This window comes from Mobula hypostoma, chromosome 9 (genome assembly GCF_963921235.1).
Source record: "Mobula hypostoma chromosome 9, sMobHyp1.1, whole genome shotgun sequence".
NCBI lineage: Eukaryota > Metazoa > Chordata > Chondrichthyes > Myliobatiformes > Myliobatidae > Mobula > Mobula hypostoma.
Genome location: NC_086105.1, coordinates 123,639,137 through 123,711,225, shown reverse-complemented (window position 1 = coordinate 123,711,225; position 72,089 = coordinate 123,639,137). Strand labels below are relative to the sequence as shown.

The window sequence follows — 72,089 nt, the reverse complement described above, 5'->3', positions numbered from 1 at the left end:
CCCCCTCCCACTTTCAAATCCCTTACTCACTCTTCCTTCAGTTAGTCCTGACGAAGGGTCTCTGCCTGAAACGTCGACTGCACCTCTTCCTAGAGATGCTGCCTGGCCTGCTGCGTTCACCAGCAACTTTGATGTGTGTTGCCTGATTTTAAACACCAGCTTTTACTCGACCGCATTACGTAGCCTTGGTTTATCAAATGCCACCTGTAAGTAACATCTTGTCCTGTAAATTTTGTTTGTTGAGATGTTGTGAGATTTTACACACCTCAGAGGCACAGGTTCTTCCTCACAGCTCCAGCGATGCAAGCTCATTCCTGATGGCCGGCCCTGTTTCTATACAGTTTGCTCATCCTTCCTGATATTGTGTGGGTTTCCTCAAGGTGCTCCCGTTTCCTCCCACATGCCAAAGACAGATGGGTTTATAGGTTAATTGGCCCCTTCCAATTGTCCCTCATGAGTAGGTAAGTGATAGAATCTGGGAGAAATTGATTGGAATGAAGGGAGAATGAAGTCGTGTTAGTCTTGGATTAATATGAAAGGCTGCTTGACAGTTGGCACCATCTTATTTGACTATAGGCCCTGTTTCTATGCTGTGTGACTTATGAACATTCAGGTTTTCCTCTGTGTTGTTACTTAATTCTCTCTGCTTCATAGCTTGCTTTACTGATGCTACATCATGAACATAAATCAGAACTGAGCAGCACTGCTTAATGTTTGCATAAAGAGCTCACTACATAACATAAACTACCCTTCAAAAATGTAGTGGGCTTTGGGATTTCCTGAGGTTCTAAAGAGTACTAAGTAAATACAAATCCTTCTACTTATGTGTCTGGCACTAAAAGAATTGATAGAACATAGAACATAAAAGATAGAAATCTACAGCACATTACAGACCCTTCAGCCCACAATGTTGTGCCGACCATGTAACCTATTCTAGAAACTGTCTAGAATTATCCTACTGCATAACCCTCTATTTTTCTGTGTTCCATGGATCTATCTAAGAGTGTCTTAGAAGTGCCTATTGTATCTGCCTCCCCCACCGTCACTGGCAGTGCATTCCATGCACCCGCCTGATTTAAAGGTCAGATTGTACATTAATCTTTCAGCCTACCAATGGCACCACCTCAATAATGCATAATGAAGGGTGAGGAACACATTGCCATTTGCTCAACTGCTAACTCAAGTTCTGACTTTCAATATCAGCTCCCAGTGCTCTCCAGAAAAGAAGATTCAGAGCAAGGTCAAAATTGGCACTCCTGATACCACAGAATATGTGTATTGAGATGTCGCTATGGACATTGATGCTTTAATGAAATTAAAGTCAATGTAAATTTATCATCAGAGGACATATATGTCACTATATACTACCTAGAGATTCATTTTCTTGCAGGCATTTACAGTTGGGTTTGTACTTTAAATTTGCTATAAAATCATTTTTGGGAAATTAACTCCTTTGGTGTGAATAGTATATAGAAGTCAGACATGGCAACGGGGAGCAGGAGAGAACTGTGCTGTGTGAAAACAAGACTACAATTATGGCTCAGCCTCTGATAGTGGACAGTAACCATAACAACCCCAACTAATGCATTGAGAAGATAAAGAAACCGACAGTGGTCTGAATGACAATTGTGTGACCTGCTGTTCCCAGCCTGATATTCTGATGTACATTCCTAGGGAATTCTGGCAATTAATCTGGACTTTGTAGACCAAAAGATTACCACGTGGGGCTTGTAGAGGAAATGACTTAACTACATGCTTGGCAGGAGGATTAATGCTGCGTCTTTTTTGTTAACCTCCCTGGTTAGTACCGTTTACAGCACTAACGGTGTATAAACTCCAAATGACACAAAGACAAATAGTTTCATGAGGTGATTTGTTGTAGGATAGTTTGCAACCAGGAGCTATTCATCAGACAGATCAGAGATGATACATTAAGTGTTTTCCCTGGATGATAAAAATAAAAACATAGTTTTGATCCCAGAGCACAAATGTTATAATTATAGAGTGAACTTTATTTCTAATGCACCTTATTTTGAGATTCTTTAATCCCTGGGAATAATATAGCCACACTTCAATCATGGCCAGTATTTGTGAAGTGTAAAAGGAAAAGCAGTGTTACAGTGCTAGCTTCAGAATGCAGAGGGATGGGCCACAGAGGTGTTGTGTGCGCTTAATGCCTGGTTGTAAATTCAGAGCTCAGCTTGCAGGCAGAATTCTTTAACATCAAAAGAACGTAAGTGGGAGCAACAGCTTTCTCTTAATAATTTAATGATCTCATAAATAAAAATGTAAAATGCCAACAAGACCCAGTGGATTTCCCTGGTGTTTTCAATATATGCCTATATCTTAGCCCATAGTTATACTCCAGGGGTGGAAGGTACAACCTGACTGACAATGGTTTCATACCACTTTACAATGTTGTGACAAATCAGATTCAAATATGTTTTATATTAAAAAAGGAGCCTTAATCTAAATGACTGTGTGAGCTTGATTCTACTTATTAATAAAAAAATGCAGTTTAGCCTGACAAATAGTTATAGAGTCTTACAGTCATAGAGTAATATAGCATAGAAACAGGCCCTTCGGCCCAATTGGTTCTGAAAAAGGTAGCTGAAGAGATTGTGGAGGCAGAAGTAATGATGTTTCAAAAGTTACTAGATTCTGGAATAGTCCCAGAGGACTGAAAAATTACAAACGTCACTCCACCCTTTAAGAAGGGAGTGAGGTAGAAGAAAATAAATTATAGGCCAGTTAGTCTGACTTCAGAGGTTGGCAAGATGTTGGAGTCAATTGTTAAGGATGAGTTTTCGGGGTATTTGGAGATGCATGATAAAGTAGGGCAAAGGCAGCATGATTTTCTTCAGGGGAAATCCTGCCTGACAAATTTGTTGGAAATTTTTGAGGAAATAACAGGCAGGATAGTCAAAGATAAGTCAGTAGATGTTGCTTACTTGGATTTCCAGAAGGCCTTTGACAAGGTACCGCACATGAGGTTGCTTAACAAGATAAGAGCTCATGGGACTACAGGAAAGATACTAGCATGGACAGCAGATTGGCAGACTGGCAGGAGGCAAAGAGTGGAAATAAAACTGGCTAATTTTGAGTGGCTACCTGTGACTAGTGGTGTTCTGCAGGGATTTGTATTGGGTCTGTTTCTTCTCACATTATATGTCAACAATTTGGGTGACAGAATTGATGGTTTTGTGGTCAAGTTTGCAGATGATACAAAGAGGGGCAGGTAGGGTTGAGGAAGCAGGGAAGCTACAGAAGGACTTGGCTGGATTGGGAGAATGGGCAAAGAAGTGCTAGATGAAATATAGTGTAGGGATCATATTTTCATGCACTTTGGCAGAGGAGTAAAGACGTCAATTGTTTTCTGAATGGAGAGACAATTCAAAAATCAGTGGTGCAAAGGGATTTGGGAGGCCTCATGCAGGGTTCCCTAAAGGTTAACTTGCAGGTTGAGTAGGTGGTGAGGAAGGCAAATGCAATGTTAGCATTCATTTTGAGAGGACAGGAATATAAGAGGAAGAATGTGATGCTGAGGCCTTATAAGGCTTTCATCAGATCACACTTGGAGTGCTTTGAGCAGTTTTGGGCTCCTTATTTAAGAAAAGATGTGCTAGCATTGGAGAAGGTCCAGAGGAGGTTCATGAGAATAATTCTGAGAATGAAAGGGGTAATGCATGAGAAGTGTTTAATGGTACTAGCCCTGTACTCGCTGGAATTTAGAAGAATGGGGAATGGGGGTGGGGGGGGAATCTTATTGAAACCTATCAATTATTGAAAAGCCTAGACAAAGTGAATGTGTAAAGAATGTTTCCTATATTGGGTGGGTCTAGGACCACAGAGCACAGCCTCAGAATTGAGAGATGTCCATTTAGAAAAGAAATGAGAAGGGATTTCTTTAGCCAGAGGGCGGTGAATCTGTGGTATTCATTGCCATGGACAGCTGTGGAGGCCAAGAGACTGAGTATACTCAAAGCAGAGTTAGATAGGTTCTTGGTTAGTCAAGGCATCATTACAAGGAGAAGGCAGGAGACTGGGGTTGAGAGGGATAATAAATCAGCCATGATGGAATGGCAGAGCAGACTCGATAGGCCGAGCGGCCTAATTCTGCTTGTTTGTGTTACGACAACCACAACATTCCCTCAGTTGCCTGCATTCAGTCCTTCCCGGGCCCTCCTGTTCATGTCCCTTAAGTATTTCAACTGCACCTGTCTTGACCCATTCCTCTGCTCTGGCAGCTCACTCCAGGTATTAGCTACCTCTGTGTTAAGAGGTTACCTCTCAGGTCTCTATTAAATCGCTCCCCTCTTACGTTGTATCTGTGCCCTCTGCTTTTGAAAGTATAAATCTGAGCACGTTTACTCTGGCTGAGGTGGAGCAATGCATTCAGCAGCTGTGGAATGATGGGGGGGGGTGTTAATGGAGGAGAAACAACTTTATTTCAATTTGCTAAATCAATTAACACCTTTAATAGCTTTGTAAGTGCTTATCTTTCCAAACAATGCTTTGTGAATGTAGTTATTGCTGCGAGGGAGCCATTCTGCAGCTGTCAGTCATTCTTCCATTATTCATTCACACAGAACCCCAAACAGTAAATGATGTTGCAAGACGAACAAGCAGGCAGAACAAGGGGCATTGCTCTAAATCTGCCCCATAACCTTGAGCAACCATATTATTATGCTGGGTCTGTTGTCCTTCACTGAAATAAATATAACAGACTGGGAATCAAACCAGGAACCTTCTAGAATATGATTCTGCTCCATAGAACCATTAAAAACAAAGAATTATCCTTAAATAAATTAGGTCCTACAGGAAGATTGACTTTTTTTAAAAAAAGAAGTTCAGCTATTAGTTATATGCTGAGCAGTTACGGCTCTGGATTTTTCTTGGACTTGATACTTGCCACTGTGAATGAAAATGCAGAATTCAAATACCACCATCTGTTATTACAAAGTAATATTTTGATGCTGTAAGCACAAAACTTTGGAAGTATTGTTATTGTGGTGGAACATCTAATTAGGATTACAAAATTTGGTATCTTTTGCTACATTGAAATATGATCAGCTGTGCCTTATGACAAAGAGTATGCAGTCAACTGTTTATTTCAATTAGGATGATAAATTGCTGCTTATGTTCATTCTCTTAGGAGAAGATTTATATCACTTGTCACCAGCAATCCCTTCTGACCACTGTCTCATTTTAAAATGTTGCAATCTGTTAAATCAGCTCTAGACAATTAAGCACACTGCATCTTATTTGCATTTGGCAATACAGTGCTGACTTTTTAAAGTATTTACGTGACTCAACGTTTCCCTTTGGGCTACTGGCAGACACATAACTATGCTAGCATTGAGGCTATTTGTACCTGGAGGCAGTGCAGAGATGTCATTGGTGAGCAACTTTACAAAAACATACTGTAATGATGCATGAATATCCTATACTTGTCTATAACCTCTAGCAAAGCATTTAAGTTCAATGCACCTGAAATTCCAAGGGTTACCATGATGCAGAGGGATTGGCCTTAACACTGACAGTGAAGAGTATTGACTTAATTTGAATCTAAAGCAGGAACTATTTTAATGTTTGAGACAGATGGTCCACAAAAGTAGAAGCCTAAAGAGCCGTTTCTCCATGCTGCATGACTTAATGACTCAGTCTTTATTGGCACATGATTCAGGTGTTCCTCAGAAATTCTGCATTAAAAATAAGTAAATACTATAACATAGAACATAGAACATAGAATAGTACAGCACAGTACAGGCCCTTCAGCCCACAATGTTGTGCTGACCCTCAAACCCTGCCTCCCATATAACCCCCCACCTTAAATTCCTCTATATACCTGTCTAGTAGTCTCTTAAACTTCACTAGTGTATCTGCCTCCACCACTGACTCAGGCAGTGCATTCCACACACCAACCACTCTCTGAGTAAAAAACCTTCCTCTAATATCCCTTTTGAACTTCCCACCCCTTACCTTAAAGCCATGTCCTCTTGTATTGAGCAGTGGTGCCCTGGGGAAGAGGCACTGGCTATCCACTCTATCTATTCCTCTTATTATCTTGTACACCTCTATCATGTCTCCTCTCATCCTCCTTCTCTCCAAAGAGTAAAGCCCTAGCTCCCTTAATCTCTGATCATAATGCATACTTTCTAAACCAGGCAGCATCCTGGTAAATCTCCTCTGTACCCTTTCCAATGCTTCCACATCCTTCCTATAGTGAGGCGACCAGAACTGGACACAGTACTCCAAGTGTGGCCTAACCAGAGTTTTATAGAGCTGCATCATTACATCGCGACTCTTAAACTCTATCCCTCGAATTATGAAAGCTAACACCCCATAAGCTTTCTTAACTACCCTATCCACCTGTGAGGCAACTTTCAGGGATCTGTAGACGTGTACCCCCAGCTCCCTCTGCTCCTCCACACTACCAAGTATCCTGCCATTTACTTTGTACTCTGCCTTGGAGTTTGTCCTTCCAAAGTGTACCACCTCACATTTCTCCATAAATCTGAAGCAAAAAGGGAAAATCTTGGAAACACTCACCAAGTCGGGTAGCATCAGTGAAAGGGAGACCTTGTAGCGATGTGCTACACACAGCGCTAGAATAACCACACGGAGTCGGTGAGTTAGAGTTGCGATGAAAGAGATTTATTCAAACTTCGCGGCCCGCTTTAAAGCCTTCCCGTTCCCGCCCTTCCTGGGCGGGACTACTGTGGGGAATGCATATTCCCAGACCCTTTCCGCGCGGGATTTTCCCCCTGCTGGTGAAGATGGCCTGGCGCCCTTTTTGCTGCCGGCCCTCTGCCTGCGCGTGCTGTTTCGTGAGCCGGTTCGTGGGTGCCAGAAAGTGGGTCGCCACAACCTGAACGTTTTGAGTCAAAGATTCTTCTTCAGTTCTGATGAAGAGTCTTTGGACAGAAGTGTTAACTAAGTTTCTCTTTCTACAGAAATTCAGTGTTGCCCTGTTACTTTGAGATAACATGGAGGTCCTTCCTGATCCAGAGAGAGACAAGCATGATTTATACTCCTAAAAGGAAATACAAAACTGTAATCCAAGAGGGCAATATTCTTGGAGCCTCCATGAAGCTGATCTAGAATCCATTATCGTTATTCGTACATCGTCGACGTCGATGAGGACCTTGACACCAGATGGTGTTGAGACTAGCGCGTGATTTGGATTTAAGTGAGGGAGAGTTGCGCAGCGTCAGCCTCACTCTCTCTTCCCAACTCCCATCTGGATCCAGTGGCAAGACAGAGTCGAGACGGCTGGAGATGGGACTAGACACAATAGATGATTAGGACGTTTTCTGTGTCTTGTCCTGCTCTACACGTTCCACAACACTTGCAGAGACCGCCTTCTTGACCATTGGACCTTCCAATGGTCTCGTCCGCTCAATCCGCCGGAGTTTGTCTTCACATGCTGGGATAGACAACTCCCTATCTCACTGAGGGTTTGAGACCCATTGGCTACCATCACCTGGTTTAGCCGGCTTGTCGAAGCCGTTGCCCGGGGTGTGGCCGCTGTTGCATGCAAACAGCTACAGGGAGTCACAGGTGAGAGCTGAGTGCCAGGTGGGGACCAAAGGTGGACTAACCGCCTTAAAAAGGACACGACATGTTCCCCCACCAGAGGTGCTACCCCTCCCTGACACCCCATACACCCCAGAATCCATTCTAAGGAAATGTGGACTCCAGAACTTGCTTTGAAGTCATGGGATCTACACTTCTCGCAATAGGCGAGGGATCTACTTGGTCTGATCTTAATGCCTCTCAATGTACTGGGAATCTATTTACATCCTACACCAGAATGGAGGGCCTCAGGAGGATGATGGCACCTAACTGCGACTCCTTTGTTTGCATCTTTGGAAACAGCTCTATTTCTATCTTTAATATCTCTATTTTTCCCTTCCAGGGTTCTTTTGAAGGCCCTGACCTGGAGTTACACGCTGACTTTCGGTTCTTTGCGGGAACGGGACCCGCTCTCAGGGTCTCATAATATACCAAGGACATGGCCTAGATGACTAACATGCCTTCAGGGTTCCAGGATTTCGTGGCTCTGGAGCCGGATGAACTCGAGGTGGGAGACGGAAGATTGAAAGCAGCAAGCTGGCTGCTAGCTGTGTACCCAGAGACCTAAGTTCTTTGGGCACAGAGATCGGAAAAAGTGACACAAAAGACTTTTACCATTATAAATCAGCGAGTTGCTTGTTATGTCTCCCTTCTCGCAGTGAAATAGAGACATCTCTTTTTCCCTTATTAAAGAGAGAGAGAGCCTGTGGTATGTCGAATAATCGGGCAAACGAGTAGTCTTTGGGGTACTGTGTCTGTGTCTTTATTGATGTTTCGCTGCATGCTTGAGTGCTCAGTGGGGTGGGGGGCACGCTGATGCTTTTTTTGCTGGTGGGGAAGGGGGGTCATCACTTTGCTGCTGCTTATGCGTGGGACAGGGGAGCTGGGGGGTGCTTTTGGGTTCTAACATTTAACTGTCATTCATTCTTTGGGGCACTCCTCTGTTTTCATGGAAGGTTGCAAAGAAAAAGAATTTCAGGATGTATATTCTAAATATTTCTCTGACATTAAATGTACTTTTGAAACCTTTGAATTTCCAAAGTAGCTCATGCATGAGTGTCAATCATATCTGATCAAGGTCAATTGTAACGGAAACAAATTATTTCCATTATTTGATGATTTTCACATTGCTCTTTATGGATTCCTATTTTTTTCATATTTTAAAGAATCGAAATCAGAATCAGGTTTATGTGGATTTGTTGTTTTGTGGCAGTAGTATCATGCAGGACATAAAATATTACTATAAAGTACAATAACAAATAAATAACTAGTGCAGAAGAGAAATAGTGACGTAGTGTTGAGGTGTTCATGAACTGTTCAGACATCTGATGGTGGAGGGAAGGAAGCTGTCTCTAAAACATTGAGTGTGCATCTTCAGGCTCCTGTACTTCCTCCCTGACAGCTCGTGCTGGCTGCTGAGGGTCTTTATTGATGGATGCCGCCTTCTTGAAACACCATCATTCACCGATGGAGAAGCTTATACCCATGTCCGCCCACTACCCTGGACCCCCATCAATTTGCCTATCGCATCAACAGGTCTACAGAGGACGTCATCTCCACGGCACTTCACCCTGCCCTGACCCACCTGGACAGCCCCAACTCTTATGTCAGAATGCTGTTCATTGACTTTAGTTCGGCATTCGATACTGTGATCCCCTCCAAGCTGTTCACCAAACTTTGCCAGCTTAGTATCAGCGTATCCCTCCGCAATTGGACCTTGGACTTTCTGACTAACAGACCCCAATCAGTTAAGTTAGAAAACCTCTTCTCCTCCACTCTCACCCTCAATACCGGCGTGCCTCAAGGCTGAATGCTGAGCCCTCTTCTGTACTCCCTTTTCACCTATGACTGTGTTCCTGTACATGGTTCTAACTCCATAATCAAGTTCGCAGATGACACCACGGTGGTTGGCCTGATCAGAAGGGATGATGAGACGGCCTACAGGGACGAGGTCCAGCACCTGGCCGCATGGTGTGTCGACAACAACCTGACCCTTAACACCCAGAAGACCAAGGAGATCATTGTGGACTTCAGGCATGCTAGGAGCCACACTCATGTCCCCATCTACGTCAACGGAGCTGTAGTGGAGTGTGTATCAAGCTTCAAATTCCTTGGTGTCCACATTTCCGATGATCTCACCTGGTCCCTGAACTCCTCCATCCTGATCAAAAAGGCGCAACAGTGCCTTTATTTCCTGCAGAGCATGAAGAAAGCTCACCTCTGTCCCAGGATACTGACGGACTTTTACTGCTGTACCATTGAGAGCATACTCACCAACTGCTTCTCAGTGTGGTATGGCAATTGCCCCGTATCAGACCACAAAGCACTCCAGCGGGTGGTGAAAACTGCCCAGTGGATTATCGGCACCCAATTGCCCACCATTGAGAACATCTACCATAAACACTGCCTGGGCAGGGTGAAAAGCATTATCAAGGATGCATCTCACCCTAACCATGGACTTTTTACTCTCCTCCCATCCGGTAGGCTCTACAGGAGCCTCCGCTCCTGCACCAGCAGGCTCAGGAAGAGCTTCTTCCCTGAGGCTGTGACCCTGCTGAACCTCACATCACAGCACTAAGCAGTATTGCACCCATATTGTACTGTCTCAATACTTTTATATTTGTGTGCTGTAGCACTTAATTTTTATTCGCAGTTATTTTGTAAATAATTCTATTCTTTTGCACTTCTGTTCAGATGCTAATTGTATTTCATTGGCGTTGTATCTGTACTTGGCAAAATGACAATAAAGTTGAATCTAATCTAATCTAATCTAATCTGAATGATGGAGGTGGCAGAGTCTACAACCTCTCTGCAACCTCTTTCAATCCTGTGCCTTGGAACCTCCATACCAGGTAGTGATGCAAGAGTCAGGATGCTCCCCACTGTACATCTTTAGAAATTTGCAAGAACCTTTGGCAACATGCCAAATTTCCTCAATCTCCTAATGAAGTATAGCCATTAGCATGCCTTCTTAGTGACTGCATTAATATGTTGGACCCAACAGAGATCTCTGAGATGATGATGCCCAAGAACTTGAAGCTGCCCACTCTTCCCACTGATGACTCTTCAATGAAGATTGGTGTGTCTTCTTCCAACTTCCTGCTTCTGAAGTCAAAATCAATTCCTTGATTTGCTGATGTTGAGTGCAAGGTGGTTGTTGCAATACCTTTAAAGCAGCTGATCTCCCTTGCTCCCGCACACCACCTCATCTCCATCTGAGATTCTGCCAACAACAGCAGTACCATAGATGGTTGGTTTTATAGACGGCATTTGAGCTGTGACTAGCCACACCACACAGTCATAAGTTTAGACAAAGTAGACCAGTGAGCTAAACACGTATCCTTAAGGCGCACATGTGTTGATGGTCAGTGAGGATAAGATGTTATTACCAATCAGCACCGACTGCGGTCTCCTGATGAGGAAGTCCTCATCAGTTGCAGAGGGAGGTACAGGGGCCCAGGTTTGAAGCTTATTGATGGGATGATGGTGTTGAACGCCAAGTTGTAATTGATAGACAGCAGACTGACATATGTTTTGCTGTTGTGCCGATGATCCAAGGTTGAGTGGAGAGACTGATATTGCATAAACTTGTGGTGGTAGGCAAACTGCACCGGGTCCGGGTCCTTGCTTAGGAGCTACTTACTTAAGCCTTTCTTTTCAGGTTATATAAGGGCAGCAGGTGAAGTTGAGCCATCCCCACCCTCTGCAGTTCCCTAGCTACATGGAAAACCAGCACCTGTGGATTCCCAATGCAGCCAGAATGAAACACCTTTCAGAACGGTGTTCTTGATTCTATATTGTCTCTCTTCATTCTTTCTAACAAGGCGGATGCTGCCCGGCCCAGAAGTCCATAAGTCCAGAACTTCACATGACTGCCTGCCTTATGACGATAGGTTGAACATGCAAACTAGGGTTTTTCTCTTTGGAGCACAGGAGTGAGAGGTGACTTGATAAGGATGTACAAGTTGATAAGAGCCATAGATAGAGTGGATAGCTAGAGACTTTTTCCTGGGGCAGAAATGGCTAATACAAGGGGGCTTAATTTTTTGGAGAAAAGTATAGGGGGAGACGTCAGAGGTAAGTTCTTTACACAGAGGGTGACAATAGGGGCATTTAAGAAACTCTTAGAGGCATTTGGGGACATTTAAGGAACTCTTGGAGGGGTATGTAGGAGGGAAGGGTGAGATTGATCTTAGAGCAGGTTAAAAGGTCGGCACTACATTGTGGGCCACAGGGCCTGTACTGTGCTGAAATGTTCTATGTTCTATATTCTAACATGCACCATCTCACACTTCTCCACATTAAACTTCATAGCTGCCATGTATTATTTCATCAGTCTAGTTGTATCCTGTTGCAATATATCACCATCCTCTTCGCAGTTTATAATGCTGCCAAATTTTGTATCATTTGCAGTTTTTGGAATCAAGGCTTGCACCTCCCAAGTCTGGATCATCAATATAGATCAATAAAAATGAATGGCTTCAGCACAAATTCCTATGGAAAACCAATGCACATCTTGTTGCAGTCTATAAATAGCTAAGAGTTATTACAGGTCCGAAAAACCTATTCCCACCTTTTTAAATGAGCATATAAACTTCAAAAATATGGTGAATTCACAGCAAGGCAAAAGCATATAGCTAATGGGTAACATCCTTTTTAAATAGAAGTACTTAATGGGCATTCTTCAGTCCTCCTCATATGATTTCAGTTATTAAGTATTCAAAATATAATTCTTCATCTTCAAATGCACTATTCCAATATTATATTCGTATTTAATGAAAAGCAATTATAAAATAGAAATTAATTAAAAATGACTTCATTAAAGTAAAAGCAAGCTACAGTGATACTACATAATTATAAATTGTGCTGTATTGTAGACTGCAGGCTAAAAATCTTTAATTGGTAACTTGAACAGAATGAATACCAACCAAAGAGACGGTGAGTGCAGGACCAAGCAAAAGTCAATTTGAAAATATGATCAATTATTAATTTTTTCCCTAAGTCAACACCAAACTGCAGCACTCTAAATCAAAAATTGTGCTATTTTTCATCTAAATGGTTTGACTCACTCTATTGATCTTATTGGTAGCAGTTAGCGCCTGCAAACTAATGCCTATAAATTTTAAGAATTTAATCTTTGAATTAAATTGAATCCGTGGCTTGTTCTGAGTATCAATATCTGCTTTCCCATGTTGACTTTATACAACATATCCCTTTTATAAGTTTAACATTTTAAGCATTTGGATTATTTCTACATATAACTGTTTTTTAAAAGAGAATGGATCCTGTTGTGAATTTACTATTTCAGTAATATTTGAGTAATCTTATAAATACATAATTTGATTAAGCATTCTTTGTTGTTTATCTAAGTTGTTATGGTTATATGTAAAATACGTGAATTGCAAATGTTATATTGCTACTACATCTTTGGTGGTGCTTCACTTAAAGTAAAGACAAATTACACAACTTATCTCCCGACTCTTATGTTTTCCTTTGAATTAGTTTAATGTTTTGGAGTTACAAAACATTAAAATGTTGACAAAATATTTTTTACAATGAACTCAAGATAGCTACCAACCAGTTGAAGTGCAGCAAGGAACGGTTAAAGTAAAGTGTTCTACAATCAACAGATGAGAGAGATACAGGACTGTGTAGCCTTAAGATCTACATTGTGAAAGCTATCAATAGACAATCAACACACACAAAATGCTGGTGGAACGCAGCAGGCCAGGCAGCATCTATAGGAGCAAGTACAATCATTGTGGCTTACACCAGAAGTGAATAGTAAATTAATTAAAATTCAATTAGACACTGGCTCAGACATTTCACAAAATGAGCTTGAATGGCATACCAAAGGTATTAAATTGAAGGCTGCAGATATTCAGCTAGCAACTTATAAGAGAGAAAAGATAACTCCTGTGGGAAAGACCTTCGTAACAGTGAATACAACAACCAACAAGTCACATTGGTTAGTGTTGTGGGGCTGTGATTGGCTGAGACAAGTACAACTTGCTAGGAGACCCATCCACTATTTGCATGTCACATCCCCTGCAATAGAGCCAATTGAAAGTGAATTGAGAAAAGGTCTGGATGATGCCTCAGCAGTGCTCAAGGATAGCAATGGAAAACTCAAACATGTCAAAGGAAAAATTGCGTTAAATGAACATGTCCCTCCCAAGGTTTGCAAAGCCCATCCAGTTCCTGATAACGTCCGTGATAAATTACCCATGAGCAAGACCACATGGAGGTTGGAGGAATTCTTTCCTAAGATGTGTGGAGCCCGTGGGCAATGCCAGGGGTCCCAGTAGCCAAGAAGAATGGTTCTGAAAAGATCTTGGTGATTTTAAGGTCCGATTTCTGGATCATTGAGAACTATTTTGGGACAGGTGTGACCTGTACAAAAAGGACGGGTTGCACTTGAATCCGAGGGTGTCCAATATCCTGGCAGGGAAGTTTGCTAAGGCTACTGGGGAGAGTTTAAACTAGAATTGCTGGGGGGTGGGAACCGAACTGAAGAGGCCGAGGAAGGGGCAGTTAGCTCACAAATCAAGAAAGCTTGGAGACAGTGTGAGAGAGAAGATAGGCAGGTGATAGAGAAGGGACGCGCTCAGACCGATGGTTTGAGATGTGTCTATTTTAATGCAAGCAGTATCATGAACAAATCGGACGAGCTTAGAGCGTGGATCAGTACATGGAACTATGATGTTGTGGCCCTTACAGAGACTTGGATGGCTCAGGGGCAGGAATGGTTACTTCAAGTGCCAGGTTTTAGATGTTTCAGAAAGGACAGAGAGGGAGGGAAAAGAGGTGGAGGTTTGGCACTGCTGATTAGAAATAGTTTCACGGCTGTAGAAAAGGAGGAAGTCATGGAGGAATTGTCTACTGAGTCTCTGTGGGTGGAAGTTAGAAACAGGAGAGGTCAATAATTCTACTGGGTGATTTTATAGACCACCCAATAGTAACAGGGACATCGAGCAGCAGATAGGGAGACAGATTCTGTAATGCTGCAGTAAAAGCAGGTTTGTTGTGATGGGGGACTTTAATTTCCCCAATATTGATTGGCATCTCCCTAGAGCGAAGGGTTTAGGTGGGGTGGAGTTTGTTATGTGTGTTCAGGAAGGTTTCCTGACACAGTATGTAGATAAGCCTACAAGAGTAGAGGCTGTACTTGATCTGGTATTGGGAAATGAACCTGATTAGGTGTCAGGTCTCTCAGAGGGAGAGCATTTTGGAGATGGTGATCACAATTCTATCTTCTTTACCATAGCATTGGAGAAGGATTGGAACAGACAAGTTAGGAAACAGTTTAATTGGAATTAGGGGAATTAGAGGCTATCAGGCAGGAACTTGGAAGCATAAATTGGGAACAAATGTTCTCAGGCAAAAAATGCGGCAAACGTTCAGGGGATATTTGCACAGCAGTCTGCATAGGTACATTCCAATGAAACAGGGAAAGGATGATAGGGTACAGGAACCGTGGTGTTCAAAAGCAGTTGAAAATCTAGTCAAGAAGAAAAGGAAAGCTTACAAAAGGTTCAAAAAACTAAGTTGTCAGTACCTCCAGTTGAACTTTGTCTTTTTGTGTGTTTTCCCCCTAGCCGTCAGTCTGTGGTTTTGTATTGCCATGTGCTCTTGTTCGTTTCCATGCCCCACGTGCTCTTGTCCCCACTCCTGCTCTACTCCAGCCCCTGTATTACTTAGTACTCCGCCTCTCAGCTGTTTCTCATTATTACTTGTTTTGCTGCTACTTCTGTCTCATTGTGCTCCACTTATCATCTGCCTCTCTGTTCATTGCTCAGTGTATTTTAGTCCTGTGTTTTCACCTGTTTGTTGCCAGATTGTACCAGTTGATTTTCCTGAGCCTTTCTGTCTGACTGAATATTGACTCTGCCTATTTCCCGATTCTCGTTTTTGGATTTCTCTGGATGTTTTGATCTCTACCTGAACTTTGATGCTGACTTTGTTTGCACCTCAGGATTTGTTACTCAATTAATATCTGTCACACTAGGAGGCATTGGGATCAGACCCAAATGCAGGGCACAGACACTGAAGTACGAGGAACAGGAATGGACAAAACTAAACGAAGGGACAGGACGCAGACTAGGAGTAGGGACAGGAACACAGACTAGGCTAGGGAAGCAGAACCAGGACAAGGGACTGGGAACAAAGAGCCTGGGCATGGACTCCGAGCCAGAGACTGGACAAGGACCCAGAACCTGGATCTTGACTCGGGCACGGACCCCAAAACCAGGCGAAGACATGACGAGGCTTGGGTTCTTGGAGGCCAGGCGAAGACGTGACAAGTCTTGGGTCCCTCGAGGCGAGGCCAGGATGTGACAGGGCAAGGGTCCTCGAGGCCAGGACGTGACAGGGCAAAGGTACTTTGAGGCGACTCCTGGGCAGGATGCGGGACTCCACTTGACGGAGGCAAGGGACAGGAAGGGAGCTAGGTCCAGAGTGATTCCGAGGCTCGAGGCGGCCGGTAACCTCGGTGGGCTATGGATCAGCCAAATCCATATCTCAATGACTGCACTAGCCTTCCACCGGTGGGTTGCTTCAAGGGGAGACTGACAAAATGACCCCACAACCACACTCGATCCCAGGGCCACTTCTATTCCTAGCCCCAAGATGAGCATCAGGTGCTTATGGTTAAGTCCAACCGAAACAAGGGACAGCTGGAAGACCCAGAGTCCGTGGACCGGACCGTGAACCAGAATGCGGACTTCAGACCGGACCATGACAATATCACTGTGTGCACAGTACATAGTCTGCAATTGGATCCCTGATCCAGTGTCCTGACATAGGTAATGATAGAGATCTAGAAAATTATAGGGCCAGCAGGAAGGAGTTTAAGAATGAAATTAGGAGAGCCAGAAGGAGCCATGAGAAGGCCTTGGCAAGCAGGATTAAGGAAAACCCCAAGGCATTCTACAAGTATGTGAAGAGCAAGAGGATAAGACGTGAGAGAATAGGACTATCAAGTGTGACAGTGAAAAAGTGTGTATGGAACTGGAGAAGGTAGCAGATGTACTTAATGAATACTTTGCTTCAGTATTCAGTACAGAAAAGGACCCTGGCGATTGTAGGGATGATTTACAATGGACTGAAAAGCTTGAGCATATGGACATTAAGAAAGAGGATGTGCTGGAGCTTTTGGAAAGCATCAAATTGGATAAGTCTCCAGAACCAGACGAGATATACCCCAGGCTATTGTGGGAAGCGAGGGAGGAGATGGCTGAGCCTCTGCAATGATCTTTGCATCATCAGTGGGAACGGGAGAGGTTCTGGAGGATTGGAGGGTTGCAGATGTTGTTCCCTTATTCAAGAAAGGGAGTAGAGATAGCCCAGGAATTTATAGACCAGTGAGTCTTACTTCAGTGGTGGGTAAGTTGATGGAAAAGATCCTGAGTGGCAGGATTTATGAACATTTGGAGAGGCATAATATGATTAGAAATAGTCAGCAAGGCTTTGTCAAAGGCGGGTCATGCCTTCCGAGCCTGACTGAATTTTTTGAGAATGTGACTAAACATATTGATGACGATAGAGCCGTAGATGTAGTGTATATGGATTTCAGCAAAGCATTTGACAAGGTACCTCATGCAAGGCTTATTGAGAAAGTAAGGAGGCATGGGATCCAAGGAGACATTGCTTTGTGGATCCAGAACTGTCTTGCCCACAGAAGGCAGAGAGTGGTTGTAGACGGGTGGAAGTCATGGAAGTCGGTGACCAGTGGTGTGCCTTAGGGATTTGTTCTGGGACCCCTACTCTTCGTGATTTTTATAGATGACCTGGATGAGGAAGTGGAGGGATGGGTTAGTAAATTTGCTGATGACACAAAGGTTGGGGGTGTTGTGGATAGTGTGGAGGGCTGTCAGAAGTTACAGTGGGACACTGATAGGATGCAAAACTGGGCTGAGAAGTGGCAGATGGAGTTCAACCCAGATAAGTATGAAGTGGTTCATTTTGGTAGATCAAATATGATGGCAGAATGTAGTATTAATGGTAAGACTCTTGGCAGTGTGGAGGATCAGAGGGATCTTGGGCTCCAAGCCCACAGGATGCTCAAAGCTGCTGTGAAGGTCTCATTCCAGAATGAGATGGAAGAAGAGTCCGAAGTGTTTCTCAACATAAACACACATAACGGGCTTTATCGCTATAAAAGACTTATTTTGGAGTAGCATCTGCAGCTGCTCTTTGGCGGAAAGCTATGAACCAGGTCTGCAAGGCTGCCCAGGCACGCAGTGTTACTTGGATGACATCATTGTTACTGGTATGGATGACAGGGAACACCTCCAAAACCTCAAGATAGTATTAAAAAGATTAGAAGATTGTGGGCTCAGAGCATGGTGCAGGAAGTGTGAATTCTTTAAATCAAGCACCACTTACTATGTCCACACTATTGATGCACAAGAATTACACAAGTGTACTGAGAAAATTCAAGCAGTAGTGTCACAGGTACAGTCCTTTTTAGGATTTGTCAATTACTATAACAGGTTCCTTCCAAACCTGGCTACTGTGCTCTACCTCTTGAACTCATAACTGCAGATTGGGAAGAAATAGCAATGGACAAGGAAATGTGAGGTGGCTTTCCAAAAGGTAAAGGAAGTGGTGATGTCAGACACTGTACTCGCATCGTCCGGTGAAGTTTGACCGTGACACCTCGCCTTATGGAAAAGGAACAGTCACGTCACATGTTTTCAGCGATGGAAGTGAATACCCATAGCTTTTCCTTCACCTACCCTTACCACTAAAGAAAATTTATGCACAGGTTGACAGAGAGGCCTTGAGTCTGATTTGGGATGTGAAATGTTTTAACCAGTACTTGTATGGGAGAGAGTTTACCTTCATCACTGATTATCAACCACTAGTGTCCAGTTTCAATTCACAGAAGGGCGCTCCACTAATAGCAGCAGCAGCATGAATACAGAGATGAGCTTTGGGTCTTGGAGGATGCAATCACAACATTGATTTCAAGAGGACGACTAATCGTGAAAATGCTGATTGTTGCCCCATTTACCCTTAGAAAAGGAAATCTGTGAAAAATTTACAAGGACATTCCTCTTGACGTATTATCCTTAACCCAAGGATAAGTCTCCCTATTATGGCAGAGGAAACCAGAAACAAAAACACACTGTCTCAGCAACACCCTTAAAATGCTGGAGAAACTCAGCAGGCCAGGCAGCATCTATGGAGAAGAGTAAACAATTGATGTTCATACCCTCTGAGGGGTCTCAGCCCAAAACGTCGACTGTACTCTTTTCCATAGCTGCTGCCTGGCCTGCTGAGTTCCTCCAGTTCTTTGTGTTACTTGCCTGGATTTCCGGCATCTGCAGATTTACTTGTGTTTGTGCCACATTGTCTCAAGTCTACCCAGCCACCTAAATTGGCAGGAATGTGCGACAGAAACTCCAGTTCCCCCATTGTTACTTACGTCGAGATGAACTTGCCCTTGATGGAGGTTGCCTTATGTGGGGATTGAGAGTTGTTGTACCACCCAAGCAGAGAGCTAAAGTGGTGGAGGTGCAACATGTTGGTTATCTAGGTGTGGTTAAAATTAAAACATTGGCTCAAAGATTTAATCAGCAGATTGACCAGCTCGCCATGCACAGTGCAGGATGCCAACATGTCCAGAAGATGCCAAGGGCAGTGCCTCTCATCCCTGTGAACGGCCTGTAATGCCCTGGCAGAGGATTCATGTGGATCATTCATAGGCACAAATTTCTTGTTGGTAGTGGACGCAACTACGAAGTGGCCAGAAGTGTTCCCAATAGCCTCCACTACAGCCTCACACACTGCTGATGTGTTGAGAAGCCTCTTTGCAAGGACTGGTGTTCCTGAACACTTAGTCAGTGACAATTGTGGTGGAACATTTTCAATCATTTCTAAAAATGGAATAAGACATATTACATCTGCACTGCACCACCCAGCTACAAATGGTTGGTGGAAAAGTTTGCCAAGAGTCTAAAGATCACTCTACCAGCAATGTCAGCTGAACACACTACACTGACACTGAATCAAGCTCGCTAATCAGGGGCGTGTCTATGGAAAATAGCGCCTATGGCAAGCACTGAAATTACGTCCCTGTCCAAACATCTGACACCCATCTTTTAGTTAACTTTACCATAATATCAGCTCAAAAATACAAGTCAAGCTCGTTAATTTTTTAATTAACAAATTATGGCACTACATGAAAATTATAACTGCACCTTACTTGCTTTCACTGATGCAAATTGGTCTATGATGTGATCAAAGTCAGTTTTTTTCAGTTTCTTCTCTTTCTACACTCAGCAGAGCAAGATCACAGAGTCTGCCTTGACCCATGGAGGCTCTCAAATATGAAAGTATTAGTTTTAACTTGTGGAATGATCTCTCACAGCTGGCGATGAAAACTGCTATTATCTGAATAGCAATGTGAAGATTGGGGAAGACGCTCTCATCTCCATACTGAACAATAAATTCATGAAGCTCTTCAGGTCTTGATATTTTCATGTTGACCCGCCTTGATAGCAACATTCTGCAATCCAAAATTTCTTCATTTCGCTGCTGTCCATCAATATCAGAGATGTACAATTCGCCCAAATTTTCACACTTCTTTAGGTTGTTACTGTCGGCGCCGTAACACAGTCCCTTGACATCGAGATGGAACCCAATCTTAGCATCAGTGTCATGCAAACGAGAGAACCTTCCATCCTTTTCTTTGTGAAGACGGTCGAGTGTTCCCTTCATGGCTCTTTCCATTTCCTCCTTAGCTGTTAATCCAGCGTCTCTTGAGTTCTCATCAGCCATTCGTTTCTTTCGTCTCTGACGTCTTTCAACTTCAATATTCCATTCTTGACAGAGACCGACTCCTTCTTCAAGTGACTCACTGACCAACACTTCTCTTTCATCATAAAAATGATCTCGGAGGGCTTTCAAATCCAGGGCAGCATCGTGGAAGTTCATGCTAGGATCCAGCAGCCTCTTTTGAATACGGTCAATGCAAATGAGTACTTTGTTCCAACATCCTAGCAAAATCAGAAAATCGCAACTCAACATGCGGTTGTACAGCTGCCTTGTGTCGCTTCTTGTTTCACTAGTCTCACTTTCATTGTCTATCATGTCCTGGAAAACTTGAAGTATCTCCTCAAGGTACTTGTTGATGGGCTTCACTGCTTCTGTCCTTGCACTCCACCTGGTTTCGGACTCTGACTTAACAACTACAGGCACGGTGTTTTGGGGTTTTTCCCAGTGCTGTGCTGAACAAGAGAAAAATGTATAGAGAGCCTCGATGATTCCAAAAAACGTGGCCATCATTGTATCCTGCTTGGCTGCATGTACACCCACCAAGTTGAGTGAGTGATTGTTGCAATTCATAAACGCTGCCAGGTTGTTTTTCTCACTTATTCTTTGATGAACACCACTTCTGTGTCCAGCCATCACAGCAGCGGTGTCATAGCACTGTGACCGACAATCTTATAGTTCCATTTCATCCTTCTCTAGCTCTTCAACCAAGCTCTCAGCATCCTTCTGGCTTATCTGGATAAAACCAAAGAAGGACTCTCTAACATGGACTGTTTTCCTCTCAAAATCAACTTCCACATACTCCACTACTTCTGACATCTGCTCACGGTGTGCCTGATCAGGAGTTGAGTCGAACATGAGACCATAGTACTTGGCTTTACGAATGCTTCTCAGTAAACTCTGGCGAACAGTGGATGCCATCATGTGGATGAATTCATTCTGGACACCCAGTGAAAGATAAGACATGGATCCAGGATGACTTTCCAAATGAGTGAGGTTTTCTTTTATGACAGGGTCAAAGATGGCCAGTAGTTTCAGTAAGCCAAGGAAATTTCCCACATTGGAGTCATTGTCTAGCTGAAGTGACTCCCTATGTCCTCGCGAAGCCAGGTTCTGAGTCGCAAGGCATTTTATGTAGTGAAGGATTCTCGTCAAGATATCACACCATTTCTGCTTTTCCTTCTCAATCTGTGACTGAAATACCGCGTCAATAACTCCGCTGTTTCCGGCTAAATTCCTTTCCATTTCTTTCCACTGTGTGAAGCATTCCCGATGATTCTTGGCATTTTCATGAACACTAATCCTTTGAGGTGCTTTCCACCGGTTGAATCCACTTTCCTGCTCCAATGAGGATTGATGGTCTGACCGGGAATAGAGAAAACAACAGATACAAAATGCAGACTTTTTAGAAGGGGAATAGACCAGCCATGAGTGAGTCACTTCCTCACCACGACCATTTCCCAATTTCCTCTTGAACCAAGTTTTTTTCATTGAGCAGTTATTTGTTGGTAGGAAAGGCCCTTCACTGTTCTCAAAATACTTCGAACCCAGCTTTATTATTTCTGTTTTCAACGCGTCAGGCAGAATTGCTTTTCCAGTATCCTTGTCGAACTTCAGAAGTCCAATGTCATGCTGTTCAATCACCTCTGGTATGACAGTTCGAGGCTCTTTGACACCATCCAGTTCACCAGGTTCAGAGTCGTCAGGTTGAATCTCATCAGGTAAAATCTCATCAATAAACTCAACATCACCACCACCACCACCATCATCATCCCCTCCTGTCATGTCCACGCTCTCTGTGGCAGCCTCACTCTTAATCTCGTCATACTCGGATTTATCTGACTTGACTTCCTCCTTGGCTTGTGACGCATTTGTACTGATCCACCTTCGGATTCTAACAAATTTGTAACAGCTGCAGGCGACTCCATGGAACATGTCGAACTACTTGTTCCGGGCTTTTCAAAGGGCATGAAGAACTTGCTCGACTTCTTGGCTTCCTTCACCTCCAACTTTCGTCTCTTCCATCCTTCAGCTCCACTTTCCTTCTTCTTCGTGAAGAAACGTTTCATGGTCTTCTTACGCAATGCTCTGAAACAAGGCCATCCTAGTGCTCCTCACCCATGATAATCAAAGACAGATCACGCATCTGAAGAAAATTCTTTTTTCACTACCCGAGGATGGCTTGTCTGACTTTAATAGAAACTGCTCAGTGGCGCCCAGGGCACGTGCCATACCTGCCATACCTTAGATATGCCACTGTCGCTAATTTCCTCCTTGCATACTGCAATGTAGCGCACTCCACAACCAATCAGCAGTTATGCTGTTCCTGGGTCATCCCCTGCATTCACACTTGGATCTCCTTAAACCCAAACTCAGTAGGAGTATGCAAAGAGCTGAGGTAAATTGAAGGCTCCTCAAATCAGGAAGTTTGATGTTTCACTCTTGGACAAGAAGTCCTTGCGAGGGGCAACAGAGATAATCAAAAGTGGGTACTTGGAAAGATCAAGAACAGAACTGGACCACTCTCCTACACAGTGGAGATTGCATCTGATATCATCTAGAGATGACACATTGATCAGTTGAGGAGAGCAGAGTCAACAGTTAGAGAAGAAAGGTGGCTACCACTGTCAGAGCAACTTCCAGCAGTCTCAGGGTTAACTCTTACAACCAATACAGAGGAGGCCCGCAGAACCTGAGATTGTTTCACAGCTAGAGTGCTGTGCTGTGGCAAGAAGAGTGGTCCCCTTTGTCAGGAAAGATGTTATACTGAAAAACTAAGAAATCCTCCACAGCAATTAAATCTTTAGGGCTGAATAGGACAATTTGAAATTTATGATGCTGTAGGTGTCTGTATAGTCATTTTATTACATAGTATACTATGTCTATAGTTGAGATGCATTCTATATTGAGTTGGAGTTTATAGCTAAGCAGGGAGGAGTGTTGTGTGTTTAATATTTCAGTAATATTTGAGTAACCTTATAAATATATTGTTTGTTTATTCTTTGTTGTTTATATAATTCATTATGGTTACATTTAAAAGTACATGAAATGAATACATCACGATGCTACCAAGCAATATGTGTGCGCCTCACTTAAAGTAAACAAGCTAAGACTTGTATCACTCAGCTCTCTTGTTTTCCTTTGAATTAGTTTAATGTTTTGGAGTTACAAAACATAATAGATTCAGCTTCATTATTTGGATCTGTATGTATAGTAGAATTTTTTGAATGACTCACATCTCCATAATTAGTGGGCCAGAACTTTGCATAATAATTGACATCAAATCCTTATGTGTTAAAAATGCAGCTTGCAATTATAAACTCTCAATGTTTGTGCATAGTGATATTTTATTTCACTATGAAACAGCTGTTGCAGGCTGAAATAAAATGTTCAATAATTAGTCAGATATTTTTAGGTAGTCTTTTGGGATTGAGGATCCAGTTCTGTGGGTTTTGTGGTGACTGGTAAGGCCATGTAGGATCCACAGATTTAGTCACATTACATGTTACATACTTTCTGTGCTATGCCCAACCAAGGACTCAAGATTCTAAATTTCAAATGTTTCAAAGGTACATTTAATGTCAGAGAAATGTAAACAATATACATTCTGAAATGCTTTTTCTTCGCAACCATCCACAAAAACAGAGGATTGCCCCAAAGAACGAATGACGGTTAGAATCCCAAAGTCCACCCTAGCTCCCTTCCCTCCCGTGCGTAAGTGACAGCTAAGCAACAAATCCCCCTCCCCCACCGGCAAAAAAAAGCATCAGCACCACCACCAAGCTGTCAAGTGTGAGTAAAGCAACAGCAAAGCCACAGACTTGCAGTCACCCCAAAGTCTTCGTGTTTCACCCGGTATTCGACATACCACAGGGTCTCTCTCTCTCTCCCTACTAAGGGAGAAAGAGGTGTCTCTGTTTTCACAGTGAGCAGGGAGACATAACAAATAACTCGCCTTTTTACGATGTTAAACTTTTTTCGAGCTCTATGCCCAAAGATCTGAGCACACAGCCGTAGATATTCCAACTCCCCCAACGACACACAGGCCTCCTGCTGTGACACCAAGCTTCGATCCGCCTGTCTCCAGAGCTCCGAGGTCCTAGGCCTCCAAAGTCATGCCAGACTCTTAGGCCGAGCCCTTGGCGTGTCAAACAACAACGGCCAGTTATGAAATCCTGAGAGCGGGTCCCATTCCCACAAAGAACCATAGTCAGCATGTAACTCCAGGTGAGGGTCTTCAAAATAACCCGGAAAGGGAAAAATAAAGATATTAAAGATAGGAATAAAGCTGTTTCCAAAGATGCAAGCAAAGGAGTCACCATTTAGCGCCATCATCACTCTGCTCCGCCTCCGAGATCCACCTCAAAGCCTTCATCCCAAGTGTTCTATTTCCATTTTAAGAAGTCATGGACCAGGATCCCCAAACATCTTTGTGGATGGGTGTTGCATTTTCTCCAATATGTTTTTATGAATATCTTTGAATCTTTTCCTCTGTCCACTGATTCCTGTGACAGAGCTTGGAATAGAGTGTCTGTATCAGGTGGAGGCAGGGTGTGGGGGTTGGTGTTGTGTATTTACTATTTTAGTAATTTTTGAGTCATATTGTAAATATATTGTTTGATTGAGCATTCTTTGTTGTTTACAGAATGCATTGTGGATTATATGTAAAAGTATGTGAATGGCATACGTCATCACGCCACCACATCAGAAGTGCGCACCTCACTTAAAATAAAAACGAAACTAAGAAACACATTCCCGGCTCCATGTTCTTTTCGAGTTACAAAACATAATAGTGACGACAAATAAGTTTTAAAACAAACCTGAGGCAACTACCTATCTGTTGAAGTGTAACAAAACATTCAAGTTTAAAAAGAGCTCAGCGACATGATCAAGTTTTTAAAAAAGCACGGCACACTTTCTTCACAAGAGGAGGGATATTCAAGTTTTAAAAAAGGCAGGAAACAGATGAAATTCATTGGTTCATAAACAATGAGTGCAAGGTGATAATGATAATAAGCATTAAAAAAGCAGAAAAGGCTAGCTATATTGGAAAGATAGACAGATTTAATTGTACAAGAGATAAATGGAATATGTTCACTGAGCAAATTGAACTGCATTTTGAAGCAAATGAAATAGTCAATGATAAGTGAATTCCTGTTTTGCTGGGTGCATTGGGTGAAAGAGCATGCAATTTGCTTAGAGGTTTGAATGCTACAACCAAACCAGCTGAAATGTGCTTTTCTCATATCGTGAAAGGAATGCAGGAGCATTTAGAACTGAAACCATGCTGATTGCAAGACACTTTAGGTTTCATAAGTGGAATCAAAAGGAAGATTCAGTTTATGTGGCTGAATTGAAGAGATTACCTGAGCATTGTCAGTTCAATGATGGGCTGGATGCACTGAGAGATGGTTTAGTTTGTGGAATCTCACAAGAAAACATTCAAAATTAGCTCCTAACTGAAGCACAGCTCACATTTAAAAGAGCAGTTGAAATTGCTGTGTCAATGGAAACAGCAGACAGAGATGAATTGAGTCGTAGTCCAGAATGAAAGTGAGCATGAACAGAATTGCAGCAGCTAAATAGAAACCAGCCTGGCAGAACAAATTGGTTTACCATTGTGACAGGGGCTCACATACACAAGACCAAAACGGATTAAAAGGCGAGACTTGCAGAAATGTAGAAAACCTACAGCACAATACAGGCCTTTCAGCCCACAAAGTTGTGCCAAATATGTCCCTACCTTAGAAATTACTAGGCTTACCCATAACTTTCTATTTTACTAAGCTTCATGTACCTATCCAAAAGCCTCTTAAAAGATCCTATCACATCCCTCTCCACCACCATTGCCGGTAGCCCATACCATGCACTCACCACTCTCTGCGTAAAAAACTTACTCCTGACATCTCCTCTGTACCTACACCCAAGCACCTTAAACCTGTGCCCTCCTGTGGCAGCCATTTCAGCCCTGGAAAAAAGCCTCTAACTATCCACACGATGACTCTCATCATCCTATACACCTCTATCAGGTCACCTCTCGTCCTCCATCGCTCCAAGGAGAAAATGCAACAAAGTAGGACACATGCAAAGAGCATGTCAGGTAGACACATGCTGTTGATGAAAAATCTGCTAATGATGAGAATGACACAAGACCAAGTAGCTATGAGATTTACAATGTGAAGCAATATGGTTCACACCAGAAGTGAAAGGCAAATTAGTTAAACTGGAATTGGACACTGGCTCAGAAATTTCAGTCATTCCACAAAATGAGTTTGAACCACATTTCAAAGATACTGAACTAAAGCCTGCAGGTATTCAACTAAGAACTTATACCAGAGAAAGGATAACTCCTGTGGGATTAATATTGATAACAGTGAGATGCTACAACCAACAAGCCACATTGGGTTGTATTTGGTAAAAATGGGAGGACAAGCATTGTGGAGGTGTGAGTGTCTGACACAAGTACAACTTGATTAGAGATCCATTCACCACTTGCATGCCACATCCCTGCCATACAGACAACTGAAAGTGAATTAGAAAGGTACAGCCGTGTTCAAGGATGTCAATATAAAATCAAATATATCAAAGGGAAAAGAGTGTTAAATGAAAATGCCAAACCCAAGTTTTGCCAAGACCATCCAGTTCCTTATACTATCTGTGATAAAGTAACCAGTGAGCTAGATTGCATGGAATCTAAAGGGTTCTTTCCATGATTGAGTGAACCCCATGGACAATGCCAGTGGTCCCAGTAGCCAAGAAGAATGGGTCTGCTATCATGTTTGCTGTTGTGTGCTGGGGCAGCAGGCTGAGGGTAGCAGACACCAACAGAATCAACATACTCATTCGTAAGGCCAGTGATGTTGTGGGGATGGAACTGGACTCTCTGACAGAGGTGTCTGAAAAGGGGATGCTGTCCAAGTTGCATGACATCTTGGACAATGTCTCCCATCCACTACGTAATGTACTGGATGGGCACAGGAGTACATTCAGCCAGAGACTCACTCCACCGAGATGCAACACTGAGTGTCATAGGAAGTCATTCCTGCCTGTGGCCATCAAACTTTACAACTCCTCCCTTGGAGGGTCAGACACCCTGAGCCAATAGGATGGTCCTGGACTTATTTCCTGGCATAATTTTCATATTACTATTTAATTATTTATGGTTTTATTACTATTTAATTATTTATGGTGCAACTGTAATGTAAACCAATTTCCCTCGGGATCAATAAAGTATGACTATGACTATGACTATTGTGATTTTAAGGTCACCATCAACCCAGTGCTGCACAGGATAGAGGATATCTTTATAAACCTTTCTGGAGGAAAACACTTCACTAAAATGTACTTAGCCGAGACCTACCTCCAGATGGAAATGGAAGAAAAGTCCAAAGTGTTTCTCACTATAAATACATACAAAGTACTTTATCACTATAATGGGCACCTGCACTCTGGCGGATAGTTATGGACCAGGTGTGCAAGGCTGCCCAGACACTCAGTGTTACCTGGATGACATCATTGTTACTGGGAAGGATGATATGAAACATCTCCAACATATCTCAGTCGCAGTGTTGTAAAGGTTAGAAAATTAGAGACTCAGAGCACAACTTAACAATGATTTCTTTAATCCAGGCATCACTGACTGTGGTCACACCATCAACACACAAGAATTACACATGTGAGCTGAGAAAATTCAGGCAGTGGTGGATTCCCCAAGGCTAAAGGATATGTCACAGTTATAGTCCTTTTTAGGATTTGTCAACTACTATAACAAGTTCCTGCCAAACCTGGTTACTGTGCACCACCCATTGGGTTGGGTCGTAAAAAGTTTCAACTAGTGCTTTTGTGGGAGGCAGTTTACCCTCATTACTGATCATCAACCATTGGCGTCCATTTTCAATCCATGGAAGGAAGCTCCACTAACAGCAGTAGTATGAATGCGGAAATGGGCTCTGTTTCTTGGGGGACACAATTACACGACTGAATTCAAGAGAACAACGAATCATGAAAATGTTGATGGATTGTCCCATTTGCCCTTTGAAAAGGAAATACCTGAAAAGACCTTAAGACCATAAGAACATTATTTTCAAAAGAGGATACTCTTCTTGACATATTCTCCCTAATGCAAATGCAAATTGAAAGTCTCCTCATTATGGGAGAGATGATCAAAAAGGAAAGCTGAAAAGACCCTACAATGTCTCAGGACTACATGCCCTCCCAAAATGGCAGGAATATGCAGCAGAAACTCCATTTTTACTAATGCAGGGATGAACTTGCCCATAACAGAGGTTGTCTGATGTGCAGATTGAGAGCAGTTGTACTATCCAATCTGAGAGAGCTAAGGTGTTTGACGAGCTACTTACTGGTCATCAAGGCATTGTCAAAATGAAAGCATTGGCTTGGAGCTTTGTCTCATAGCCTGGGATAGATCAGAAGATCAAGTAGCTTGTTATGCACTGTTTGAAATACCAGCAGGTCCAGAAGATACCAAGAGCATCTTGGAGAAGAAGGTGTCCAGAGCTGTTAGAACCACTTTCAGCAGACCCAGAATCAACTCCTACAACCACCACAGAGGAGACCTCATAACCTGAAGTCAATCCATTGACAGCCAAAAATCTCACCTGTCAAGCAGAATGACAACCCCCACCCACCCCCGTCAAGAAAGACATTATCCCACAAGAGTTAAGTTGGAGTTTATAGCTAAGTAGAGAGATATGTAGTGTATTTAATATTTCAGAAATATTTGAGTGATATTGTAAATATATTGTTTGATTCAAGCATTCTTTTGTTGTTTGTATAATGCATTGTTGGTTATATGTAAAAGTACGTGAATGGCATACGTCATCACGCCACCACGTAATAAGTGCACACCTCACCTAAAGTAAAAATGAAAATAAAGCACATATTCGCAGCTCCGTGCTTTTTGCTTTCAATTAATTTTATGTTTTAGAGTTACATAACATAACAGTGTGGGCATTTAAACAATGAGGCCTGCCTGGTGGACCCATTTGAATTTAATTGGGCCCACAGTGGCACAGTCACTGTCCTATTCTACTTATATATGCCCTGCTGCTACCTAGAAAGGTTCCTCTTGTCAAGAGACACTTTGTCACTTTAGCATTTCCTGTCAGAGACACCTTATGTATAGATACTCCTGCACCAAGCATCACTTCATTTATAGTGCCTTCAAAAAGCTTTCCCACCCTTTGAAAGTTTTCATGTTTTGTTGTTTTACAACATTGAATCACAGTGGATTTAATTTGGCTTTTTTCTGACACTGATTGACAGAAAAAGACTCTATTATGTCAAAGTGAAAGCAGATTTCTACAAAGTTATCTAAATTAATTACAAACATAAAACACAAAATAATTGATTGCATAAGTATTCACCCACTTCAAGTTAGTATTTAGTAGATGCGCCTTTGACAGCAAGTATAGCCTTGAGTCTATGTGGATAGGTCCCTATCAGCTTTGCTCATCTGGACACTGCAACTTTTCCCCATCCTTGTTTACAAAACTGCTCAAGCTCTGTCAGATTGTAAGAGGATTATGAGTGAACAGTACTTTTCAAGTCCAGCCACAAATTCTCAGCTGGATTGAGGTGTGGACTCTGATTTGGCCACTCCAGGACATTAAATTTGTTGTTTTGAAGCCACTGAATACCTCTTATAGGCACGGTATATACAATATTATCTATATACAGCCAAACTCAAACAATAACATGTACATTATGTTTTATAGGATTGCTTTTATATTTATATTTACCGTGGGTTTTTTGTTTTTTTATTGTATTTTTTAGCTTATTGTGTTTTTTATGCTGCATCGGATCCAGAGTAACAATCATTTCATCCTCTTTACACACGGGTACTGAAAAATGACATTTTTGAATCTGGAATGAATGCTATGTTCACCTGTGAGAGAATGCTGACATTGATTCACTTTATCTGCCAGTGGATTTGGAGGATTTTTATCCAGGAAATCCAAATTCCAGAAACATGTCAGAAAGAAAAGATCACTGCTGATCAGTAGTCAATGGGATTTTGGCCAGAGCTGAGCTTTGGTCTTCCAGCAACCTTTTCCTCAATTGACTAAAGCGTGCCCCAGCCCAATGAGGTCATGCTGTCGGCTTTCCCTGAGAGATGACTCCAGAGGTATGGGAAATGGTCCATGTTTTCCAGGGTCTCACTATGGAGATTATATCGCAGTGGCACCAGCCTGGTAGAACACCCTGTACGTTAATAACAAATGCAAGACAGTTGTCTTACCACATTTGCTGAACAAATTAATGATGATTTAATGAACATAGGCACACATCCTGTATGTTACAACTTAATTACTGGAACTAGGTAATTTTGATTTTGAGGTGGCAGGGATCCAAGTTGAAAACTCATTTGTGATTCACGCAGGAGGTGTGGTGCTGCACTGCTGTGAGAAATGTTGAATGATCTAGCATTGCTCGACATGGTCTTCACTGAGATGGGTGCTGTTAGGATCATGGCTTGGATGCCATCAGGGCGTACAATTAATATAAGATGGAAATAATTTTCAGCAAAATCTAAGAAGGGTGTACAGAGTCAAAGATTTTGGTGAGGATGAAAAATTGCCACCGAGAGTGGTTGTTGCCATTCCTAGATAACCCTTGGAGTTGAGCACAGTGCAATTCAGCAAGATTCTCTTCAGCCACCGGGTGGAATCAGCTGAGGAGGTCCTGGTGTTATGATAGACAGCAAGGAGACCACTCTGTAACTACTCAAATCAGAAGATAGTCATGACTGTGGTGACTCTGAACACCTCTGCTTGTCTTCTTCTTTCCAGAAGTGGTTGTGAATATATGAATAAAGGTGAAAATATTAAATAATATAATTAAGCATTTTGTACATTAAAAAACAGTATTTTAGATGGTTAAATCCATAAATTATTTAATTTAAATACATTAAATTAATTCTTTATTTCATTAATATCCATATGTAATACATTATATTTTGCATAATAAGATGTTGCTGCCCTGAAAACCACTAATTCAGAGCATATTAGACTACCGACCACCATCAAGAGAACACATCATGAGAAAGGGGTAGTCTTTATGACTTTATGAAAGAATATCCCAATTAAGTATAGCAAGGATTAAGGAGGTATTTTTGAAAAGCTGTCATTGATTCATAAAGCATGGAAACAGGCCCTTTGACCTAACTCAAGATGGCAGCTATTCTAGTCCTATTTGCCTGCATTTGGTTTCTAAAGTTAAAAGAATTTCTGAAAGAGTAAATTAAGGAGTAACTAGTTTCAATAGTTACCCCTAATTCAGCTGACTTGGAAAACAGAGGACACAGCTTTTAGATTTCTGACAAAGAGTGCTCGGGAAGTGCAGACACACACACAAACTTTGCCTTGTCATTCTACTGTCATTGCGCTGAGTGTGAGCTCTTTCGTGTCTTCCCCAATAAATTCTTATAAAGGGAGCCACACACATCAAAGTTGCTGGTGAATGCAGCAGGCCAGGCAGCATCTCTAGGAAGAGGTACAGTCGACGTTTCAGGCCGAGACCCTTCATCAGGACTAACTGAAGGAAGAGCTAGTAAGAGATTTGAAAGTGGGAGGGGGAGGGGGAGATCCAAAATGATAGGAGAAGACAGGAGGGGGAGGGATGGAGCCAAGAGCTGGACAGGTGATTGGCAAAAGAGATATGAGAGGATCATGGGACAGGATATCAGGTCTCAGCCTGAAATGTCGACTGTACCTCTTCCTAGAGATGCTGCCTGGTCTGCTGCGTTCACCAGCAACTTTGATGTGTGTTGCTTGAATTTCCAGCATCTGCAGAATTCCTCGTGTTGCGTTCTTATAAAGGGCTAGCTTTATGATCTTCTCCCGCCATACACGGCAGAATATTCTATAAATGATGTTTATTTATTGTTTTTATACTGTATGTAAGGTAGATAATTCTGTTTATTTTGTAATATGATTGTAACGCCATTGTGGGGTGCATCATATTCTGATTCATGCGTTATCTTCTGTTAGCTTTGTGGGTAAATAAAGATGGTATGTCCTGGTGCATTAAAAAAAGGGTAGTTTTCTCTCAGTGGGGAGAGAGAGAGATAGAGAGAGCTGCCAGGAGTTCACATTGGTCTAAATAGTACAGAGCTATTGTGTTTTCTGCTAGATATCCTATTGTAAATATTAGCAGTTTTGTTTTTTTACTAATTTTTGGAACATGGGACATAGAACATAGAAAATCTACAGCACATTACAGGCCCTTTGGTCTACAATGTTGTGCCGACCATGTAACCTACTCTAGAAGTTACCTAGAATTTACTGACCGCATAGCCCTCTATTTTACTAAGCCCCATGTACCTACCTAAGAGTCTCTTAAAAGACCCTCTACCAGCTTCACTGGCAGTGTGTTCCACACACCCACCACTCTCTGTGTGAAAAACTTACCTCTGACATCCCCTTTGTACCTACTTCCAAGCACCTAAAAACTATGCTCCTTCGTGTTAGCCATTTCTACCCTGGAAAAAGCCTCTGGGTATCCACACGATCAATGCCCCTCATCATCTTATCCACCTCTATCAGGTCACCTCTCATCCTCCGTCGCTCCAAGGAGAAAAGGCCAAGTTCACTCAACCTATTCTCATAAGGCAAGCTCTCCAATCCAGGCAACATCCTTGTAAATCTCCTCTGCACCCTCTCTATGGCAGTTGGATTTTTGCACACTGAATAAACACCCTTGCACGAAAGTGCTAAGCAACTCCAGCCTTCTTTTATTTGGTCAAAATCAATGTACATAACAAGACCATTGGCAAAATAATCAGAAACAATGCGAAGAAAAGATTTTTGCCGCAAGATATGAAATCTGGAATGACTGGAATCTGGGAAACAGAATGAAAATTGATTTTCAAAAATGAATTGAAGAGAACTTGAAGGGTAAAAGGAACTACAGAACCGGGTTGGTGGGGGGGGGGGGGCGCCCAGGAAAGAAACCAAAATCAGTTAAATATCTGCAAAGAGCCTGCAAGCACAGTAAACTGAATAGCCACTTTCTGCAATCATGCATGATGAAATCCCAGACCTAGACCATCACATCTACATTCAAAAGCAGCACTTTCTAGAGATGGTCTCTAGCCAACCAAAGCCCAGTTTTGTGGACATTGAAAGCTGAAAGGTGAATTTGTTAATAACTTAAAAGATATATGGCTAGTTTGTTTCAATCATTTATCATTCTTATTTTTGATATCCAGCATTTCTTTTTACTCTTAATTTTCCTTTTCGACGTAACTCTCACTCAAGACTGAATCTCAACAGGGACAGAAAAATAGTTTTAAAACATTAGAATGAAAATCAAAAAGCACTGGAAATGCAGGATATCTCGGAGAAAAAAAACATAAATATTCAGCTGGTCAGAGAGCAACCACAAAAGAAAAACAGGTAATGTTTCAGTTCATAGGCCGTTATTCAGAACTGAAAACATGAGTGTTTTCCCAGATATTGACTGAACTGCTAAGTGTTTGAAGCACTTTCTCTTTTAATATTAAAGAAATAGCTGTGTTTCTCAAAACAAGGTAAATTTAAGCAAAACTTAACATTCAAAATCAATGTGTGTGAGAGACAAAACCAAAAACAATTAATAAGAACAAGATGGAATGTCGTAAAAACGAGTCAAAAATGCTCTAGACTTATTATTTTTAATTACAGTGACATGAAAAATAATTGTTTCCTACTAATATCTTAATAGAGCAAATCCTGAAATTTTATTACTGTAATACTAGAGTTTGGCTCAGCTTTCCACTGAGCTGAAAGTGTAATGGGGTGTTATTGGAGCCCAGGATATCTGAATACCACCAACTATTTCAGAGTTTAATCCATTTAATGCCAGAATGATATTTCTTTGTTCTTCTGAACATCTTATTGATTGTATGTAAACATTCCCTTAACACTAACTATTGGATTGTTAATTTTTTTAAATTTCAAAATATACCTTATTCAAAAATAAATATATACAATAAACCATTCAATAACTTTCCATCCTTTACATTCGTTTCCATTAAAGTCAGTACATATCCATATTTATGGCCACCCACGTGGCACTCCAGTTGTTCACCTTACCACGTCATTGTTGAGGGGTATACTGCCCGCCGCCCGACCCCTCCCACTCCCACGGGTGGAGAAACCTTTACCGTGGTCCTTCCCCACCGGGCCCTTGCGGTGGTTGCACCGAGTTTCAGTGCGACCCTCAGCACGTACTCCTGCAGCCGAGAATGTGCCAGTTGGCAGCATTCTCCCACGGACATCTCCATGTGCTGGAAGATCATCAAGTTTCGGGCCGACCAAAGGGCGTTTTTCACCGAGTTGATGATCTGCCAGCAGCACCGGATGTTGGTCTCCATGTGCGTCTCTGGGAACAGCCCGTAGATCAGAGAGTCCTCTGTTACACAGCTGCTGGGGATAAAACGTGACACTAGCCCGTCCATCCTCCTCCACACCCTCTTTGCGAAGTGACAGTGTGCGAAGAGGTGGGTCACAGACTCCTCCTCACTGCAGTCCTCCCGTGGGCAGTGGGGTGCGGAAATGACATTCTGGGCGTACAGGAGGGCTCTGACTGGGAGGGCCCCTCTCACCGCCAGCCAGGCGAGTTCTTGGTGCCTGTTGGTGAGATCTGGCGATGAGGCATTTTGCCAGATGAACTGGACAGTCTGCTCAGGGAACCACCCCACTGTGTCCATCACGTCCTTCTCCTGCAGTGTCTGCAGGACATTACGTGCCGACCACTGCCTGATGGCCCTGTGGTCAAAGGTGTTCTCCTGGAAGAACTTTGCTACGTAGGACAGGTATGCCGGCAACGACCAGCTGACTGGGGTGTTGCACGGGAGTGGGGCCAGACCCATCCTTCGTAGCCAGGGCGACAGGTAGAACCTGGGCACATAGTGGTACTTGGTGTTAATTTTTTTATTTCAAAATATACTTTATTCAAAAATAAATATATACAATAAACCATTCAATAACTTTTCATCCTTTACATACGTTTCCATTATACTCAGTACATATCCGTATTTATAGCCACCCACGTGGCACTCCAGTAGTTCAGCTTAGCATATCATTGTTGAGGGGTATACTCCCCGCCCACCGACCCCTCCCACTCCCACGGGTGGAGAAACCTATACCGTGGTCCTTCCCCACCGGGCCCTTGCGGTGGCTGCACCGTGTTTCAGTGCGTCCCTCAGCACGTACTCCTGCAGCCAAGAATGTGCCAGTCGGCAGCATTCTCCCACGGACATCTCCATGTGCTGGTAGATCATCAAGTTTTGGGCCGACCAAAGAGCCTCTTTCACCGAGTTGATGATCTGCCAGCAGCACCGGATGTTGGTCTCCGTGTGCGTCCCCGGGAACAGCCCGTAGATCAGAGAGTCCTCTGTTACGCAGCTGCTGGGGATAAAACGTGACACTAGCCCGTCCATCCTCCTCCACACCCTCTTTGCGTCACCTTCTTCTGCTCTGATCCGAGGTCAGTTCGCAGGTTGATTGGCACCTGCGAACAGTTCGAGCTAGTGTCGGGGGCCAGGGTCAACCGCACGAAGAGCGAAGCCATGCTCTTCGGCAACTGGCCCGACCGATCCAGTGTTCCCTTCACCATCAGGTCTGACCACGTGAAGGTGTTGGGGATCTGGTTCAGAGGGGCTGAGGCGTGCAACAAGAACTGGCAGGAGCAGACTGCCAAGGTGAAACAGAAACTGGGACTGTGGGGAGGGTGCTCCCTGTCGATAACGGGCAAGAACCTGGTCATGAGGTGTGAGGTGCTCTCAGGGCTGCTGTACTTGGCGCAGGTCTGGCCCGCCCCCCGCTCCTACAGCTCGGAAATCACCTGGGCTGTCTTCAGATTTGTCTGGGGATCCAAGATGGAGCGGGTGAGACGGACCGTCATGCACAAGTCCCTGGACAATGGGGGCAAGAATGTCCCCAATGTTGCCCTCACCCTGATGGCCAGCTTCGTATGTGGCTGCATCAGGCTGTGTGTAGAGCCCAGGTATGTGTGGGTACCAAGTACCACTATGTGCCCAGGTTCTACTTGTCGCCCTGGCTACGAAGGATGGGTTTGGCCCCACTCCCGCGCAACGCCCCAGTCAGCTGGTCGTTGCCGGCATACCTGCCCTACGTAGCAAAGATCTTCCAGGAGAACGCCTTTGACCACAGGGCCATCAGGCAGTGGTCGGCACGTAGTGTCCTGCAGGCACTGCAGGAGAAGGACGTGATGGACACAGTGGGGTGGTTCCCTGAGCAGACTGTCCAGTTCATCTGGCAAAATGCCTCATCGCCAGATCTCACCAACAGGCACCAAGACCTCGCCTGGCTGGCGGTGAGAGGGGCCCTCCCAGTCAGAGCCCTCCTGTACGCCTGGAACGTCGTCTCCGCACCCCACTGCCCATGGGAGGACTGCAGTGAGGAGGAGTCTGTGACCCACCTCTTTGCACACTGCCAGTACTTGGTGTTAATTTTTTTTTATTTCAAAATATATTTTATTCAAAAATAAATATATACAATAAACCATTCAATAACTTTTCATCCTTTACATAAGTTTCCATTATACTCGGTACATATCCGTATTTATAGCCACCCATGTGGCACTCCAGTAGTTCAGTTTAGCATATCATTGTTGAGGGGTATACTCCCCGCCCACCGACCCCTCCCACTCCCACGGGTGGAGAAACCTATACCGTGGTCCTTCCCCACCGGGCCCTTGCGGTGGCTGCACCATGTTTCAGTGCGTCCCTCAGCACGTACTCCTGCAGCCGAGAATGTGCCAGTCGGCAGCATTCTCCCACGGACAAACTTATCCCTTCCCAGTTTCTTACCTTTTCCCACTCCCCTGGCCACCCACCTTCCCCATCATGTCGACTTCACCTATAACTTGTCAGCTTGCATCCCCCACCGCCCACTTTCTTATTCTAGCTTTTGCCCCTTCATTTCCAGTCCTGATTGAGGATCTCAGCCCACAACTGTTTATTCCCATCCATAGATGCTATCTGTCTTGCTGAGTTCCTCCAACAACTTCCGTGTGTTCAACAGAATCCATTTCAGATTTTCTGACTGCAAATTCAAATCTCGATCACAATGCTTTGCTATTATGTGGCAAGTTACTTATTTTAAACTGCTTCTATTAAAACTGTGTAAAGGTAGTTCAAAAGGCCTTCAAAATATTGTGTTGTGCTATAATCAGCAGGTACCACAGAAACATCTGTCTATATTGTTAATGAGCCCACTTCTTCACAGTCAAATTCACTACATCCATCTCCAATATATCAAACGATAATTCTACTCTCAGATGCTTTTATAATATCAATCTAATTAGAATAAAACAGTAAATTCAGACACGTAAATTAAAATTTTGCTTCCATTGTGTTTTTTTGAAATAGCTTCAGTATTTTCTTATAATTGTTTATAATTTTTGTTTCTATTATAGATGACAGGCTAACAAGTTTATAGCTTCAATTTTGTCTTCAAATAGAATAATGATCGACATTTCCAGTTGTGCATATTTAATCTACTGTGAAAAATCTTCAGCCAAATTTTCCTAGCTTCAGCTTAGCTCTCCTTTCATAATTTCAGACCCTTTCATCTGGTGTGGTTGTGGTAGATGCACTTACGTATTCAAATTCAGCAACATCATAATAATCAGTAAACTTAACAAAGACCTTGGACACAAAATAAAAGATATTTAAATGGAAGAAAATGACAGCCTCTGGTTTAAGGGCTGAATCGTTTCCTTTGTTTGCCTGGTAAACCTTCTTCCATGAGGGAGCTCAAACACTTTATAAATGGCAATATTATCTTCATGACAATCTTCAATCTTTTGCTTTAAATGTTAATTTTACTTTGCTGGATCCCAATTTTGAAAGTTTGCACTGACATACTGTATAAAGGAAAGGAGGGATAATATTTGCCTTGAATTGCATAAAATACATAATATTCTGGAGAACTTAAAAGTTCAAAGTAAATTTATTATCAAAGTACATATATGTCACCATATACAATCCTGAGATTCATTTTCTTGCAGGAATTCACAGTTAATATATGAAATCAATGGAATCAATGTAACAAAAGAAAACAAGATCAAAAACAAAGATCCCACGGGGTCTCAACAGGATAGATGTGGAGATAGTGTTATTTCTTGAGGGAGAATCTAGAACTGGGGGGGGGTCACTGTTTAAAAATAAAGCACTACCCATTTCTATCAGAGATGTGATTTTTTTTACTCAGGGACTGGCAAGTCTTTGGAATTCTCTTCTTCAAAAAGCTGTGAATACTTTTAAGGCAGACACCGAAAGCTTTGATAAGCAGAGGGATGAAAGGTTGCTGGGGTAGACAGGAATGCTGAGTTGCATTTACACTAAGGTCAGCTCTGATTTTAAATGGTAGAGCAGATAATTCAAGGTAGCCTACTGCTGTTCGTAATTGATATGTTCATTTGTACTACCATGATCCCCATATACTGCAGTCTGAGTAGTAGTACCCATTCTATACTCTGTGGCCCTCTCCCGCTCGACCATCCGGTATTCACTTACTTGATGTCTGCAGTTCTGACAGTAACCTGATTCTACCCCCGAAGCCCAAGTGGACAACTGTGGGACCATGAGCAGGTCCGGACCTGCAGAGCGTAAATCACCTCTGAGTCCCCAACACTTACGAAGCACAAGTCAGGATAATGATAACTCACCACTGGAGGCCCCTTCCCTCTGCACTGTCCAACTAAAATATTTGAAAGCTTGATATCAAGGTGCTTCTAATGCCGGTCGTTCCAGCAGAGGAAACCTACCACCCAGCCATCAGGTACCCAAGAATGGACACAACACAATGGCAAAAGCAGAGTCTTCAATCATGCTTGAATTCTTTTGATTGCAGTCGAAATAGTGGCAAGCTGGAATCCAATCTCTGGAATGGCTTTGTGTAAAAATGAAATAAGAGAAGAATGAGTTAGAAATACAACATAATCCACTGCGTGATATTACAATAATAAAAATGAAATAAAGGAAGATATAGTCAGGATAAAGATGGTGTGGTTCAGACAACAGTATTACCAAAGTTTATTCCATTAGGATACAGGATGAAATAGGTAGAACGAAAGAAATTGAATCCTATTACCTAATCTTCTTTGGATTAAAATTGAACCCATGCCATGCCAAAAAATCACCATCTTGAATACTTTTATTTTGCAGTTACAAGAACTGCGAGAGGTATTGCTGGCTGACTTCTGAAGTTAATGCTATTCCTCATTCTAAAACCTTATTTGAATTATCAGGAAAATCCATCACAGTAAAAGATAGAAATGTAGAAAAGCACAGAATAGGAAGAGGCCTTTCAGCCCACTATGTCTATGCAAGCCATGGTACAGATGAAGTTAAGCCCATCTGCCTGAATATGGTTGATGTCTTTATACTCCTTGCCCAGATGTCTCTTAAGCATTGCTATCATATCAGCTTCCACCACCTACCCCAGCATCTTGTTTTGGGCACCAGCCACTCTGTAAAACAACTTGTCTCATAAATTTCCTGTAACTTCCTCACTCGCTCCTTAAAGCTATTCCCTTTAGGGTATGATTTTTCTGCCTTGGGAAAAGGACTCTGATTACCTACCCTGTCTGGGCCACTCATAATTTTACATACTTCTATCAGATCACCCCTCATCCTCCAATACACCAGAGAAAACTATCCAAGTCTTTTCCAACTTCTCCTCATGGCCAATACTCATTAATCTAGGTAACAACTTGGTAAATGTCTTCTACACTGTCTTCAAAGCTTCAATTCTTTCCTGTAATGTGACAATTCTACTCCAAATGTGGCCTAACCAAAGTCTTATACAGCTAAAACATGACTTTCTAACTATTATACTCAATACCCAGACAATGAAGACAAGTATTCCATTGACCTCCTTCACCACACTCTCAGAATCAGAATCAGTTTTAATATCTCTGGCATTTGTTGTGAAATTTGTTGTTTTGCAGCAGCTGTTCAGTACAATATATAAAAAAAGTTGTAAATTACAATAAGATATATATTCTGTGGATTCTGGTTAATTGGGACACGTCAAGACCAGGACATCTTGGCCCAATTAGGCTGCACAAGTTATTCAAAATTTCATGGAAATAGCTAAAAAGGTATAAAAAAAGACAGAGTAACAATTTATGTATTTAAATGAAATAAAGGACAAATTAGAACACGATCAATACAATTGCAATACTATAAAACTTTGTTTTGGTTCCTAACACTTACCAACAGAGGAATTTGTCTGCATCATATTCTTTTAACTGTAACTGAACAAAATCAGTGCAGACACAATGCAGATAATGAACTACAGTCATACAATGCTGTCAGCAAATGCATCCTCCAAATCTTAATTTTCCTTGTAACATTCAAGATGATTGCTGACAACTTCAAATTCTTCATCGTTTCTAACTTGTTGAAGTTGTAAAATCATTTCATTTTCATTCCCGGACGTTTCTGGCATCTTCAAGCTTGAATGCTTGAAACAGCAGTGAACAAAACAGTTCTAAATTATCTTACTGCTTACTGCACCAACTAGCAGTGACAAAATTCACTGCTCTTTGAAATCAAACACATGCAACTGATGCTATTTAAAAACTGTTCGCATGAATCACGATGTTGTGTTTAAAGTCCACTCAAGTGCATGCGACGAATGTTGGTTAGAAACTGTTCGGCAATAAAAAAAAAATCAATATAACTAAATTTAAGGAGTAATGCAAAAAGAGAGCAAAAAAATAGAGGTGGGATAGGAGTGCACATTTCGCTCAAACTTGCATGGTCCCAGAGCACATCCCACACAATCAAAGTTCAAAGTAAAATTTTTTATCAGAGGACATACATGTCACCACATACAACCCTGAGATTCTTTTTCTGCGGCATACTCAACAAGTCTATAGAACAGCAACTGTAAACAGGATCTGTAAACTGTAAACATCAGGAACTGTAAGCTGTAAGCAAACTGCAAATTCAGATAATAAATAAATAGCGGACCAGGATATACTATCCATTCCTAAATGGGTAGTATTGGAATTACAATCTGTTCAGGGTTTTACACTTGGCTCTATTTTAGGTTCCTCTCTTCCTTTTGATTGGAAACGCCTTAAACAGGTGTCTAACCCGATAGTTAAACATACCTTGCGTATTTGGTTTCAATTCAGAAAATTTTTTGATCTTAATCAATTTGGGTTAGCGATTCCTATTTTAGGTAACATATTTTTTCCTCCCTCTTTTACGGATCGTGCTTTTCAAACTTGGAAGACTAAGGGTATTTCACGGTTTTTGGATTTATTTTTAGATGGTTCCCTTATGTCTTTTGAACAATTATCTAATAAATATAACTTATCACGAATACATTTTTTTAGATATCTTCAAGTTAGAAATTTTCTAAGTACTATACTTTCTTCCTTTCCAATGCTTCCTCCTACATACATTTTAGATACTATAATCAACCTTAATCCATGTCAGAAAGGTGCATCGGCTATGATTTAGAATATTATTATGAAACTTAGGAAAGCTCCATTTGATAAGATTAGGGTAGATTGGGAACAGGAATTGGGGTTTACCATTTCTGTGGATGACTGGGGGCAGATTTTACAATTAGTCAATACTTCCTCTATCTGTGCTAAACATTCCCTAATTCAATTTAAAGTTGTTCATAGAGCACATATGTCCAAAGATAAGTTAGCGCGCTTTTATTCTCATATTAATCCTTTTTGTGATAGATGTCCGGGGCAGATAGCCTCTTTAACTCATATGTTTTGGTCTTGCCCTACTTTGGAAACTTTTTGGAGAGACATTTTTAATATTATCTCCAAGGTATTGAATATAGATATCTCTCCTCATCCTATTACTGCTATCTTTGGACTACCTAAAATTTCCAGTAATCTCTCCCCTTCAGCCCGTAGAATGATTGCATTTCTTACTTTAATGGCGAAAAGATGTATCTTACAACATTGGAAAGAGCTTAATGCTCCAACTACCTTTTTTTGGTTTTCTCAGACGATATTATGCTTGAATCTGGAGAAAATTAGAAGCAATCTTTATGACTCCTCATTTAAATTTGAACAGACTTGGAGATCCTTTATTCAATATTTTCATTTAATGTAATATATACCCTTCTTGTTTTTTTACTGTTTTTAATGGAGGTCGGGATTGAGGACGTGATTTTAAGTTTAACTCTGTTTGGTTTCAAGTTAGCCCATTGCTTTGCTTTGCTTTTAGTTAGTTGCACGGTGGGTTTTTTTGGGGGTTTTTTTTTCTTTTTCTCTATTGATATATATATAAAATTAGTATACTATTATGTTACCTTGGTATGTTATGTTTAAATTACATTGTTTGTAGTATTTTTTTTGTATTAATATCTTCTGTAATTTTATTATATTCTAACAATGTATTAGTGTCTATATGGCTTACCTTTTTGTATACTTATTTAATAAAAAGATTTAAAAAGAAAAGAATAAATAAATAGCAAAAATGAAACAACAAGATAGCAGAGCCCTTAAATGAATTTAATGGTCCCCTTTTGTTCAAGAGCCTGATGATTGAGGGATTGTAACTGTTGTTGAACCTGGTGGTGCGAGTCCTGAGGCTCCTGAACCTTCTACCTGATGGCAGCAGCAAGAAAAGGACATGGCCTGGGTGATGAGGAACTTTGATGATGGATACTACTTTTCTACAGCAACATTTCACATAAACTTGCTCAATGGTTGGGAGGACTTTATCCATGATGTACTGGGCTGAATCCACTACCTTTTGTAGGATTTTCTGCTCAACGGCAATGGTGTTCCCATACCAGGCCGTAATGCAGCCATTCAGCACACTTTCCACCACACATCTATAGAAGTTTGCCAAGACTTTTGATGACATGCTAAATCTCCACGGACTGCTGAGGAAGCACTGTTGTGCTTTCTTCGCAATTATATTTATATGATAGATCCAGGACAGGTCCTCTGAGATAGTGACAACCAGGAACCCTCTCCACTACAGATCCTCCAATGATTACTGGCTCATGGACCTCTGGTTTCCCTCTCCTGAAGTCTACTATCAGTTCCTCTGTCTTATTGATGTTGAATGAAATGTTGTTGTTATTACACCATTCAGTCAAATTTTCAATCTCCCTCCTGTATGCTGATTCATCACCCCCTTTGGTGTCATCAGAAAACTTGTATATGGTGATGGAGCTGTTCTTAGCCACACAGTCATAGGTGTAAAGTGAATAGAGCAGGGGGCTAAGTATACATCCCTGTGGTGCTCCTGTGCTGATGGAGATTGTGGAGGAGATGTTTTTGCCAATCCAAACTGGCTGGGGTCTAAAGTGAGGAAATCCAGCATCCAATTGTACAAGGGGGTATTGAGGCTGAAGTCTTGGAATTTACTGATTATGTTTTGGCTCATGTCTTGGAGTTTACTGATTATGTTTTGAGGGGACGATGGTGTTAAATACTGAGCTGTAAGCGATAAAGAGCATTCTGATGTATGCATCTTTGCTGTTCGGATGTTCCAGGGTTGTGAAGAGCCAACGAGATGACATCTGCTGTACATCTGTTGCTTTGGTAGACAAATTGGAGTAGATCCAAGTCGTCACCCAAACAGAAGCTGATAAACTGAACACCAGCCTCTCAAGACATTTCAACACTGTGGATGTAAGTGCCACTGGGCAATAGTCATTTAGACAGGTTACCAATGCCTGCACTTTCTAAGGAGACTGAAGAGAGCTTGATAATATGCATCTATACTAATATCCTATTACAGACATGCAGCAGCGAGCAAACTAACATGCGGCACCACTGCATGATGCTGTAAATGCACTTTGGCAAACAGGAAAGCTCTACAACAGGTAGTCAAAGTTGCCCAACACACCACCGGCACCAGCCTACCCACCATCAAAGATGTACAGGTGCTGAAAAGGGCCAGTAACTTCATGAAGGATCCCACCCACCCTGCTGATGTCCCACTCCCATCAGGGAGGAGGCTACGTAACATCCATGCCAGGACCACCAGACTCAAAAATAGTTACTTCCCCCAAGCAGTACGCCTGTTCAAAACTTCCACCACCAGCCCGCCCTTCCACACACTCCACCACCACAACCTTATCATTTCCCGTCAGGGTCACCTTATGTACAGACACTCTTGTGCTTAGCGTCACTTTCTAGACATAAAATCAATCTATGTGTAAAAGCTATCTTAAGTATTTATATTTACTGTTTTTTTTTATTTTTATTATTGTGTTCTTTATCTTACTGTTTTTTGATGCTGCATCAGAACCAGAGTAACAATTATTTCATTCTCCTTTACACTTGTGTACTGAAAATGACATTAAACAATCTTGAATCTTAAATGAGTTCATTGTCTATTCACAAATCTGATGTCGGAGGGGAAGAAGCTGTCCCTAAAATGGTGAGTGTGTTTCTTCAGTCTCCTGTCTCTCCTCCTTGATGGCAGCAATAGAGAATGCCACATTTTGAGGTATCACCTTTTGAAGATGTCCACGATGCTGGAGGCCAGTGCCCATGATGGGGCTGGCTGAGTTTTCAACTTTCTGCAGCTTTTTCCAATCCTGTGCAGTGGCCCCTCCTTACCAAACAATGATACAACCAGTTGGAAACCTCTCCTCAGTATATCTGTAGTAATTTGTTTGGGTCTTTGGTGACATACCAAATCTCCTCAAACTCCTAACGAAATAAAGAGGGACACCACGCAGGATGGTGGAATGCTCTCTTGTAGGATGTGAGAGGGTAGGGAAATCTTCAGCGTCCAGCAAGAAGTGCATCTTCATACAAACCATGTTAAGGAATTGGAGCTGAAGTTGGATGAACTCCAGATCATTCAGGAGGCTGAAGGGTTAACCGACAGGACATGCAGAGAGCTAGCTACACCTAAAGTGCAGGACACAGGTACCTGGGTGACTGTCAGGAGGGGGAAGGGGATTGGCAGCCAGTGCAGAATACTCCTGTGGCCATTCCCCTCAATAACAGGTATACTGCTTTAGGTATTGTTGGGGGAGGGGTGGTGATGATCTAGTGAGGAAAGCTTGGTCAGATCTCTGGCACTGAATCTGGCTCTATAGCTCAGAATGGAAAGAGGGCGAAGAGGCATGCTGTAGTGATAGGGGATTTTTAAAAAGGCATCTGTTAGTCTTGCGAGACCATAGATCTGCACCTGGTAAGTCTTCACTCTCCAGGGCACAGCCCTGGGCAAGGTTGTATGGAAGACCAGCAGTTGCCCATGCTGCAGGTCTCTCCTCTCCACAACACCGATGTTGTCCAAGGGAAGGGCAAGGGCCGATACAGCTTGGCACCAGTGTCTTTGCAGAGCACTGTGTGGTTAGGTACCTTGCTCAAAGACACAACAAGCTGCCTCAGCTGGGGCTCGAACTCACGACCTTCAGGTTGCTAGTCGAGTGCCTTAACCACTTGGCCACGTGTTAATGGTTTGGAAAACAGACAGGAGATTCCATGGACGAGAATAAGAATCCCAGCTGGTATATTGTCTCCCAGGAACCAGGGTCAGGGACACCTCATATCAAGTCCAGAGCTTTCTCAAGTGGGAGGGTGAGCAGCCACAGGTCATGGTCCACTCAGTACCCATGACGTGGGTAGGGAAGGTGACAAGGCCATGTGAAGTGAGGTCAGGGAGCTAGATGCTAAATTAAAGGACAGGGCCTCCAGGGTTGTGATCTCAGGAACGTTACCCTTGCCATGTGCTAGTGAGGCCAGAAATAGTAAGATCATGCAGTTTAACATGTTGCTAATGAGATGGTGTACAAGGGAGGGCTTCAGAGTTTTGGATCTTTGAACTCCTCTCCATGGAAGGTGAGACCTGTACAGGTGGGTTGACTTGCACCTGATCTGGAAGGGGATTATTATCGTTCAGGGAAGGTTTGCTAGTGCTGTACGTTTGTGGGGGGAGGGGGGAGCTGTTTAAACTGAAGTTGAAGAGCAGATAGTGGAGTGGTTGTGGGGAAAGATGGTGTTAAGCCTACATACAAAGTCAGGAATTGAAAGGTAGAGCATGGTGGCACTAAGTTCTGAGTTGTGCCTATTTCAATGCAAGGAGTATTGTAGGAATGGCGTATGAGTTTAGGGCAAGGATCAGCGAGTGGAATTATGAGATTGTAGCCATTAGTCAGACTTGGTTGCAGGATTGGCAGCGCCGTATTCTGGGGTTCCATTGTTTTAGACGTGATAGTGCGGGCAGGATGAAAGGGGGAGGGGTGGCATCGCTAGTCAGGAAAGTGTTATGACAGTACTCAGATAGGACAGATTGGAGAGCTCATCTACTGAGGTGCGATGGGTGGAACTGAGGAATAAGAAAGGGATGACAATGTTAATGTGGTGATATCACAAACCATAAATGGATTTAGAGGAGCGAATTTTTAGAGAGATCGCAAGAAACATAATCAGAATCAGTATCAGGTTTAATATCACTGGCATGTGTCTGAAATTTGTTACCTTTACGGCAGCAGTACAATAAAATACAAGATAAATAAGTATAGAGGAAAAAAAAGGAATTACACTAAGTATATATACCTGTCTATTAAATAGTTAAAATAAGTAGTGCAAAAACAGAGAAACAAAAAAGTAGTGAGGTAGTGTTCATGGGTTCAATGTCCGTTTAGGAATCGGATGACAGAGAGAAAGAAGCTATTTCTGAATCACTGAGTGTGTGCCTTCAGGCTTCTGTACCTCCTTCCCAATGGTAGCAGTATGAACATAAGATAGCGGAGTGAAGGGATAGGGGGAGAAGGCAGGAACAGGGTGCTGATTGTGGATGATCAGCCACGATCTCAGTGAATGGTGGTGCTGGCTCGAAGGGCTGAATGGCCTACTCCTGCACCTATTGTCTACTGTCTATTGTCTATTGTTATAATAGTATGTGATTTTAACTTTCCACATATTAACTGGGACTCCCATACTCTAAAAGGGCTGGAGGGGGATAAGAGTTTGTCAAATGTGTTCAGAAAGGGTTCATTAATCAATACATAGAGATCCCAACTAGAGGAAGTTCAGTCCTAGATCTCCTATTAGGGAATGAGACAGGGCAGGAGACAGAAGCTTCAGTAGGGGAACACTTCCCATTTAGTGATCATAATATCATTGGTTTCAATATAAATATGGAGAAGGAAAGGTCTGGACCTTGGGTTGAGATTCTAAATTGGAGGTGTCAATTTTGATGGTATCAGAAAGGATCTGGCAAGTGTGGATTGGGACAGATTGTTTTCAGGTAAAGGTGTTTTCAGGTAAGTGGAAGGCCTTCAAAAATGAAATTTTGAGAGTACAGAGTTTGTATGTTCCTTTCAGAATAAAAGACAAGGATAATAGATTTAGGGAACATCTCTCTCAACACTGCAATTTTGTTCACGCAATTTCAACTGCTCTCTTAAATACAAGTTGTGTTTCAGTTAGGAGCCATTTTTGAATGCTTTCTTGTTAGATTCCACAAACTAAACAATCTCTCAGTGCATCATTAAGCCCATCATTGAACTGACAATTCTTAGACAATCTCTTGAATTCAGCCACGTATGCTGAAATGGACTCCCTTCCCTTTGATTCCACTTATGAAACCTAAAGCGTTCTCCAATCAACAATCGCTTCAGTTCTAAGTGTTCCTAAATTGCTTTCACAATAACAGCAAAGTTAATTTTGCTGGTTTGGTTGGAGCAGTTAAACTTTGAAGCAAACTATATGCCTTTAAACCCAATGCACTTAGCATAATTGGTACTTGCTCCTCATTGGCTATTTCACTTGCTTGAAAATACTATTGAATTTGTTCAGTATACATGAGCCAGTTACCCATTGAGCAATCAAACACTGCAATCCTTCCAATGCAGCTAGCCATGTATGATTGTTTTCACCTGGTATTCACACTTTATGAGCGTATGAATTCTTTCGTTTACTGCCTTTTTTTAAACTCATCTTTCTCTGCATTTGCTGTGCTGCTTTTTTTGCTTGCCATTCCTCACTGTGCTTTTTTTAAACTCAAACTTTTTTGTGCTTCAACAGATGGTAGCCATCTCTGGTCAGTTTTAAAAATACCTCAGTGGACATTCCTGACAAAGGGTCACGGCCCAAAACGTCGACTGTACTTCTTCCTATAGACGCTGCCTGGCCTGCTGTGATCACCAGCATTTTTTGTGTGTGTTACTTGAATTTCCAGCATCTGCAGATTTCCTCGTGTTTGTATTCAGTGCCACTGTTATGTTTTGCAACTTCAAAACATTAAACTAATTTGTAAGAAATCACAGGAGTTTGAAATGTGAGCCTAAATTTGTGTTTACTTTAAGCAAGGCATGCACATATAACATGGTAGCATTACGACATATGCAATTCACTGATTGTTACATATAACCGTAAGATCTGGTGTAGGAGACCAGACGGTCCGGGCCTTGGCTCGCTCCCGCAGGGTGATGGAACACCTTCCTCACGGCAGCCATAAATTCCTCTGACTCTGCGCGAACTTCTGACCTTCGTTCCCAATGCACGGTGACCCAGGCTGGGGCTCTTCCAGTCAGATAATAAAGACCACCTTTCCATGCTCCGAAGGGAACCAGTTTGAACTGTAACGAGCATTGAATGGGGAAGCCACGGCAACAGCCCGGGTCACCGTCAAATCTCTCTGGGGTTTGAAGATGTACTGTCTCTGTAGTGGAAGCAACTGGCTCTCCTGAGCAACTCTAGCTTCCTCCTTGCAAAAGTTGACCAACGGCTACTTGGAGGTCATGTACCTCCAGGTTCTGTCTGGAAATATCTTCACTGTGGCTGGTCACAGCAGATGAAAGATACTGATACCCATTGGGTCCATACTAGTTCAATCGTGCTCTGACAAGAGTCCTTAACGAGGATGATTTAGTCCCAAATGCTGGAGTATCCAAGGCTAGGATCGAGACATGGTATCAAAGTGGATTGAGAACTGAGCACAAAACAGACTTGAGACGATATTATTAATAGGGCTTACAACTGAGCACTGAGGTTCCATTCAAGTGCTCTTTAAATACTCAATTCTTGGCACCCAAAACATGATTGGCAATTAGCAGTATAGTCCTGGATCTTTAAAGGGGCCGGGCCAACTATCCATATTCTGGAGAGTTAGAGCTTCTAAGTCCTAGAATCTGGCGCAGTTGGGTGCATGTCGTAACAGTATGTCAATGCTCCAAAGGATGCTGCCATTTACTGTACACTTTTCTCTTGCATTTGACCTCTCAAAATGAAAAACTTCCCACTTGTCCAGATTAAAATCCATCTGAGTGTTTCCAGTAGATTCGATGCTTTTTTCTTTTTCCGACATCTGTAATTGTTGTTGATAAAGAATGTTGGCTATTCTCTAGCAGCAAGTCTTCCAGCAACAAGCCCTCAGCTGAGAAAGATACAAAGACCCTCTGTCAAGACTTTGCTTCTTATCCAACTTGTGTTTTTTCAAGATCTCCAACACACTCACCTTCTTAATATTGACATGCCCCACCCCGACCTAGTCCCACCATCATCCATACTCGACTCCTCGCTGAATAGTAATACTTACTGAAAGTCACAATGCAATACTATGAATTGTGAGAAACAAACCCACTGTTCACCTGGACTTGAAAAATAAAATTAGTATTTATAATCACCTGGTTAATTAGTAAAAAAAAATTACTACAAAGAGCAGTAAAGAATCAAAAACTAAATCAAACCAATATTTGGTGTGACCACCCCTTGCCTTTAAAATTTCATCAATTCTCCAGTTTTAGATTCATAGATAAACTGTGCAGTTTTATAAGAAAATCAGCTGGTAGGTTGTTCCAAGCATCTTGGAGAACTTGCCTCAGTTCTTCTGCAGACTTTGGCATTTGATTCTGTCTCTCCAGGTAATCCCAGACACCCCTGATGAAGCTGAGATCAGGACTCTGTGGAGGCCATACCATCTGAATCCATATTTTATAAATAGTGCCAAAGACTTTTGCACAGTACTGTACATGGATAGGTACAAGTGGAGTTGATAGTCAACGAGAGAAAATTCTTTGCTATGAAATGAATTGGAGGATAGCATTGTGCTGAGTGTCCAGTCTCAATAGGTTGAATGGCCTTTTTCTATATTGTGGTAAACTCAAAGATTCAACCAACTTTTTCAAAGTCTGACCATCAAGAGTCATTGATACACTACTAAGTCTGAAGCAACTGAATCATCTGCTAAGTGAGATCAACATCAGTTAATAGAAATGAAACCTCTTTAAGTTCCTTCCAAGAATACAGATAAGTAAATTTGGAAGTACACAATCTTGAAGCAGTTTCCTGATTCTTCAATAAACAAGGAGGATCAAGGATCCAAAAGATATCAGGCTTTGACATCATAATAATAATGGGTATACAGGCGGAAGCAGAATTCATGGCTGGTGAAAGTGTGAACTTTCACCTTCGCTACCATTCTGGGTCCCGAACTGACTCAATTTAACTTTCATAACATTTATGCTGTATCAAGTGGCCAGGGCTACCAACTATTTTCCCATGGGAAGCTTGAGTCACAGAAATGAAAATCAACTTATTATTTGATTGACAAAATTGACCAGTTTTTAATCTATAACTGCACTACTTTAGCAGTGAAAGGAAATGAATCTTGTCAACTTTGTTTCTCCAAATGAAATTGAGACTAATTTTGAACCTTTCTCATTAATATCTATGAGATAGCTGACTCAAGAGATTTGGAACAGAACTGCAACATTCTGGGCCTTAATATTTTTGTCATTTGCTGGATTAACTTGTTCGACTATTAATAGAATCCAAATGGCACTCATTAAAAATGGTTTGTAATGGAAATAGATTGTACAGAGTTGCAAGCTGCCCAAAGCAGACCTGTTATCTAGCCTCATATTTTGTAGAAGAGTTACCTACAGCCTGAAGACAGCATCTGAGTAGTCTACCAAAATGCGTTATGCATCATCGAACATATTAAAGGAAACCTGATTCATAGATAAACAAATATTTCAAAGTGACAGATGTAATGTGAGATCATTTAAAGAGAAAGTGTTTCTTAATTCATTTGCGGATGAAATTTCTGGACAAAGGGAAATTTAATAAGTCTGCTAAGTGACTTGTAAAATTGGATATACAGTAAACACATTGTGCAATGCTCTAGACAGAATATACTTCATAATTAAAAGCTGCAGGAACAATATCACAAAATTACTTTACCTAATTTGCAGATTTCATGAACAAGCAACTTCTTTTTCTGAGCAATTAAAGATGAATTTTAAACATTCATTTGTGATGTGAATGGTTTTGCAACTGACAAGCCATTAAATGTCCTGACATTGAAAGATATAATATATCTAAGTTCAAAGAATAATAAAAAAGTCAATTTTCAACTATGATAATTCAGTCTCTAATGGAACAGATGCTTTGTTCTTGCCTTCAGTCACATTATGGCCGCCTGAATGAAAATGAACACACTAGAACAATTAGCAAAAGAAAATGAGTGTTCAGAATTCATTCTCATTAGAAAACCATGTTTACAGGAAAGGGAACTGTCTAAATGGAAATAAACAGTAAGTAGTTGAATGGAACATCTGTTTCTCATGAGCCTTGTGCAGAAATTTGTCACAGAAATTTTCAAAGCTCCAGATGCAAAAATTTAACAATGGCAGAAATCCATTTTGCATTCATAAACTCATCTGATTAACCCAGAACTGGATAAACTGTCATTTATCAATATTTAACCTGCCCAACATTTGAAGTAAAAGTACATTTAGACTATGCCAGTTACTGGAGTCTGAAAGTAATCCAAGGCATAAGCCATTGCAATTCCTTTGCATGTTTCAAAAAAAAACACAACTTGATCAATTAAATAATAGCGTAAGAAATAGGAACAGGAGTAGGCCATCTAGCCTGTCAAGCCTGTTCCGCCATTCAGTAAGATCATGGGCGATCTGGCTGTGAACTCATCTCCATCTGCCAGCCTTTCCCTATAATCCTTAATTCCCCTACTATGTAAAAATATAACTGTGTCTTACGTATATTTAACAAGATCGTTCCTACTACTTCCCTAGGCAGAGAATTCTAAAAATTCACTACGCTCTGGGAAAAGCAGTTCCTCCTCATCTTTGTCCTAAATCTACTCCTCCGAATTTTGACGCTTTGTCTCCTAGTTCCAGTCTCACCTACAAAAACAACTTTCCTGCCTCTGTCTCTGGGTGACGGAGTACTGGGAGACAGCGCAGGAAGGCTTTGGCTCGAGAGGCTTCAGCGAGCAGAGGCTGAGGACGAGCTTGCTCGCAGTGAGGTAAGGCCAGGTAAGTTCTTTTAATTAATTTAATTAACTTAGAAGTGGGTAATGGAAGCAGCATTTAGGGCAGTCGAGTGCTCCGTTTGCAGTATGTGGGAGTCAGGGTGGGCACAATTGTCCCTGATGACTAACACCTGTAAAAGGTGCATCCAGCTGCAGCTCCTGACAAACTGAGTTAGGGAACTAGAGCTGGAGCTGGACGAACTTTGGATCATTCGTGAGGCAGAGGCAGAAATAGACAGGAGTTTCAGGGAGATAGTCACCCCTAAAAGTCAGGAGACAGGTAGCTGGGTGACTGTCGGGAGAGGGAAGGGGAATAGAGAGAAAGAGCAGAGCATCCCTGTGGCCGTTCCCATCAATAATAAGTGTATCGTTTTGGATACTGTTGGTGGGGATGACCTACCAGGGACAAGTAGCAGTGGTTGTGTCTCTGGCACTGAGACTGGACCCTCAGCTCAGAAAGGAAGGAGGGAAAAGAGGAGAGCAGTAGTGATAGGGGATTCGATAGTTAGAGGGACAGATAAGAGGTTCTGTGGAAGAGATCGAGAATCCCGGATGGTTTGTTGCCTCCCTGGTGCCAAGGTCCATGATATCTTAGATTGAGTTCTCAGTAGTCTCAAGAGGGAGGGTGAGCAGCCAGATGTCGTGGTCCATGTAGGGACCAATGACATGGATAGGAAGAAGGAGGAAGTCCTGCAAAGAGAGTTTAGGGAGTTAGGTGCAAAGCTGAAGGACAGGACCTCCAGGGTTGCAATCTCAGGATTGCTACCCGTGCCACGTGCGAGTGAGGATAGAAATAGGAAGATAATGCAGCTAAATACATGGCTAAGGAGTTGGTGCAGGAGGGAGGGCTTCATGTTTCTGGACAATTGGGCCTTGTTCCAGGGAAGGTGGGACCTGTTCCGACGGGACGGGTTGCACCTGAACTGAAGGGGGACTAACATCCTTCCGAGAAGGTTTGCTAGTGCTCCTCCGGGAGGGGTTTAAACTAGATTTGCAGGGGTAGGGGAACCAGAGTGTTAGAGCAGATAGTGAGGTGGAAGAGGATAAAGGTCATGCGAGAACTGCAAGTACAGTGCATGGAGTAAAGCCAGACCTAACATATAAAGGGGCTATGAAGAAAGAGAAGCAGAATAAAGGGTGTGAAGGTAGTAAGGTAGAAGGGCTAAAGTGCGTGTACTTCAATGCAAGGAGCATCAGGAACAAAGGTGATGAACTGAGAGCTTGGATACATACATGGAATTATGATGTAGTGGCCATGACAGAGACTTGGCTGGCACCAGGGCAGGAATAGATTCTCAATATTCCTGGATTTCAGTGCTTTAAAAGGGATAGAGAGGGGGGAAGGACAGGAAGGGTGGCATTACTGGTCAGGGATACTAGTACAGCTACAGAAAGGGTAGGTAATGTAGCAGGATCCTCTTTTGAGTCAGTATGGGTAGAAGTCAGGAACAGGAAGGGAGCAGTTCCTCTATTGGGAGTATTCTCTTGGCCCCCTGGTAGCAGCAGAGATACCGAGGAGCAGATTGGGAGGCAGATTTTGGAAAGGTGCAAAAATAACAGGGTTGTTATCATGGGTGACTTTAACTTCCCTAATATTGATAGGCACCTGATTAGTTCCAATGGTTTAGACGGGGCAGGGTTTGTTAAATGTGTCCAGGACGGATTTCTGTCACAATATGTTGACAGGCCGACTAGGGAGAACGCCATACTAGATCTAGTATTAGGTAACGAACCAGGTCAGGTCACAGATCTCTCAATGGGTGAGCATCTGGGGGACAGTGACCATCGCTCCCTGGCCTTTAATATTATCATGGAAAAGGATAGAATCAGAGAGGACAGGAAAGTTTTTAATTGGGGAAGGGCAATTTAGGAGGCTATAAGGCTAGAACTTGCGGGTGTGAATTGGGATGATGTTTTTGCAGGGAAATGTACTATGGACATGTGGTCGATGTTTACAGATCTCTTGTAGGATGTTAGGGATAAATTTGTCACAGTGAGGAAGATAAAGAATGGTAGGGTGAAGGAACCATGGGTGACAAGTGAGGTGGAAAATCTAGTCAGGTGGAAGAAGGCAGCATACATGAGGTTTAGGAAGCAAGGATCAGATGGGTCTATTGAGGAATATAGGGAAGCAAGAAAGGAGCTTAAGAAGGGGCTGAATAGAGCAAGAAGGGGGCATGAGAAGGCCTTGGCGAGTAGGGTAAAGGAAAACCCCAAGGGATTCTTCAGTTATGTGAAGAAAAGGATGACAGGGGTGAAAGTAGGACCGATCGGAGATAAAGGTGGGAAGATGTGCCTGCAGGCTGTGGAAGTGAGCGAGGTCCTCAATGAATACTTCTCTTCGGTATTCACCAATGAGAGGGAACTTGATGACGGTGAGAACAATATGAGTAAGGTTGATGTTCTGGAGCACATTGATATTAAGGGAGAAGAGGTGTTGGAGTTGTTAAAATACATTAGGGCGGATAAGTCCCGGGGGCCTGACAGAATATTCCCCAGACTGCTTCACGAGGCCAGGGAACAGATTGCTGAGCCTCTGGCTAGAATCCTTATGTCCTCGTTGTCCACGGGAATGGTACCAGAGGATTGGAGGGAGGTGAATGTTATCCCCTTGTTCGAAAAAGGTAGTAGGGATAGTCCGGGTAATTATAGACCAGTGAGCCTTACATCTGTAGTGGGAAAGCTGTTGGAAAAGATTCTTAGAGATAGGATCTATGGACATTTAGAGAATCATGGTCTGATCAGGGACAGTCAGCATGGCTTTGTGAAGGGCAGATCGCGTCTAACAAGCCTGATAGAGTTCTTTGAGGAGGTAACCAGGCATATAGATGAGGGTAGTGCAGTGGATGTGATCTACATGGAATTTAGTAAGGCATTTGACAAGGTTCCACACAGTAGGCTTATTCAGAAAGTCAGAAGGCATGGGATCCAGGGAAGTTTGGCCAAGTGGATTCAGAATTGGTTTGCCTGCAGAAAGCAGAGGATCATGGTGGAGGGAGTACATTCAGACTGGAGGGTTGTGACTAGTGGTGTCCCACAAGGATCGGTTCTGGGACCTCTATTTTTCGTGATTTTTATTAACGACCTAGATGTGGGGGTAGAAGGGTGGGTTGGCAAGTTTGCAGACGACACAAAGGTTGGTGGTGTTGTGGATAGTGTAGAGGATTGTCAGAGATAGCAGAGAGACATTGATACGATGCAGAAGAGTGCTGAGAAGTGGCAGATGGAGTTCAACCTGGAGAAGTGATAGGTGGTACACCTTGAAAGGACAAACTCCAAGGCAGAGTACAAAGTAAATGGCAGATACTTGGTAGTGTGAAGGACCAGAGGGATCTGGGGTACATGTCCACAGATCCCTGAAAGTTGCCTCACAGGTAGATAGGGTAGTTAAGAAAGCTTATGGGGTGTTAGCTTTCATAAGTTGAGGGATAGAGTTTAAGAGTCGCGAGGTAATGATGCAGCTCTATAAAACTCTGGTTAGGCCACACTTGGAGTACTGTACCACACATAAAAGTTGCTGGTGAATGCAGCAGACCAAGCAGCATCTCCAGGAAGAGGTACATTCAACGTTTCGGGCCGAGACCCTTCGTCAGGACTAACTGAAAGAAGAGCTAGTAAGAGATTTGCAGAGATTTGCAGAGACTTGGAGTACTGTGTCCAGTTCTGGTCGCCTCACTATAGGAAGGATCTGGAAGCATTGGAAAGGGTACAGAGGAGATTTACCGGGATGCTGCCTGGTTTAGAGAGTATGCATTATGATCAGAGATTAAGGGAGCTTGGGCTTTACTCTTTGGAGAGAAGGAGGATGAGAGGAGACATGATAGAGGTATACAAGATATTAAGAGGAGTAGATAGAGTGGACACCCAGCGCCTCTTCCCCAAGGCACCACTGCTCAGTACAAGAGGACATCGCTTTAAAGTAAAGGTTGGGAAGTTCAAGGGGCATATTAGAGGAAGGTTTTTTACTCAGAGAGTGGTTGGTGTGTGGAATGCACTGCCTGAGTCAGTGGTGTTGGCAGATACACCAGTGAAATTTAAGAGACTACTAGACAGGTATATGGAGGAATTTAAGGTGGGGGTGTTATACGGGAGGCTGGGTTTGAGGGTCAGCACAACATTGTGGGCCGAAGGGCCTGTACTGTGCTGTACTATTCTATGTTCTATGTTCTATGTCTTATCTATCCCTTTCATAATTTTATATGGTTCTTGAAGATCACCTCTTATTTTCTGAACTCCACTGAATATAGTCCCAGGTGTCAAAATCTCTCCTCGAATTTAATTTCATCATCTCTGGAATCAAACTGGTAATCCTCTCCTGCACTACCACCAAAGCTAGTACGTCTTTCCTCAAGTGAAGAGATCAGAACTGCACACATTACTGCAAGTGCATCTTCACCAGCACACTCTACATTTGCAATATGACTTCCACGCTCTTAGAAACTCAATTCCCCTAACAATGAAGGCCAACATTCCAGATGCCTGGTGGTAACCTGTCGCCCTACAAACCTGTCTTTTGTCATTTATGCACAAGCACTCCCAAGTCGGCTTGCACAAAATAATTCTGCATTCTTTCACCATTTAAATAATAATCTGATCTTGTATTTTTCCCTCCAAAGTGCACAATGACCTCTCATTTATTAACATTGTTCTCCAGCTGCCAGACCCTGGCACACTCAGTTAACCTATCTGTATCTCTCTGAAGACTCTCTGCATCCTCTACACAATTTGCTTTTCCACGCAATGTATGCTATACTTGGCCTCCTCTTCCAATTCATTCATGTACATTCTGAACAATTGTGAAGCCAAAACAGATCCCTGTGGGACTCCATTCACAACTGGCTATCAACTAGAGAAGCACCTGTTCATCGAACTCACTGTCTTTTTTGTTAACCAATCCTCTATTCATGTTAATACAATATCCCAAAGTCCATGCATCTTTATCTTATGTGTAAGTCCTTGATATGACATCTGATCAAAGACCTTCTGGACATCCAGATATACAACATCCACCTCTCTACAATTCCTCTCTATCCACTGCACTTGTTATATCCTCAATGAACTCCATTAGGATTGTCAAACAGGACAAAATTACTGGAGTTCTTCCTGAATCTATGCTGTGTCTGCCTAATGGAATAACCTCTATCCAGATGTCTCACTATTTCTTCCTTAATGATAGCTTCAAGCATTTTCTGGATTACAGGCGCTTAGGCTAACTAGCCTATAGTTACCTGCCTTTTGCCTACATCCTTCTTTAAACATTGGCATGACATTTGCTATCTTCCAATCTGCTGGGACCTGCCCAGAGTCCAGAGATTTTGCTGAATTATCATATTCACCCTTTGTTGTAACTTCTCCAATTTCTTTCGGTTCCCTGGGATGCCTTCTATCAGGACCTGAGGGATTTATCTACACTTAGGCCCTATAGTTTGCTCAACACTACCTCATTAGTGATAGCAACTGTAGCAAGGTCATCATCTTGCATCACATCCATAGCATCTCTCTTTGGCAAGTTAGACGTGTTCTCCACTGTGAAGGGAGACGCAAAATACTCATTCATGGTCTCAGCCGTTTCCCTATTACCCAAGGTAAATTCCGCCTTCTGATTTTCCAAGGGATCTATGATCACTTTAGCCACCCATTTCCACTTTATATAATTATAAAAACTTTTACAGTTTTATATCTTGCACTAGTATACTTTCATAAACTATCTTCTTTATCCTTATAACAGGCCAGGCAGCATCTCTAGGAGGAGGTACAGTCGACATTTCAGGCCGAGACCCTTCCATAGAACCATAGAACCATAGAAACTACAGCACAGAAACAGGCCCTTTGGCCCTTCTTGGCTGTGCCAAACCATTTTCTGCCTAGTCCCACTGACCTGCACACGGACTATATCCCTCCATACACCTCCCATCCATGTATCTGTCCAATTTATTCTTAAATGTTAAAAAAGAACCCACATTTACCACCTCGTCTGGCAGCTCATTCCATACTCCCACCGCTCTCTGTGTGAAGAAACCCCCCCTAATGTTCCCTTTAAACTTTTCCCCCCTCACCCTTAACCCATGTCCTCTGGTTTTTTTCTCCCCTAGCCTCAGCGGAAAAAGCCTGCTTGCATTCACTCTATCTATACCCATCATAATTTTATATACCTCTATCAAATCTCCCCTCATTCTTCTACGCTTCAGGGAATAAAGTCCTAACCAATTCAACCTTTCTCTGTAACTGAGTTTCTCAAGTCCCGGCAACATCCTTGTAAACCTTCTCTGCACTCTTTCAACCTTATTTATATCCTTCCTGTAATTTGGTGACCAAAACTGAACACAATACTCCAGATTCGGCCTCACCAATGCCTTATAGAACCTCATCATAACATTCCAGCTCTTATACTCAATACTTCGATTAATAAAGGCCAATGTACCAAAAGCTCTCTTTATGACCCTATCTACCTGTGACGACACTTTTAGGGAATTTTGTATCTGTATTCCCAGATCCCTCTGTTCCACTGCACTCCTCAGTGCCTTACCATTAACCCTGTATGTTCTACGTTGGTTTGTCCTTCCAACGTGCAATACCTGTATTAAAATCCATCTGCCATTTTTCAGCCCATTTTTCCAGCTGGTCCAAGTCCCTCTGCAGGCTCTGAAAACCTTCCTCACTGTCTACTACACCTCCAATCTTTGTATCATCAGCAAACTTGCTGATCCAATTTACCACATTATCATCCAGATCATTGATATAGATGACAAATAACAATGGACCCAGCACGGATCCCTGTGGCACACCACTAGTCACAGGCCTCCACTCAGAGAAGCAATTCTCTACCACCACTCTCTGGCTTCTTCCATCGAGCCAATGTCTAATCCAATTTACCACCTCTCCATGCATACCTAGCGACTGAATTTTCCTAACTAACTTCCCATGCGGGACCTTGTCAAAGGACTTACTGAAGTCCATGTAGACAATATCCACTGCCTTCCCTCCATCCACTTTCCTGGTAACCTCCTCGAAAAACTCCAACAGATTGGTCAAACATGACCTACCACGCACAAAGCCATGTTGACTCTCCCTAACAAGCCCCTGTCTATCCAAATGCTTGTAGATTCTGTCTCTTAGTACTCCCTCCAATAACTTACCTACTACTGACGTTAAACTCACCGGCCTATAATTTCCCGGATAACTTTTCGATCCTTTTTTAAACAACGGAACAACATCAGCCACTCTCCAATCCTCCGGCACTTCACCCGTAGACAGTGACATTTTAAATACTTCTGCCAGGGCCCCCGCAATTTCAACACTAGACTCCTTCAAGGTCCGAGGGAACACTCTGTCAGGTCCCGGGGATTTATCTACTTTAATTTTCCTCAAGACAGCAAGCACCTCCTCCTTTTCAATCTGTACAGTTGCCGTGGTCTCACTACTTGATTCCCTCAATTCCATAGATTTCATGCCAGCTTCCTTAGTAAATACAGACGCAAAAAACCTATTTAAGATCTCCCCCATTTCCTTTGGTTCCGCACAAAGCCGACCACTCTGATCTTCAAGAGGACCAATTTTGTCCCTTACAATCCTTTCGCTCTTAATATACTTGTAAAAGCTCTTTGGATTATCCTTCACTTTGACTGCCAAGGCAACCTCATGTCTTCTTTTTGCCCTCCTGATTTCTTTCTTAAGTATTTTCTTGCACTTCTTATACTCCTCAAGCACCTGATTTACCCCCTGTTTCCTATACATTTCATACAACTCCCTCTTCTTCTTTATCAGATTTGCAATATCCCTTGAGAACCAAGGTTCCTTATTCCTATTCAATTTGCCTTTGATCCTGACAGGAACATACAAACTCTGCACTCTCAAAATTTCCCCTTTGAAGGCTTCCCACCTACCGATCACATCTTTGCCAGAGAACAACCTGTCCCAATCCACGCTTTTTAGATCCTTTCTCATTTCTTCAAATTTGGCCTTCTTCCAGTTCAGAACCTCAACCCTAGGACCAGATCTATCCTTGTCCATGATCAAATTGAAACTAATGGTGTTATGATCACTGGAACCAAAGTGCTCCCCTACACAGACTTCCGTCACTTGCCAGGACTTCATCAGGACTAACTGAAAGAAGAGCTAGTAAGAGATTTGCAGAGACTTGGAGTCCTGATGAAGGGTCTCGGCCTGAAACGTCGACTGTACCTCCTCCTAGAGATGCTGCCTGGTCTGCTGCGTTCACCAGCAACTTTGATGTGTGTTGCTTGAATTTCCAGCATCTGCAGAATTCCTCGTGTTTGCGTTCTTTATCCTTATTGCTTGTTTAGTGGTTCTTTGTTGCTATATAAAGTTTCACAATCTTCCAGTTTCCCACTACTCTTGGCAACTTAGTATGCATTCCTTTATTTCCTTAGCTACCAAGGCTGGCTTCCTCCACCCTTATCATCCTTGCATTTAACTGGAGTATGCTTGTTCTGAGAGCACTCCGAAAAATCTCTTTGAAAGTTTTCCACAGGCATAGGCTGCTGACAGCACCTCGACAGAATTATTTGACTTGAGCCAGTCTTTCAAGTTGCAGCCCATCTTCTTGGTGTATCCTTCCTCTCCCAGGGATGAGGTCTTTGGACCTTCTTTTGGTGCCCCTGTGGCACTGAGTTTTTATGGGATGAGATTATTAGCTCTATGCCCCACCCTCCTCCTTTCACAGCCAGCCTTGGGACCATCCATGGTGAAGTTTTGAGAGCTTTCCACTGGTCCTCAACTCTCCCACCACTTAGCCTATGTTCCAGGTCTATGCAACTCAACTGCTCCCTCAGCCTACTGTAGTCTCCTCTGTTTAGACATGATACACTGGTTTTATATAGAACTATTGCACACCCCATTTGAATGATTTTGCTATAAAAGTAAGGGTGAACCAAAAGCATAAATTAAAAAGTTGAAAGTAAATTTATTATTGAAGTACATATACAGTGCCTATAAAAGGAATTCACCCTCCTTGGAAGTTTTCATGTTTTATTGTTTTACAACATTGAATCAGAATGGATTTAATTTGGCTTTTTTGACACTGATCAACAGAAAAAAGACTCTTTCATGTTAAAGTGAAAACAAATCTCTACAATGTGATCTAAATTAATTACAAATATAAAACACAAAATCATTGATTGCATAAGAATTCACCCCCTTTAATATGACACACCAAACCATCACTGGTGCAGACATTTGCCACAAGGCATGTGGGAGACTCTGAAGTCAGCGGGAAGAAAGTTCTCTGGTCTGATGAAACCAAAATTGAGCTTTTTAGCCATCAGGCTAAATGCTATGTTTGGCATAAGCCAGACACCAGATATCATCAAAAACACACCATCCCTACTGTGAAGCATGGCGGTGGCTGCATCATGCTGTGGGGATGCTTCACTTCAGCAAGACCTGGAAGGTGGAGGGTAAAATTAATGCAGCAAAATACAGGAAAATCCTGGAGGAAAACCTGATGCAGTCTGCAAGAGAACGGCGACTTGGGAAAGATTTGTTTTCCAGCAAGACGATGACCCCAAGCATATAGCCAAAGCGACACAGGAGTGGCTTAAAGACAAGAAAATTAATGTCCTGGAGTGGCCAAGTCAAGAGTCTAGACCTCAATCCAATTGAGGATTTGTGGCTGGACTTGAAAAGGGCTGTTCACTTACAATCCTGATGCAATCTGACAGAGCTTGAGCAGTTTTGTAAAGAAGAATGGGAGAAAATTGAAGTGTCCAGATAGACAAAGCTGATAGAGATCTATCCACACAGACTCAAGGCTGTAATTGCTGCCAAAGGTGCATCTACTGACTTGAAGGGGGTGACTAATTATGCAATCAATTATTTTGTGTTTAATAATTGTAATAAATTTTGACCAATTAATAGAAATTTATTTTCACTTTGACATGAAAGAATATTTTCTGCTGATCAGTGTCAAAAAAGCCAAATTAAATCCACAGTGATTCAATGTTGTAAAACAATAAAACATGAAAGCTTCCAAGAGGGGAGAATACTTTTTATAGGCACTGTACGTCACCATATACTACCTTGAGATTCATTTCCTTTCAGGCATTTATAAGAAAATAATAAAATATGAATACAATTTATGAAAAAAATATGTACATAAACAAAAACTGGCAAACAACCAATGTGCAAAAGAAGACAAATAATACCAAAAAAGATAAATGGGAATACTTAGAGCATCAATTGAGGAGTCCTTAAAAGCGAGGCTATAGATTGTGAAGTCAGTTCAGTGTTGAGGTGAGTGAAGTTACCCACACTGGTTCAGAAGCCTGATGGTTGTAGGATAATAACTTTACTAAACCTGGTCGTGTGGGACCCAAAGTTCAGGTAGCTCCTAATTAATGGTAGTACTGAAAAGAGAGCTTGGCCTGGATGGTGGGTGTCCTTGATGAATAGTTGCTGCTTCCTTGTGGCTGTACTCCTTGTAGGTGTGTTCCATGACGGGGAGGGCTTTGCCTATGATGAAGTGGACTGTATCCACCACTTTTACATTACAGACAATGCATTAAAGGTACAGCCAAAGGCAGGAACACAGAAGTTGCTGGCAAGGTTCCACAGCTTCCCCAGAATCTACATTATCGTCATGCCTTGCAGAGACATCTGGCAATGAAGTACGTGAAATTGTATAATTCTGCAGCATTTGTATGATATAAGGAAAAGATAAAGCTTATGCATTCCTGCATAAACTAATCTTAATTGTTATGAAAAATCTCTGACTCTAAAAATTACTATTTTACCAATGTCTCATTTCTTTAAATTTTATTACATTTGATCTCCTTTATTTTTCTCTGTTCCATCTTTCTTTCCTTCTCTTTATTTTGTTTTCTATAACGGTTTGATAGTTAAATATTCTGAAATACACTCCCTAGTTCAGATGCTCTGCTCCTCACTGTTGATTAACTAACCAGATTGATTAAGATACTCATTGCTTACATTGTTTGCACATATCCAAGATTCCCAGTAGATTCTATTGAATAGAGATAACTCTTTAATCACATTAAGTTCCAACATAAAATCCTGTAGAAAGCCTGCATTCACAAGCTGCTGACTGCAAAATCCAACCTGAGGCTTTCTATTAGGTTTGATCACAGTAGGAAATAGTGTTTCACACAGGGATCTCAGAAGTTATAACTGTGGGACTCTGCTTTTCACATTCACACTCTTTATGTATGTAATTAGATTTTGTCTCTGTGTGTCTGTAAAAGCGTGAAATGGAGTGTGTCGTAAACAGCACCATGGCAGCATTCCGGCTAAGCTACTGGATTTAAGTTCAAATCCCACTATGGTAGCTGGAAAAATTTAAATTCAGTTGATTAAGTAAATCACTAATATAGTATAACATCATATATATATATATAAATATATATAAAGCTGTCAGCTTCTTCAGTCTGGACCATATGTGACAACAGACCATTGTGGTTAATTCTCAACTAAGTTTTAGTGGACTAGAAAGCCACTATTTCAAGAGCAATTAAAGTTGGATGATAGGTGGTCTGCTGCTAGTATGCAAAACTTGAGAAAGTATGAAAAAAAGAAAAACAATACCTTTAACTAATTAAAGCTCTCACGCACCAATCAGCAGCTGTATTTGAACCCATGTTGGTTCTTACACTTCCATGAATTCTTCACCCTGGGGTCTTTACTTTTTGTGTTTACCGTCCACTTTGCTGCTTTCTCATCATATCTCCTACACCACACAGTAGTCCATCTCTGGTTTAGAACACAGCACAGAACAGGCTCTTTGGCCAACGATGTTTTGGAGACCTTCCAACCGACTCCAAGATCAATCTAGTCCTTCCCTTCGTTTTTATTTCATTAATGTGCCTATTCGTCCATGTTTAGCTCCCTCATCTGATTTTGGAGCTTCAGTTGTCCACAAGGTGCAGCTTCACATGCTCCAAAGTGCTGGAACGTTTTAACCAGGTAAATTACAAAATTTATAAGATTGACTCATTTGCTAACTAAACAAATGTTACAACAGAATTTACAAGAGACAGTCCACTTTCGCTATTCTTATCTCTTGGACCAACAGTACAGATCACAACATTGTATTGTTGGTCCAAAAAATAAAAAGAGCACAACAGGCCATGAGGCCGTATAAATCTGCTTTACTACTCCATAAGATCATGAATGATCCTGTTCCTTCAGTTTAATATGCCAGTGCTCAGCTTTATATGGATTCCCCATTTGATGCAGTTCTAGAGCTTTCATCAAATGACTATAAGAATCAAACTGCCCTGCTCCCACAGCAGAGCACACAGCTTTTCCATTCCAATTGACAAAATGCATTTCAATACTCAATTAAGTGGCATGATCTACTATGCTCAAGGCTATCCAGCTCTAGTCTAGTTTCAATTCCTGAGGTGAAACACTACGCCCTGAGCTTCACATTAGATGTGGACCTCATCTCCCAGGATTTGAACTTTGCTCCAACCCACTTCCACCCCTACTATCGTCCTCACTTGAACATTTTGAGGAATGTGCCAGAGGTTTTCAATAACTAATTGAAATACCATTAGATGAATGTGCAAGATTGATTGCAAGCTTCCCCCTCACTTTCTGATCATTATGTCACATTTTCTCAATTCTCTCTGAAATGATATTCAATACCATTTCCCCCAGATGAAGTTATGCTACAATTTCTAATATACTATACCTTCTGGGCAGTTGCCAATATTCCATCTCGTCCCTCCAGTTGTAACCAATAGCTCTTTCCATCAACAATGCGAACGTAAGGAGACTGGTGGGATACTCTGCACTCGACTGAATGAGTCCAGTTTGAATGACTCTCAAGAATCCTGATAGCGAACAGAACAAAATTTGACTGGCATCCCGTTCTTTGACCAAGGATAACTTTCATTCACTTCACCAGAGGCCATAATTTGTGCCGTCTTCAAAATACACTATGGTTAATTGCTCAGGCTACTCTGACAGCACCTGCCAAACCCTGAATATCCACCGCCAAGAAGGGCAGGGCAACAGGAGCATGGGGACACCACCACCTTCAGGTTCCTCTCCAGGTAACAAGTTATCCTGATCTGGAAATATTTCACTAGGCTTTTCATCATCACTGTCCAAATTCTGGAACCTCAACTCAGCAGCACTGTGGGACTACCTTACCTCTAGGAAATGAAGTGATTTCCACTATCACTTTAACACAGTGATGAGGAGGAATTCCTGTAGCCTGATAGCTGTGGAGGCCAAGTCATTGGATATATTTAAAGTGGAGGTTGGTAGGTTCTTGATTAGTAAAGGCTTTAAAAGTTATGGGGAGAAGGCAGGAGAATTGGGTTGAGAGGGTTAATAAATCAGCCATGATTGAATGGTGGAGTGGACTTGATGGGCCAAATGGCCTTATTCTGCTCCTATGTCTCATGGTCTTATGGTCTCATCGGTTTCGCAAAGGCAAATCAGGACAGGCCTTGTCAGCAATGCCCAGACCCAAACATTTAATAAGTAATAAAAATACATTCTGTTTTGACCTTGTGCTTTAAAATCTCGAATTCAGTGAAAGCTCTAAGGGACAGCCGTGACCTGCAACTTAACAAAACAGAAAGTGCGTATAAGAAAATGATGAGACAGTGAAAAGCCAAGTCACTGAGGATCGGATGGGAATGAGAGAAATAAGATTCAGGGGGAAAAGAGCAAAAAAAAATAGAAAATGTTAAATCAAAGATAAAGTGATAAACACATAAGAGGAATGACAGGTACAATAAACAATTACAGCAAAAAAAATTAAATTCTCCCAAATTCCTTGGGAGACCAACTAGATTTACATTAATGGCAGATGCTACAGTTATAATTCAATAGAAACTTCAATTTTACCATTGTTCTTATAAATCTGTTGAGCAATAAAAGGGTATTTTATGTTATCCTGCTGAATTGAATTGGTCGAACTGCAATGGTTGCCAAGTAACAAGAATTTGCATTTATATAACTCTGCTGATAGAGAATCACCTCACAGCACTTCAGAAGGGAAGCTGAAGAAGTATAGGAGTTCACAGAAAGTGAGAACTGAGGAGCGGTTAATAGGGATTTTTAAGAGGTGTTCAAAGATTGGACAAGAGATAAAAATACAATGTTTACAAGATAACTTCTGAGAGGTTAATTGAATTTAGAACTTAATGTCATAAATGTATTTATATCTTCATTTCACTTTTTATACTTTGAAGCTTTTGAGAAAATTGAAATGAAACTTTGATATATTTTGCTGCACTTTGGTATCTCACAGAGATGGCTTAATTAACAAGGTACAACAATAAATAAAAAGGTTCATCGCGGTGTCTTTTTCAGTACTATTTTACTCCCAATCCTGGTAACTATTCTTTGTGGAAATCACTTTAGATTTCTGTATTCATCCACAATATTCCACTTTGTGCAGGCACAGGCCCCATTTTCAAATCCTTTTTATTTGTCATGGCCAAGTGATGTATAGAGCACAAGTTCACAACTTTCAATACTAGAATCAGAATTACGTCGGAATACATTAACATATAATGGAAGTTAATGCTAATTTCAGAATCAGAATCACATTTAATATCACTGGCATGTGTCGTGAAATTTGTTAACTTTACAGCAGCAGTACGATGAAATACAAGACAAATAAATATAGAGAAAAAACTGAGTTACATTAAGTATGTGTGCGTGTGTATATATACATACACTTAATGTAACTCAGTTTTATATATATATAAATTAGTTAAGTGCAAAATAACAGAAAGCAAGAAGTAGGGAATTAGTGTTCATGGGTTCAATGTCCATTTAGAAATTGTATGACAGGGGGGAAGAAGCTGTTCCTGAATCACCGAGTGTGTGCCTTCAGGCTTCTGTACCTCCTTCCTGACAGTAACGATGAGAAGAGAGCATGTCCTGGGTGGTGGGGTTCCATAATGATGGATACCGCCTTCCTAAGGCACCACCCCTTGAAGATGTCTTGGATACTATGGAGGCTGGTACCCATGATGGAACTGACTAATTTTAGAAGTTTCTGCAACTTATTTCGATCTTGTGCAGTAGCCCCACCACCTGCCCCATACCAGACAGTGATGCAGCCTGTCAGGGTGCTCTCCACGGTACATTTGCAGAAGTGCTCAAGTGTTTTAGTTAACAAATCAAATCTGCTCAAACTCCCAATGAAATATATCAGCCAGCTTGCCTTTGCTATAGCTGCATCAATCTGTTGCAACCAGGTTAGGTCCTCAGAGATATTGACACCCAGGAACTTGAAATTGCTCACATTCTCCACTTCTGATCCCTCTATGAAGATTGTTTTTTGTTCCCTCCTCTTTCCCTTCCTGAATTTAGTATATAGAATTAATATTCGGGTCAAAAGAACTTCAGATTCAGATTCATTTACTGATCACATGTACACCGAAATGCATCATTTGCATTAACAGCCGACACAACCCAAGCATGTGCTGGGGGCAGCCCACAAGTGTCATCACACATTCCAATACCAACTTCCTCAAAGTCTGAATTTTTTAATATTATAAATTAAGTGATGCAGGTTACAACATAAATGGAATGAAACTGCTGAAATGTTATTTGTGGGTGAGAAGTTTAGTGAATCCGTGTGTGTCTTCAGAGACAGATGTACAACCCCTCATTGACTCAAGCTATTTTCCTCACATTTATTATTACCCCTCAACCATCAGGCTCTTGAACCAGAGGGGATAACTTCACTCAACTTCACTCATCCTATCTCTGAACTGTTCCCACTCAACTCGACTCACTTTCAAGGACGCTTCATCTCATGTTCTCTAAGCTTATTGCTTATTCATTATTATTATTATTGTTTTGTTTTTCAACTCAAGCTGATAAAACCTGAGGTATAGGCATAGACAAGCACACTCATTTTTCACTTGCTAGGGACTTCTGGATTATTCTAGTAGAGTTTTGTATTGTAGCTTTCTGGAGATTTATTAATATATTGCTGTGTAGGCTTAATTGTTTAAAGCTATTGCATATTAGTGACTTTACATATGACTGGTGTTTTTCACTCACTAATTTCTGTACCTTATGTGTGTTTGGAATGGTTATATCTATTAAGTAAGTTGTTCTTGCTTGTTTATCCTGTAACCTTATATCCGAACAATTATTCTTATTTGTCCTATCTGTAATAACGGGTCAGTCGTAGTATAATTTCTAGGACTCTGACTCTAAAACAGGCTCAGGTTTATACTTATAGTAAGGTATGGTGTCTTTTATGAGTTGTTTTATTATTATTATTATTATTTCTTTTTTCTTTTTCTTTTTGTTTTTGCACAGTTTGTTGTTTCTTTTTACATTGGTTGCTGTCTGCCCTGTTGGGTATGGTCTTTCATAGATTCTATTGTCTTTCTTGTTTTTACTGTAATTATCTTTAAGAAAATTAATCTCAGGGTTGTATATAGTGGCATATATATACTTTGATAATATATAGAAACATAGAAACAAAGAAAACCTACAGCACAATACAGGCCCTTCAGCCCACAAAGCTGTGCCGAACATGTTCTTACCTTAGAAATTACCTAGGGTTACCCATAGCCCTCTATTTTTCTAAGCTCCATGTACCTATACAGGAGTCTCTTAAACAACCCTATCACATCCGCCTCCACCACTGTCGCTGGTAGCCCATTCCACGCACTCACCACTCTCTGCATAAAAAACCTACCCCTGACACCTCTTCTGTACTTACTTCCAAGCACCTTAAAACTGTGCCCTCTCGTGCCAGCCATTTCAGCCCTGGGAAAAAGCTTCTGACTATCCATACATATATTTTGAACTTTTGAACATCCTGGCCAACATGAGATTGCAATTTAATTCCATTATGGTTTATCTTGCTGTGCATATATCACTCTTCTATATAATGAATACACAAGTTCACACAGTGATTATCATTCATAAGGAATTTATTAGTTATAAAGAATCTGCATATTGTGACTTTGTAAAAGGACTTACAGAATTTCAAGCTTCAAAAGAGGATGCTGTCAAAGTCGCATGCCATCTTGGACAATGTCTCCCACCCACTACATAATGGACTGGTTGGGCACAGGAGTACATTCAGCCAGAGACTCATTCCACCAAGATGCAACACAGAGCGTCATAGGAAGTCATTCCTGCCTGTGGCCATCAAACTTTACAACTCCTCCCTTGGAGGGTCAGACACCCTGAGCCAATAGGCTGGTCTTGGACTTATTTCCTTGCATAATTTACATATTACTATTTAATTATTTATGGTTTTATCACTATTTAATTATTTAAGATGCAACTGTAACGAAAACCAATTTCCCTCGGGATCAATAAAGTATGACTATGACTATTTTCCCTTCTCCTTTTATTCTCTAAACAAAGTACACAAACAAACTCTGCTCCAACATAGTGACATAGGGAAACATGTCCAAGCAGGCAGAGATTCAGTTTCCTTTGATTTGGCACTGCCAAATATCGTTTACAGCTCTATATGCTGCTTCTCACAGATGGTTGGCTGTCAGGAGTTTGTACACTATTTCGAATGCGTGTGCTAATCAACACACAGAGGCTGTATGAACAACAAGAAAAACATTTTCTACAAACACTCCAATCATTAAAATTATCTATATTGCAATTTATGGCACATTCCAGTAATTATGTAAACATCTATTTGATATTCAGAGCAAAGATATTAAAGCTTGACATTCCAAATATGATCCCTCAAGTTCAAAAGCCTGGTTTATTAGAAGGAGAAATATGATTTCTCCTTCCGGTAAAAATATTTCAACCCCCCCTCCCCACACACACACACCTCTATTCCCCACTCTGATCTTTTATCTCTTCTTATGTGCCTATTACTTCCCTCTGAATCCCCTTCTCTTTGCCTTTCTCCTGTGGTCCACTCTCTCTCCTATCAGATTCCTTCCTCTCGGCTGGTGGGTGACCTTTCTCACCCATGTGGCTTCACCTATCACCTTCCAGCTAGCTTCCTTCCCCTGCCCCCAACCCTTTTATTCTGGAATCTTATCCTTTCCTTCTCAATCCTGATGAAGGGTCTCGGCCCGAAACATCAACTATCTATTTATTTCCATAGCTGCTGCCTGACCTTCTAAGTTCCTCCAGCATTTTGTGTGTGTTGCTGATATTCCATATCCCTCTTTCTTTGCCCAGCGCAATGTGCTGTACTTGTCCAGAGTTTGGCAAAATGGTTCATTCATATGGTCTGGCTGAAATCTTGCCACCATATAGAGAACACAGACTTGAAATATCTGTAAGATTAGGTCAGAATGGAAACTTTGGTGCCTGTTAGTTTATCATGCTAAATAATTCCAAAATGAAGCAGAAGAAAATTTAGAGTATTTTCCAGGAAACTTTCCAAGGATTTAGATGGAACTTCTAACAAGCAGGTACTTTTATCCATAAGATTTTATCCAGCAGGTTCTTAACGTTATAAAATCTAGATCTCACCTCATCAACAAGCTTCAAAACCTGGGACTCTTTACCTCCCTGTGCAATTGGATCTTTGACTTCCTCATCAGCGGACCACAGTCACTGCAGATCAGAAGCAGCATCTCCTCCTCACTGACAATCAACACAGTTGCACCTCAAGGTTGCATGCTTAGCCTGCTGTTCTATTAGCTCTACACTCATAACTGGGTAGCTAGGCACAGCTCTAATGTAATTTATAAACCTGCCCATGACAACAGCTGTTGGCAGAATCTCAGATGATGATGAAGAGTTGTACAAGAGTGAGATAGATCAGCTGGTTGAGTGGTGTCACAATAACCTTGCACTCAGCATCACTAAGATCAAAGAATTGATTGTGGCCTTCAGGAAGCCAAAGTCAGGAAAACACACACCAGTCCTCATCGAGGACTCAGAAGTGGAAAGGGTGAGTAGCTTCAAGGTCTGAAGCATCAACATCTCAGAAGATCTATACTGAGCCCAACATATTGATGCACTTACAAAGAAGGCAGCTATATTTCATAAGGAGTTTGAGCAGATTTGTTATGAATATCAAAGACTCTAGCAAATTTCTACAGAGGCACCATGGAGAGCATTCTGACTGGTTGCATCACTGTCTGGTATGGAGGTACCAATTCATGAGATTAGAAAAAATTGCAGAGGGCCAGCCAGCCCCATCGTGGGCATGAGCTTCCCCACTATTGAATACATCTTCAAAAGGCAATGCCTCAAGAAGGTGGCATCCATCATTAAGTATCTTCACCAGCCAGGACATACTGTCTTCATATTATTATCAGCAGGGAGGAGGGACAGGAGCCTGAAGACACACACTCATCATTTTAGGAGCAGTTTCTTCCCCTTGCCATCATATTTCTGAACAGTCCACGAAACCACGAATACTATTTTGCTCCCTTTTTGCACTATTTTTTGTTTGATGTTTTATTATCTTTCAGCAATTTTGTATGTCTTGCACTGTACCACTGTCACAAAACAACAAATTTCAGAGTATAATCAAAACCATTCTGAT

The 72,089-nt window shown here is 41.9% G+C and overlaps 1 long non-coding RNA gene across 1 annotated transcript; it reads right to left on the bottom strand.

Moving 5' to 3' along the window:
* Positions 1-38,374: 38,374 nt before the first annotated feature.
* On the bottom strand, positions 38,375-71,236 carry LOC134351379 (uncharacterized). Its single transcript, XR_010019139.1, has 3 exons — positions 71,066-71,236; positions 65,304-65,445; positions 38,375-39,281 (listed from the first exon to the last, which is right to left on the bottom strand). It is a non-coding gene; the product is annotated as an uncharacterized LOC134351379 (long non-coding RNA).
* Between the last annotated feature and the right edge of the window lie 853 nt (positions 71,237-72,089).